This window comes from Ptychodera flava, chromosome 20, assembly GCF_041260155.1.
Source record: "Ptychodera flava strain L36383 chromosome 20, AS_Pfla_20210202, whole genome shotgun sequence".
Classification (NCBI taxonomy): Eukaryota; Metazoa; Hemichordata; class Enteropneusta; family Ptychoderidae; genus Ptychodera; species Ptychodera flava.
In genome coordinates, this window is record NC_091947.1 from 28,433,815 (window position 1) to 28,500,199 (window position 66,385).

The window sequence follows — 66,385 nt, forward strand, 5'->3', positions numbered from 1 at the left end:
TACCTACCTTTCAGACCTTATTTGCTTTTGTCATTCTTGTTTTTCCTGGTTTAAATATTTCTTGAATAGACCAATTCAAACTGAATGTGAGCACACTGTCCTTGACGGTATTTTTTACAAAATACTACCTGCTTGATTTTTTAATACCGTTCAGTGTTTATATATTGAATAAAATTTGTTGTCCCATGTCACTTTTTCCCCAGCTGTCAGCTATTCTTTAACATTTGAAGTGCAGGCAAAATCAACAACTTCTCCTCTATGTCAGTATGTAGAGCTAACCCATTCAAACTCCCATATGTGCCAGTGAAAACTCTTCTTGTAGGTTTGAGATTGCCTGTCTTTGAGTTGGTCTGTATGTATATGATATGATTGTGTGGGTGTGTGTACATGTACTGACAAACTCCAAACCCGCAGCACCTACCCATTCAGTATTTCATGTACAGGTGTACCCAGAGATAGAGTAGTTTCACAATGTGCCAGTTGTGATCAAGTGCCATTGGCGCTATTTTTTTTCAAGGCAGCCTCTTTGAATAATCCCCCCCCAATTTTCAAAGCCCTCTCCCCAGGATATCAAATGGTTCACCCCTAACAAAAATAGCACACACACAGAGCTTTTAAAAGGGGTGAACCATGTGATTTGTGGAAGGGGTGGGAGGAAATATTGTGTGAACAAGTTTTTCCTCCATCATGGTAGGATTGTTTCCAAAGTCTAAGTCAGTCTGTTTTCTTAATGTAAAATTCATCAGCTGGAACTTTCAGTTTCAGACTAAAGCAAAATTAATAATTTTTTGCTCCTTGAGTGATTAACAAATTTTCATTCTCTGAATCGCCCATCCCAAAATCAAATGGTACTTACATAAACAGTACGAATGAACCCTGTGCCCCTAAGAAAGCTTGTCAGCTTGAATTAAATGTATATGCCTATGAAGCAATAACTTTACAACAACAATATCTACTTTTCAAAATTCTAAAAATTTTGGAGAAGCCCCCTTTTTCAATTATGACATCTGTACTGGAAATTCCAATTTGGAATTTCCAATTTGGAATCATTCCAATTTGGAACCATTCCACTCCAATTTGGAACCATTCCAAAATGGAATGGTTCCATTCCATTCCAGGTATTATCACATGCCTTTATGGCAGGCAGAAGAATCGACTTTTGGCCAAATCTAGTTAACTTTTTGGTTTATATAATGCAATATAATAAAAAGGTGAAGCACTATAATATACCTTTAACTTTTACTAATGACCTGAAGGAGACATGAAATTCACGTTATTGAATAACTTCAGTACTCATGAATAGACATCTGACGTATGGTCCTCACACTTCAGAATTTCTTTCATTTTTTTAGGGCGGTGGGATAGGGGGAACATACAATACATTACACAGTTACTAGACAGAAAGAGGCCATCAACCTTCACTGATGCCCAGAAGGTAGCCCTGCGTACAGGTCTGTGTGTTCCCGGCGTTATACGGCCTCCACCACAGGCCGTATAACGCCGGGAACAGGGCTACCCAGAAGGCTACTTTATCATTACAAAACACTCCCATACATATATATTCAAATGAAGTACATAGTCGTTTCACTTCAGGAAATCAAAACTTTTTTGAAGCAGATTGATACTGTTACCAAACTGATTTAACTTTTTGGCAACTAATTCTATTCTGGGCTCTCATGGAAGATTCGATATTTCAGGCGTGTTTATATGCACGTCGGCGCGCCAATATTGTTTATTGTACAAATAAATGTAAACAGTGAAGAATGCTACAAAACGTCTAGGCGACAGATTTGTAGACAGGCCACAATTTTTAGACTTGGTACTCTAACACCAGCTGGAATGAATGTACTCCTCAATGCGTTCGATCTTTCCCTCACTTGATTGGTTGTTTTTTATAGCTCTTGTATTTTCACGTTTCTCCTACCTGTTTGTGCCGACGAAGGGTTGAATCCAAAAATGTTACGTCCGTAGTTAATCCTCTGCATTTTATTGTATCTATATTCACTATTAGCAGCAGTTTTTGCCGTCTTTTGAGGTAGTTTGTAATAGGAACATGAATTGGCTCCACCCTCCATGTTCATTCGACTTAGATTCGCTAGCCAAGGGAATTTATTCGGGCTTGGACTCTCCCTCAGCTCAAGTGAGCTGCAGACCCGACGATGCACTATCATTCAGAGCTAGACCGATCATCAGATAACGCAACAGTGACATCACTGTCATTCAGCAAAGTTGTAATTCGCGCAGAACTATATAAGAGTAACCACAGTCGCTCGAGAGCTATTCAGCTCTGGGACTATTCGCCCCATAGACGAGTGTACAGAAGCGAGAAATATTTCTCGCTTCTGTACACTCGTCTATGGGGCGAATAGTCCCAGAGCTGAATATAAGCTCTCGAGCGACTGTGGAGTAACCAAGGGAGTACGTTGCAGTGTTCTCGGAGTTTGTCAAAGGGACAGTTTTGTTAGTGATGAACTGGATACAAACTTCATATAAAAGGGGAATATGGACGAACATCACACAACTTCTAGCGATATACGGACTGCACTGCACTGCCAATTTCAGGACGAACCCGGAACTTGCGCAGACTCATGAGAAATGAACCATGATATTAAACCCAACCAACTCATCTTGATTCAAATATTCTTTCGTTTTGTCGGCTATTTGAAAATGAAACAAATTAATTAAAACCTTACCGTGAACAGCAAAGTGTGAAGCTCGTTTCCACGTCAAGGATCCCTAGTTTCCGAAGTAATAGCGCCTTCCGTCACAAATACACTTTGCGATGATTCCGCAGCAACGACTCGGAGCAACAAGTCAATAATTGTCAATAACTAATAACTACCTGCCGCAAAATTCCTGCTGCATCAAGATTTGAGCATGCGCATTTGCATGTTTGGCAAGGTTGTGTGACCCCTGGCAAAAACTTTCTGTAGACCAGTACGCGCGCACCGGGAGTATGTCATGTGGTTTCAAGCCTGTCACACGAGTACCAGTAGGACGTACGCCCTCTAACGCGCGTACTCCCTCTATCAAACTTTAGCCCAGTGAACCTCCAGCGGGCGCTCACGACGAGGGTCGATATCCACTAACATATTAAATCAGATCTCAACCAAAGTCACTTTCCAGTGATGGCATCGCTGAACGACATTTAGCATATACTCCGCAACAAAACTTTTGACGATGACCCAACGCTTTAAAACAAATAGACTGCGCTGCAGCGTACAGAGACCGTTAAATTTTGGGGAGAATCATTTGATTTCTCGGGGTGATGGAGGATTTTGGGAAGAAAAAATGTTAGCAGCTGCAGGTGGAGGTAAAAAGAAAGAAGAGTACTCATCATGGTGTAATCTGTAATTTATATAGCAGACTAGTGCGACAAAAAATCTGATTCTTGGCTGTTTTCTCTGTTTGATGAAGACATATTGCACAACTGGTGATTAGCTGGTTATAAAAGTCTAAATGTATATAGGCAGCAAATGAATATCAGTCCTGACTGAAATTAATTTTAAAGTGTTAGCAATGACAAAACACTTATATACACATGTATGTATGCTAAGTTGACAAACTTTGAACCTAACTCTTGTCATTTCTGTCATGACAACAAGTTTTTCACTCATCCTGGCAGCAAATTTTTCTCAGAGGTTACATTGAAACAATTTTTTTCAGAAAAGACAAAATCGCTGATTGGCAAAACTATGGTTCCCCCAATTATGTTTGAATCATACCAATGAAGGCTGCTTTTCTTATAACTTTTCCGCTCTGTATTTAGGCCGAACAAAAAAGTTGCGCTGTTCTGAGAACCCGACCTACCCTATTTTTTACCAGCCGACCCTAAACTTTTTAGTGCTTCGTAAACACGGAAATAAAACAGAAAAAAAAAACGTAAAATGACGCGTTCGTTACTTGGCATTTGATTTTTGCTTGAATGAGGATATCCTTTTATATGGATGAAACATTTTTCTTGAAATGTTGTGGCCAGTGTTTGACCGCCCTGAACACTTGAAAAATGCATATTTAAAAATAAAAATATTTTGGAAAACAATTCTTGTCGACCTACCTACCCTATTTTTGAAAACCATGTTATCGGAACAGCACAATTTATTTTTTTTTGCCTTATAAGCAGTAACGGAAAGCACGGAAAAAATTGTTTGATAACATCATAGACCTTTGAAAACAAGGGTCTATGATAATAATACATCTTCTGCAAGTACCTTTGGGAAGCAAAGTATGACAAACTGTTGGGGGTAATTCTCTGAAAAAGTCAGCAAGTAACTTTCGTTTGTCATTTCCATTGGAAAAAATTGATATCCTTTCGTTTCATAAAACAGGTGCAACTAGTCTCCTGACCCCTGCTTTCCATAACGTTATTCTGTATTGCTGTTGACACAATCTGTGGGAAATTTTACAAAATACTTTTCCTCTCTCCTAATCAAGCATAATTTTCTACATCATCTAAAATGGCAATATAGAAGACTGGTTGCTTAAAAGTTTGTTTTCAGAATTTTTAAAACTAGTCTATGAATTTACACATGGTAGACATCGACTTCCTCGAGGAATCTCCGATGGTACGAGTCGTGGGATATCTCCAGTACTGTGGAGCATCATTTCATTTTGAAATGACAGGGACTGATGTCTTGCATGTGGGTACATCATGCCTGTCATCCCAAAATAGATCCTTACACTTCTTGATTATTCAATGTATACAGTTCATGAATAATGTTACCTCTGCCTACCTGCAATTTCAAAAAAATGTTTGTCTTTATTTTTAATTTTTAGCCACAAATCTTCCATGTAGGTAAATGATGTATTCGTAAATCGTAAACCTTGACACACATATATTCAGAATAGGCTTTCAAATTATAATAATGTTAAGGTTGAAAGTTAAAAGTTGAGCCAAAGCATCTCGTGAATATAATCGTAGGAATTACACATACGTCTTTTACATGTAACGCAATAAAGTTGGCTAGCACTTCCCGCATTTACAATCTTTTCCAGTTAATAATAATATGTGTACCATCAGCCATTGGCACATTGCTGACAACATTTGGTTTATGCAGCAGTTTACCTCCCACGCCACCATCGAGAGCAGCCGAACGACAGGATGAACCGTTTTGGACTGGATTCAAAGAGGTAAAGCTAATATATAGGACTGAACAATTTAATGTTTATCGACGAAGGCGTTTTTTGTGTCACAGTGGTAGTTAAAGTGAGGGTTTCGTCGGAACTCTGCTCAAAGGTCCCTACGACCGACGTAAACATTGTATCTATTGTATGTTGGCGAATTATGAAAGTTAAAACATGTTTTTTTTTTACAATGAATGTCGTAAAAATTACACGTTGCAGTCATGTTGACGTGATGCATCTAGAGACAACCCCTTTTACTTTATAATTTTATCAATTATAATTGATGTATTTCTCATGAGTTTCATTTTAAAGGAACTTTGCACCTAGTCTGAGAGTAGCGATCTATTTGATGTATTATATCAGACTACTTTACCAAATCCATAAAGATCAATGTTATTCTGTGTAATATACACGAGTATACAATTTCAAGTGATGCATAACATGACGATTTTGTACATACCGTATCAGTTGTATGTCATTTGGTCTGAATAGTGTATCAGGCATGGTAAGGAAGTAAACTATAAACTGCCAAAGATTAATTTTTCAATGTATTATCTGAATGCAAATGCTCTTTCTTTGCGTACCGTTACTTGAGACTCTCAACCACGCCATGAAGCATGTTCCCCCACTTCATGAAGATCAAAACCTTTGTGTTTTCCGACAGGAAGGAAGGAAAAGTATGCGCAGAATTATTCAAGACTAACACTTTGATAAAAACATCACAGGAAATAGCAAAAGTGTATGCGTCATTTGCGATTGAAAAAAGATAAATTCGTTTGTATGAAGTCGGCCAAATTTGAAGGCATTTACATTTGTCCATTGCCAAGACCACACTCGCCTTAATGATACTTGATCACGATGAAATATATTGTAACAAGACAAAATGATACGGCTGTAAAGAAAGATATCCAAAAATGAGTATTGTTTGCAAAATGAAGTGAGTGAACTTCATATAGCAACAAATGAAATAAAAAGTTTATCTAAGGTCACCACTACTCAAAGAAGAGGCAATATGCACCTGTAATGTTTCGTGTTTCCCTTATTTTTGCTCTGATCAACTGTAAATCTTCTTATTTTTTCTACCTAAAGTATTTTGACACTGAATCGGAAAATTAGCCTTGCAAACACAGCCAATTATGTACTATGTGCAGTCACTGTGTTGTCAGATTAATTCTGATCAAGACTAAAATCAGTTGTCGACAACCACACTGCACACCAGACACATGGTTTTTTGGAGTATTGCCAGAAACGTTATTTATGAAACAAAGACTGAAAGAAAGTTCATCGAAAGGTACAAGAATTAACCTGCTATAGTTACTTGTCCAAATGAGTCATATCGAGACGTAGCTAGAGGTAGTCAACAAAGTTGTGGATGCGAAAAGCCTTGGCTGTCGGGAAGGCGATTTGTCAGTAAACAGCTTCAGTAGACAGGGCTCGAAATTAGCGGTAGTCCCGCGTCACAGACTACCAACTTTTCCCTGGGGCTACCAAAACCCATGAAATGGTAGTCCACACGGACTGCCAAAGCCTGGGAATGAAATTACTTAGTGAGCGACATGATGTTGATTGCTGTGAGATGATCGACGCCCATACAGGCAACCCAGCTGGACACAGAAAGGCCAGACTATGACTTTGTTATGCAAATCAAAAGGCTACAGTACAGTTGAATTTGTTGCGGCAAACCATCAATAAAATATCATTATCTGAACTGATGTACTTGGATGACAGATTCGGGAAATGATGGCCGATGAAAATTCATTTTTATAGTTATTTAATCACAAAGTATAATTACAATTAAGGGAGCCCCACCTTCGCAGACACTTATCTTTAACTTGATTTTTCACCATTAAAATGAATCTTTAACCCGACAGGTAATATATATTTTGGTAGCTCGACAATTGAAGATTACGAAAATTGTAAGAATATTTCAAAATCTATGTGCGTGTGTTTGAGTTTTTTCACTTAAAAAGTGTAAGTACGAAGGGGTGATGGCCAATGGTGAGCCGTTTACTGCAATCGATAGCAGGTAAGGTGTTAAAAAACCGTGGCTTGGATTTTTGATACTCCGCTTTGTTTTTGCACAATTAGCGTAAATTTCTGAATAGTCATTGTTCTAAAAGAGTTGGTTTAGTTTTGAAACACGAGTTTTTGACAGCACGAAGAAAGTTTGATAAAACTTTTCGAACTGCCAAGAGAGAATATCATCGTAAGTTGATGTCTAATATAGAATATTTAAATGCGTCAAATCCAACAGAATTTTGGAACCAAATTAATAAGTTAGGACCTAGGTGTAAGAAGGACATTCCTTCTGAAGTTTATGGTGACAATGGTATGATAATTAATGATATTAATTTTGTTTTACATAAATGGAAAAGTGATTTTGAGGGATTGTATAATTTATCTGATATCGAGAATGAATCGACTTTCGATGATTCTTTTTATACAAAAATCATCGGTGCTAAAGCTCAGTGTGAACAAATGTATCTAGCAAATAATGCAAGTCTTAATGTGTATCTGAATAGTGATATTTCTTTACAAGAAGTTGTCTATGTTGTTAATGCTCTAAATGCAACAAGGCAGTTGGTCCAGATAAAATCCCATACGAGATTTTAAAGAATGATCATGCGATTAGATTCTTCATAACCTTTTCCAACTTTGTTTTACTTCTGGTAGAGTGCCCTCACAGTGGGAAAGGCAGTAATCAAACCCATCCCAAAAAGTTCTCTGTCTGACCCACGTGTCCCGTTAAATTACAGGGGGATTAGTTTATTGTCTAATATTAGTAAGCTTTACTCTGGTATTTTAAATAATAGATTAACGAAATACCTTGATATAGAAAAAATAATAGTTGACGAACAGAATGGTTTCAGAAAAACAAGAACTTGTCTTGACCATATTTATGTACTTACATCTATTATACGAAATAGAAAAGCTCAAAATTTACCAACTTTTTCTTTTTTTGTTGACATGAAAAAGGCTTTCGATTGGTTGACAGGGACTTACTGTTCTACAAATTGTTGCAAAATAATATTAATGGGAGGTTCTATGAGTCTATTAAAAGTATGTATTGTAACTCTTTATCATGTATTAATGTAAACGGAAACCTTACGTCTTGGTTTGCAACAACTTATGGAGTCAGACAAGGTGATGTACTTTCCCCAACACTTTTTTCTATTTTTATCAATGATTTAGCAATTGAGATTAATGATTTAGCTTTAGGTATCCCAGTTGGTAACTCATTAATTAATATTCTGTTATATGCCGATGATATTTTATGCTTGCTGAAAGTGAGACAAATTTACAAAAGATAATTGACCATCTACAAGATTGGTGCAAAAGGTGGCGTATGATGATGAACAAGTCCAAAACACAAATTGTTCACTTTCGAAATATGGGACAAATGAAAACAGACTTTATTTTTCAATTTGGTGGTACAAATCTTGACGTAGTTTCTCAGTATAAATATTTGGGTTTAGTTTTGGATCAGTTCTTAAATTTTGAAGTGACTGCTGAAACCCTAGCAAGTGCTGCAGGTAGAGCTTTGGGATCAGTTATTTCTAAGATACACATGTTTAAGGATTTTAGATATAACACTTTTACAACTCTATTTCATTCTTGTATTACTCCAATTTTAGATTACTGTTCTGCAATTTGGGGCTACCGTTTCTCTTCAAATGTGAGTCAATTCAAAACAGAGCGATTAGATATTTTCTTGGCGTCCACAAATTTGCCCCTACACTTGCTATAAATGGAGATATAGGTTGGGACCCTTGTCTATTGAGGAATAAATTGAACATGGTAAGACTCTGGAATAGATTAGCAGTTATGCCTGATAACAGAATGATTAAGCAAGTTTTTACTTGGGATATCAGTTTAAAATATAAAAACTGGGCTAAAGATATGTTTGATTTATTTTCAGAAATTGGTTTGCAGGAGAAATTTGGCTATTTAGAGGTTTGTAGTATTCCTGTCATGGAAGATGCATTAAAAACGTTGTATATTAGTAACTGGACATCCCACTGAGTGAAAAGCCCAAATTGCGTACATATTTGATGTTTAAGACGGAATATGGAATGGAGAAATATTTACAATTTCCCATTTCTAGATCAAAAAGATCACTTTAGCACAATTGAGAGTTGGTATCTTACCTCTGAAAATTGAAACTGGGCGTTACACGAATGTGCCTAAAGAGGAAAGACTAACTTATGTGATTTTTGTCCAAATGTAGTAGAAGATGAGCTCCATTTTATTTTTGATTGCACACTTTACAATGTTATTAGGAAACAATTGTTCTCTAAAGCCAGAAACTTGTGCTCTGTATTTGATTCATTTGATGTACAACAAAAACTCAAATTTCTAATGAGCGACATGCCATCCCAATTGGCATCCTATGTCTATCATGCATTTTCAATGAGACAAGAAGCTTCTTATACTTAAATTACATTTCGAGCTATTCATATCTATGTACTTTATTTACTGTTTCAGTGTCTTGTAAGCCCTTGGGGCTAGGTGTGGCAACCAAGCTGTTTAAGACCACACAACACACTTTAATAAATAAATATAACATAACATAACATAACATTAGCCATGAAAGTGAGAAGTGGTAGATTCTGAATAAATTAACGGCTTTTGTCCATGTTTGTCACGATTTTTTTTTAACATTATCGTATTCTGGGACACGGTTTTGTAGAAACAGTCACTTAATAGGACGGGAGTGACGTTGGGCGACCTACGTCGTTTTTTGGTCACGATTACAGTTTTCTTTTACAATTATCTACAACATCGACAAACAACAGCAAGGAATGACACATTGCTTTTTAATATTTTTTATTATCGTCATCATCATCATCATCATCATCATCACCATCAACAACAACAACAACAACAACAACAACAAGATATACTCTATTCCCTGTGCTACCAGCGAAAAAAGTTAATTTCGAGCCCTCATAGATATGGGCTGACTTTTTTCCTCATAGCGGGCAGGGAATGTTCATTCTCAGGCTCGCAGGGCGAATTGAAGAAAGGCCAAATGAACGGACAGGGAGGTTGACCCTGTTGTTTTACGCGCATGGAAGTTCCGACAGTTTGGGGAAAAGGATGACACTGAGAATTGCATTCGGGGCTTTTTGTAGTGGGGAGAAGAGAAAACTAATCGTGGGCGAGAGGGAAAATAATTAAAATCATAGCGAGGTTAAACCGTCTTGAAGGCATACGCCAAAAATTTGTTTAATTTATATGGCACCCACAATGGCGTTGAGAGCTCAGATTCGGTAAGACTCGAGCTCAGGGAGTTTGACCCTGTTGTTTTACATGCATGGAAGTTCCGACAAGGTAGGGAAAAGGATGAAGCTTGGAAATTGCATTCGGAGCTCTTTCGAGGCGGGTCCAGTAGTGATTTCGTTTTATACTGATTTCCTGTGAACATTCAATTTTCTATAAACTCCACTGCACTCGACAGTCACCATCCCCATCACCATATTACATCGCTTGTCATTTGAGTTTGGAGTTTCATTGTTTGGCACTCACGGATTTCTTGATTGTAACGCACTTACTTTGACACACACCATCAAAGGATGTGAAAATTGCCGCACGTTCTATTAACCAGTTGAGTTTTTTTACACAGGCACAAAGTTATTTCGCGCTTGATAGTGTGAAATCATACATTTTCCCACATACCCTCGAGTGCTCCAGGTTTATACTTGGTTGTAGAAAAAAAGGTTCTGATTCAGAACTCTATTATCAACCCTCCTGGTCATGGATTTGACCACGTGTTGCAATAACCTATGAAGATGAGTGATTTCGTCTAGGAGATTCGACACTTTTACGGAATGCGAGGAGACCCTTCAAATGGATATCGAAGGGATGCTTGGAAAATCATGGAAGCTTTACCCAAAATATCAGGCACGCGGTATACGTAAAATTTCGAACGCAGTCTTATTAATACACCTGCTGATAATCTGTTCATTGTTAAATTCTTTCATGTATAGATGAAGTTAATTTAGCTGATACCGAGTTCCAGTTATGGATACTCCTCTACGCTGAGGTCCAGTCACATGCGGGCGCTCTTTTGAATGCGACCTTCAGATCTAGAAACTGAACGGCTTTCTTGATTTCTTAGTGGTTGTAACGCTGCATCAGTCTTCTACGAATCGAGTTTATTTAGCTCAAATTTAATCATACATTTTTCATGGTGCCTTTAAAGGGAGGGATGGTCGGAACTGTAAACTTGCGACTTTCTTGTTTCACAAACATTTCATTTTATGCACGCAATCTAGATGCATCCCGTCAATATAGCTGCAACAGTAAAGTTTTACGATGTGAATTACTATAAACATGTTCATTTGCCAATGTACCTTGGATAAAGTGTTTACATTGATCGCATTGGACTTTAGAGTGCAGTTCCGATGACCCCTCCCTTTAGATGAGTTACAAATTCAGCTGGCCGTCGCGGTACGGTACGAAAATCAATGTTGTATACGTCAAATGCCACTGCACTCTGTCTGACATTGGTGAAAAGTCCATTATTGGACCTTTAAACGATACACTCCTCATAACATAACAGGGAATTCACAGTGCCAACTTTCTTATAGTTTCCTCCCGTTGAACCGAGTAAAATTACAAGTTTGACATGGAATACGATGCCCTTGACGTCCACAGTGAACAACAACTACTGCGGGGTGAGGCGAAAAGGCGAGAAGTCCCCATAAATATTGCTGTGGGCGGAGGTTTTACCGTATACAAACGAAGATGGTTTGTACTGTTCGTCGTCGCTCTTCACGCCGCTTCAGCTCAAATGGTAATAGCCATTTCTTTTCTGTTGTTTTTCGCATTCTCTGAACACAGGTAGCATGATACTGTAATTGTCATATTGCCAGGTTCCGAAACCGTAGGTGATTAAAAACATGACCTAATTTTGTGTCAGTCGACCTTAGCTAATTTTGTCACTGTAGACTGCCTTTCTAAATGACCCCTGGGTAAGATTTGAAAGCAGAAGTTTGTCACTCGGATCCACCATCGCACAATGGGAGACACCTTGCAAATAGCAATATATTGTATATCGGGTAGGCAGGAGCTTCCGACAAGGCTCTTCGACGATATGTTACCAGCACATACGGTAATATCGGTGTACTCACATGGAGAAACTGTGGTGTACTCTAACCTTTAACAGATCTGGTTGTCATTCAGTCCAGTCGCCACGGAAGCAGCAAAGTTCTACAAAGTACCGGTGTCGAGGATCAATCTATTTGCTTTGATGTTTCTAATTTTATCAATACCGATGGGTTTTGTAGCGGCCTGGCTGTTAGATACCTATGGACTCAGGCCAGGGGTGAGTTGTGTCCATTGAATATGTATAGTGGTTTCATTTGCTTTGGCCTGCCACTTGCAATTGTGAGTGTGACGGATTTACATTAAGGGTCAGTCGCAGTATCTTTTGGTGATTTTTTGCTTTCATGTTAGTTCAGTTAATTACACGTCTTTGTTAAACTCCTCAAAGCACGCTGAGATACACGGTGTGTCGCTAATCAACCCAGCCAGGCTGCATTGCTACTGTTGACAGGTGAACTCTGTCCGAACAACAATTCAAATCAACAATAGCAGCTTGAATGCGCGTTACATGTATACACACTATGCTGACGAGCTGAAAAGTGGGCTTTTCGACAATTTTTTTGGGAGTAGGACAAGAAACTTGCAGTTGACATACAAAGCAAAAATCGTGAAAGAATCGTCAAAAGTTATAATACTGGCCTTTTAGTCACGGTAATTGCTTCATTGCCAAATACTTGCACTTGATGGATTTTGCATTCTTTGATTCCTTGCGAAAGGGTTGAAAACACCTTCTGATCTATTTTGGGATTTTCTGATCTTGAAGTTTTCTGATATTTACATGATAAATTTGCTAGTTTCACTGTTATTGACTACTATTTTGCAAAATTTTGTTATAAAAAGTTTATGTTTATAAAAAGTTTATGTTTATGTATTCGCAGAATACAACCCAACGACTTAAAATGGTTTAAAGCTTTTGTTTTTGTATTCCGATCTTGCTTGCATCTTGGGTGAACACCATCGGTGGCGTCGTTAGAATCATCAGCACGCTCGAATTCGTACCAAAATCTCGTGCTTTCCCTGTCGCGATGGCTGGCCAAGTCATAGCAGCGATAGTTTACCCTGTGTTCACGTCCTGCCCGACGAAAGTCGCCAATAAATGGTTTGGTGAAAATCAAAGATCCGTGGCCACCATGATCGGCACCTTCCCTTTGGGATCTTTATTGGCAAATTTGCTGTCGCCGTTGCTGATCAAAAAGAGCCACCTCGTATGGATGGAATTGAGTTCTTGGTAAGTTTTGATATGGACGTTCCTTATGCCGTCATTAGCAGTAACCGCAGCGGGCAAGTCCTGGCTTCTCTCATTGTGGTATGATGAATTCTTCTTTTCTCTCTGGGTAATTTCGCAGTACGTTTAGTTACTTTAATTTGCACTTGATCTAAATAGGTAAAATCGACGATTTAAACGAAGCTTGAATCTCATTTTGACAGATGCAGAAATTTAACTTCGCCACGGTCAGATGTTCCCCTGTTGATCAAACAACAATCGAATCAATAATCAATCAACCAATCAATCAGTCAGTCAGTCAGTCAATCAATCGATCGCTGGATCGATCGACAAATCAATTAGTCAATCTATAGGCAGATATTCGATACAAAGCAATCAAAGGTTTTACGAATAATGCCTCGATGACGAATTATCTTTATCGTTCCTATCATCAAAGTCTCGACTTATGAAAAAAAGAAATACATACAAATAATCTTTGTACAGATCACCACGCACGACAACTGTACAATATCAACTTACCGCATCTTGCTAGCCCAACGTTTCAAAGCTCTACAAAGTTTACGTGATGTTGCCTCATGTCATATCCCTGACCGAGCCGAACCATGAGAGCTCCGCATCAGATACTAGAACAAAGGCACTGTCATGATACATTATATGAAGTTGACATTCCTCATTGAACCAAATTTCATGTATTGTTACAGTTCAAGCCCTCCCTTGATAAACTTGTCTTTTTTCCGACAAAAGTAGCGGTATGCAATTCGAAAACATGTTTGCAAGCATTTCACATTTTTTCTAAGAATTTCAAGATCCGGCTTAGTTAACAAACAAATAAACAATGCCATCAGTCCTGTCAACCATATACGTAAAGGTAAGTATATAAAGAATTCGTAATCGTATTAACCTTAAGGCAACTGTATTCGGAGAAAGCTTTAAAATTTTATAATAATGTTAAGGTTACGAAGTTCGACCAAAGCATCTCGTTAAAATAGTGGTAAAAATTATACTTTGTCCTGTCTTTTACATTTAATGCGATCAAAGTTCGCTAACATTCTTCACGTGTACGATCTTTTCCAGTTAATAATAATATGTATACCATCAGCCATTGGCACATTGCTGGCAACATTTGGTTTATGCAGCAGTTTACCTCCCACGCCACCATCGAGAGCAGCCGAGCGACAGGACGAACCGTTTTGGACTGGATTCAAAGAGGTAAAGCGAACGGATAGGACTGAACACTGCAATTATCGACGAAGGCGTTTTTTCTGTCACAGTGGTAGTTAATTTTATAATTAGTCATAAATAATAATTAATGTTGTATTTCTAATTAATTTGCTTTCAAAGGTAATTGCAACTAGTATATGAGCGCCGATCTATTTGATATAGAATGTCAGTCTTTCCCCCCTCCACTGTCTATGGTCTACTTTACCAAATCGATAACGATCAATGTTATTCTCTGTAATGTGTATGAGTGTACAAATGATGCGTAACACAAAGATTTGTACACATCACATTGTTTATCTAGTGTCTATTGTTACATTCCGTACACAGCTAATCATATACTGCCATCGTGTTGGGATAGGCCTAGTGTGTCAGCAATGTTCATAGTGAGGGCAATTATTCTTTTACTGTTACTAGAGACTGTCTCAACACACCACGATGCATGACTGCTCATTTCATAAAGATAAAAACCTTTGTGTTTTCTGACAGATTCTGAGAATCCGTTCATATTGGATCCTAATGGTTCTATGCGGATGTGTAGCTGGTCTGTTCAGCGCAGTAAGCCTCCTACTCGAACAGATCCTCTGTCCCCATGGTTACACTCCGGTAATAGGCACTTTTCACTGTAAACTTCGCGTTATCCATCCATCCTTCAATTTTCTGAGAGGACGACTTCACTGCGGTTTTAGCAGACATACAGTTCAGAAAGTAATTCCGGTGACAAGACCAGAAAAACAAATGTTTATAAGATATACAGTCAGTTCATGACATAAACAATACATGATAATGTACACATTTGGTAAATAAATCAATTAAAACTGAGACCGTTATGAAGAGTTAACTCATCTGATGTAAAATCCTTTGCGGGGTAACTAAAATATGTTGGTACTAGAGAAACACATTACTAAATATTTACCGATATCTAAAGTTCAGAATTCCACCCCTGTTTATCTCATATACAGGGGAAATACAATTACTGATTACCACAAAACTACGCCTGTGAAAACTTTATTTACTCCATAAGCTTCAAAATGAGCCCCCACAACTTGTAAGCCGAAAGAATATTGGAAAAGTTTGAGATTCGAATATTTGTCCGCGAGGTGCATTCTACCTATAATAAGCTCAAGCTGTCCTTTTTATCTGCTATTACGTTTTTCAAAATTTTCTTCATTATACTTGTACCATAGGATTATGTATCAAGTGTTTAACGCTTTATGTCCACGGCATGACCGAGCAGGGGATAGTCGAATCCAATTTGGGTAGAAGTGTACCCTGCACAGTTCGAACTACAAAGCACAAAGTCTACAAGTTTCCGTTAAAATCAAGAGTAGAAAGTCTACATTTTCTACAAAATGATGGGTTAAAATCATTCTTGAATCAATAATAACGGTCAAACATCTACATGTTAGCAACATTTCCCTATTCAAAAGTCTACATGAGGCGAACAAATGGGGGAGGTTAAAACCGTGGCACATATGTGTATACTGTTCCTATAACAATGTCGCAGGGCGTGGGTGACGCATTTCTTCGCATCTTTAAAACTCCTGCTATCAGGCTGCACCTCATATATGTGTTAAAATAATTTCGTGTTTGTAGACTTTTGCAGGTATCTGTGGAGCTCTAATCATTGGCGTCGGTTTTATCGGATCCGCCACTGCAAGCATTATACTTGATAGAACTAAACTCTACGATGAAATCTGTAAAGTAATGCTGTGTTTGGGTTCAATCGCCATGTCGTTCTTGGCTGCGGTAAGATGATGAACTAATTCTTCAAGATATTGTAAAGTGCTCTTATTAGCTATTTCTCAAGCTTGCGGCTTGAAATAGTAAATGTTTCCGCATATCTCTGTGGCAATTTTTGTTTCCATGAGCATTTCAAATACTTGTCTATAGTAAGCATATTGTCAACATGAGATTGAGGACTCAAAATATTACTAAAGACTGACATTAAGTTTTATAAAAAGAATTTATATATTTTCCCTTTTCATAACTGAAACAATAAAGTTAATTTTTTCCATTCATAATTATCCTCTTAATATATCAAAAGGTTTAACTTGGCTCTTTTCACCAAATCAAGAAAAGACTCGACTGTTAAACGTCACAATTTTCCTTTTATTATGTGCCAGTACGTTTTCTCTCTGTTTTAAATAATCTCGCTACTTTCGTAGCCTTCCGGAAAGGCAGCAGACCATGGCTAGGACAAAGTGTATGGCCATAGTAAGGAATTCGGATTCGTTATGGACATGATGACTATATCGAGTCCGACCGTATAACGTCTTTTAGCCTCCATTTTTAGCTCACATGTTCACACATGTGGGCTAATGTCATAGCGATGTCTGTCAGTCTGTCCGTGTGTGTGTGTGTGTGTGTGTGTGTGTGTGTGTGTGTGTGTGTGTCTGTGTGTCTGTCTGTCTGTCTGTCTGTCTGTCTGGTTACACGATAACTCAAACAGATTCAAGTCAGATTTGGTACACAGGTACCATAAGCTACTTGCAAGAACTGATTAGATTTTGGTTATTGTAGCTTGTATGTTAATGAAGTTATGCAATATCATTTTTTCCGTACAATGGTTTCCCTATGGAGACGGTAATGACAGTGTAGACATATATCAAGAAATACTGCACAAAATTTCATGAAAATTTTAACAGATCACGATCTAAGAACATCATGATGATACTATGAGTGTCATGTCAATTATCTGCTCATTTGCATATTTAATGAACTTTGTAATTAGTGATATTACTCTAAAATTTCAGCATTAAATTTAATGAAACGTGCTACAAATGTTGATCTGACGGATATCTAATTGTCCCATGAAGCATTGAACAGTGTCAAATTAATTGACAGCTCATTTGCATATTAAATAAAGTTTTGTAATAAGTGACTAAACTCTGAGAGTACTGTGCAAAGATGATAAAACCTGGTACATAACAGATATCTGATTGTTCTGTGAAGCGCACTACTATTAATTAACCTGTTGTAAAACATGTGAGCACGTTCAGTTCACATTTTGTTGATATATGCATACTAAAGCCGCAGGAACACTCCTTGTCTTTAGAGAAGTATCATAGATACGTCAGAAGATGTTATCGTATCTGCAATTGCGCTGTACGTAATAATTACAATGTTTCGTGCTAGGAAAAGTGAAGGAAAGGCTCTCTTTCAATTACTTAGGTTTTTCTCACTTTTGAGAGTTCCGCAAAGTGGTGTTTGTGACATTATTTCGCGAATGACTTTGACTGCATTAGGTGAATGCTATATTATACTCTTTTCAAACAGGTTGTCAGTATTTCGGACAAAAAAGTACCAGTCGCCGTTGTATCGGCTATCTCTGGCTTCTTCCTGTGTGGTGTTTATCCGATTGTATTGGAGTTAGCGGTGGAGGCAACTTATCCCATAGCACAGGCAACATCCACTGGCCTTATTCTCATTTCGGGGTAAAGGACTGCACATCCTTGTCAATATAGCAAAACACGCAGTTACGCTTCTGTTTGAGAAGAGCTGCCACCCTAGTTATGACCATAAGGGTGTTTGGGTTTGGTGTACGAACTTTGTTCCGTTTATCGACAAATATCTCTGGAATCTCAGAAACAAATTTATGTCTACAGACCATTGTCAAGATGTCTTGTCTCTGGAATTTGAATACTCGCTAGATCATAGTTTTTGAAATCGCTTTAGTGCATTTCAGAAAGTGACACTGACTCTTGTCACGTCGAACTATAACAACAAATTTAAATAACAGGAAATAGCGCGAAAGTACAGATGCCTACCTAATTGTAATTTGGAAGAATTTTTGACAACCACCAGTGCCAGTATAGCCGTTTTTCAACATTCGGATGTACATGTATGCATACTACGAACGATTCTCGTAACACTTTTTTTCCAATGTATGGCACACATTCACAATCGACTGTAACTTTATATCTCTACAGTAATATACAAGGTATCGCGTATACATTTGCGATGCAAGCGTTAGGGAGACCGTTACATGATCATCTGAGAGACGTTCAACAATGCAATAAAGGAAACCAAACCGTTACATTTTATGCAGAAGATACCAATAGCGACCTCCCGGACGATATGACCTGTAAGCCAACAACAAATTTGTGATACGAATAGACTTGAACTTTAGGGAAACCATCAACGTATACACAGTTACAGTTAATGAGAAACTATAGAGCTATAGTCATTCTAACGTAAAGTGATGTTTATGATTTTCCGCCATATCAAGCCCGTCTCGGGGACAATTAGTCGAGTCGAACTCTCAAACTTTTACTATTGTTTTCTGATCTAACACTTGTGTGGCTCATTTTAAAGCTCTTGGTGTGAGAATAATTTTCACAGGCTTATTTTTTTGAAAATCAAATATTGTATTTTTCTCCACAGAGTAAACACAGGTATGGCAGCCATTGCGAATTTCAAATATTGGTAAATCTTTGGTAATTTGTTTCTCTAGAACCAAAATTTGCACAGTGACCCTCGATTTTGATTCTTGAATTTGAAAGAGAATTGTCGAAAGATTCATTGAGGAAGGTTTGAGCAAGTCTTTCACCGAGATGCATACTACCTTAAAACTCAAAGTTGCATACTAAATATTTAATTTATATAAGTTTAACTTTTTACATTTTTGTTCACAGGGTCGATGTTATTTGCTGCAGGTCTGATGTCACTGACCGTGATTTCGTTCACTTTGCTATTCAGCACGGAGTACAAGAGAAGGAAGACAGAATATGCGCAGAATTATTCAAGACTAACACTTTGATAAAACATTACAGGAAATCGCAAAAAAGTGTATGCGCGTTTGCGATTGAAAACAAGATGAATTTGTTTATGAAGTCGGCCAACTTTGAAGGCATTTATATTTATCAATTGCTAAGACCACACCAGCCTTAACGATACTTGATTCCAATAAAGTAGACTGCAACAAGGTGAACCGATACGACTGTGAGGTTTCGCCTATGGAATTTAAAGAAAAATATCCAAAATGTGTATTTTTTTTTCGCGAAAGGAAGTATGTGAACTTCCAACGTATAGCAACAGACAATGATGAAATAAAAAAGTTTACCTAATGTCACCACTACTCAAAGAAGGGACAATATAATGTTTTATGTTTCCAATTTTTTTGCTCTAGAAAAACTGTAAATCTTCTGATTTTTCTACCTAAAGTATGTCGACACAGAATCGGAACATTAACCTTGCAAACACAGTCCATTCCGTACTGTGTACAGTCACTGTGTTGTCAGATTGATTCTGATCAAAACCAAAATCAGTTGTCGACGATCAAACCGCACACCAGACACATGATTTTCGGAGTATTACAATAAACTATTTATGAAACAAAAACAACAAGAATTTTAAGGAAACTACATTATAAAGTTGACTAGCGGTGGCACTTAAACCGCAGACAGTAACGTTTCTCTACTATCCCTGCTTTACCCTCGGCTCATGTTTTGTCCAAGTCAACAAAGCTGCTGCCTTCACTGTCAGGGGACAATTTTCCAGTGAACACGAAACGAGCAGGTTTTGAGAATATCAAGGGTAAGCCTAATGGTCGGGGGGCCATTTATTAGAGAGGTTTAGTTACACGTAATTACGTTCGATCAGTACGCGTAGCGTCTATGTCACGTGATAACCAGACGTCGCGTACGTGTAGCACAGACGTTCCGAACGTGAAACAACACTTCTACACGTAGTCATAATTACGTGTAGTATTTTTGATATTTTCTCAATGATTTCCACAAATTTAGACAAGCAAACTCTATTGGTATAATTGTAAATTAGCAACATCTTTGATATCAGAATATTTCGTAGAGTTTGCAACTGTAAAAGGAGTACTTGCCATAATTTCCTTACATGAACGAAATGCTGTAGTCGCATTCCACTTTTTGTCTGACGCCTTCTAAAAGAATTCTCTAAACCACATAAATAACTGTATCAAAGAAAATCGGCTGATTTAAGGTAGTTCAAGGGTACAACTAGCGACTATAAGAGTGGTTCTCACGTATCGAAATTCATGTTTCTTATAAATTATACGAATTTCGCATGTTTCTGAGGAAGATATGCAGCAAAATAATCGGGAACGCACAACTAAACCTCTCTATTCGCACGTGAGCACGGATACGCGTACGCCACTGCGCGCCGTCAGACGTACACGTAATTACGTGTAACTAAACCTCTCTAATATGAGGCGTAAAGGGACACTCGAAACGAAACTAAGATTGATATGAAATGTGTTTGGTTGTCTCTGAATAAAAAGTCACAAAATAAATTGTAAAGAAAAAAACACATTCTCTGTCGTGTATTGAATACCTTTAGTAAATGTTTTTGATTTTTGAAATTTCGTCATTTCCCTATTTCGTTCTTATTTAGCTAAGCTTCTATTTCATTTATTATAAAAAGCCCAAATTTCCACTACACACGATAGTCACCATTCCCATCAACATACTATTAATGACGCCTTAACACAAGTTACAGGATCTGTGGTTATTGTTTTGAAATGCGCGCAACAAAATTGCAATTTGATATGCAGCCGCTTATTTAGGATATGCATTTTTCAATGCTGGTTTTGACCCGACCTTGTTTACATTTTATTTAATGATCCCATCAGACATTTAGTAGACGTTTTCTTAGGCAATGTCTAAAACAAGCGCGCTTCTTTGATACTTACAAAAAGTGCTTAACAATAAAACGGTAGATCTATGCTGAGACAATCCGTGGCAATTCGCGGCTAGTTGATTTACTAATTTAGTTATTCTATTAGAAAATAGACTGAACGGTAATTATGAAGTTTCAAATATTTTAGGCCAGCAGGTGAAGCGCATTTGGCCATATTCTAAGTATGATAGATTTTGCGTCAAGTTAAAGTGTGAGAATAGGTAAAAAGCCTTGTCAAGCCTTTAGCATTTTACCCATTTTCCCATTTATTGGATAAAAAAAATACGGTTGGTGATAAAAATACCGCGCTGAATGTGTTATTCTTAATTCAGAAATACAGCGTTAGAAAACAATCCGTGACATTATTCGGTCAACCATATTTTCACCCTGAAATCAGAGAATGAAAATCGAAATATGGGCAAATTTCATGATTTCGGTTCACTTGACAATTTATTTACATTAAAATTGGACCAAATTTCGATCTTGAATTTGCTCTGTCAGCATTCTATTTCTGAATTAAGAATGACACGTTCAGCGCGGTATCTTTTGCGGCCAACCTTACTTGTAATCAATAATGCAAATGGGAATTACGAATTGGTGAAATACGAAATTGTAGTTGGTTTTCCCGAGTAGGAATAGCGACGTGTGCCGCTAGTTGTGCAACGTTAACTGCAAATTGAAATTAGAAATTAGAAATTGGCACCACGTGACCAACTTAGGGAGCCTCCATATTTTACAGAGGTGTTGGCGGAAATCAGAGGATTTATTTTCATGACACGGCTGGAGTCAGATATTACAAACACTTATTCTACATAAGGTTATTCTTAATTCAGAAATACAGCGCGTAGACAACACTTCTAAGATCGAAATTTTGAAATGGTCACACGAAGCGGTGAAATAATGAAATTTGCCCATATTTTGCATTTTCATTCTTTGATATCACGGCGAAAAAACAGTAGGCCGAATAATGTCACGGATTCATCCTCACAAGGGCTTTTACCAATTTTCCATAATTTCACCGGCGTTGAAAACTTGTTCAATCGGAAAAGGACCAAAAATTGCTTCATCAAAATAAAAAAAACGTTTAAAATAGATTACTAGCCTACTTTCTATTTTCTATTTCAATGAATAAATTGGAATATCGACTGGCCACAAAGTGCCACGGATTAGAGACACTGTTACTCGGCCTGAGGCTGTTCTAAAGTATGGCGCAACGACGGATATTGAACTACAACGGCTGTATGTCGATGGTAGATACATAAAGGCACTTCTTGATTCTGGAAAAAGTTATAGATATATCACTGTGTCAGCTATTTCCAAAGTCTTTATCCTGATGCAAAAGGCTTTAAATGTCAGAGCACAGAGTGAGACGATACTGCGCTAAACACGGCATTTGTCCTGTATCTGGCCCTGTACTCGACTTTAATGTTGCCAATGCAGTACAAGAGTGTGATCCTGCTTATAGAGAACAATAATGTTTTTGTACTTCTATTCTAAAGGAGTGAAAATTGGACATATTCGGCTGAGAAATAGTTTGAAATTAGCACGTCCCGTTTACTACGACTTGAGCAATGACACGGAAAAATTTCAGGTAAGGCTTGTTATGTTTCGCTCAGCCGTCGGACTTGTGCAGGTTACGGTCAACACCAGCAATGAAAAATAGACAAGCATTTGAATATTTCGTTTATTTCAAGCATGGTATTTGCATCTTCCCACATGTTTCATGCGAACGATGCATTTGTAGTGGATTGCGAGCCAATAGGCGTGTAGGTCTTTAACATTATCATCGAATATAAGCTGGCTTGTAATGTACGCGGTTTCATGTATTATCCAGTGTTAGATATACTAACCCTAAAACGACGATGGTGGCAAGAAAGTTGACGATAAGTTACTTCTTCGCTTTCGACATGAAATTTCTGTTGGCCTGAAAATGCCACGGATTAAAAAGCGTAAGTATTTTAATTGTGAGTCGCGAACATGAATTGAAACCCCTGACAACATATTACTAAGATGTACCACTAGTAATGCCATGACCTATACGGTTATCACTTTTCACAACAGTTAAAGGCATCAAAAGCACTATACTACCCGCTCTTGATAATTTATGCTAACATTGCAACGGTATTACACTTCCCATGCTACATTATCATTTTTCCTACTATCATTTTGACACGGTTCTCTTCTGTAATAAGAGTGTACATCGAGAACATGCAGACGGCAGGAAGTCAATCTAATTGTCACAGACAATGGTCGAACATGATGGCTCCTGAAACGTATATCAGATGTTTCTGTCATATGTTAAGTACTACGATTTATCAAGTATTTCATGTGGAAAACTGGGTTTAAATCTTTGACCGGACACTATGAAAAACTAAGACCATGTAAAACATTTTGAGACACTGTTTTGTAGATGGTACACTTAAGTTAAATTTGACGTATGTGTAAAACCGCTTCCTACTTCGCTGAAAGACTTGCACTATTTTTGCAAATTTTACCAACTACGGTGTTTTCGGACAAAGGCTGTAAAGACAGTCTTCCCGCAAAATGCAATGACAGGAGGCTACAGTTCTAAGGAACAGCATTGATAAATAGGTGTTGTTCGATCTTGAAAGTTGCGTTTATAAATATGTATATAGCGCCGTCTTTATCTAATTTACACGCTTTGAACTAATTTGTGAGAATAGGATCTTTTAATTGTTCTAGTTCACTTTTACAATCTTACAATACAGACTGCGAACCGTTACGAACACATATGTTACATTAGTCAAATTTCTAAATGTTGAAGTACTTATTACCATTTTTACAAAAAAAATAGCCAAGCGAATAATAACTTTATTGCTAATCGAAAGGAAATTGTGCTGTTATATTGCTTTACAAATTTACAACGTAAAAACAACAATTACATCAAAACAAACTACGTGAAGAACCGCTTCCTTCGTATATAAAATAATTGATAAACGACGTTTTAACAATGGTATACCTTTTCCTACAGGCAAACTCAATAACTGTTATGTTTTTTTTTTATCTGTTAGTGGTATTCGACAGCGACAGTTGAAACATAACAACGCCTTCGAGTTACACCTATCAGTGGGAAAATGGCAGATGGAGATGATCAATTGAGTTATACACGGGAAGAAGCGAGCAAAGTAAGTATTTTAACTAAAACTCGGATGGCACCTTGGCTTTCAATCTCTTTATCACATGTACTGGATAGGAATCTCCACCCCTTTTCTACGTCATCAACCGAAGCACTTTTTCCTGCACGACGCCGTGACGCTTGCGTGCACGGACCAATCTGTCGCGATCGATGCCGTGCTCTCATGACATGTTTACGAATAGGTTGATGCGATAAATTATCTCAGGAAATATTCATTGAAACATGGAAGGCATGTCCACAGTCGCCCGTTTTCAAAAATTCCGCTCTGTGGCTACGCGCCCCATAGACGTTTGTGTATACGCCGAAGAAAAACATTGTTCTTTTTAGGCGTATTTACACACGTGTATCGGCCGTTTAGCTGCAAAGTGGAATTTTTGAAAACGGATGACTGTGGCATTTCCAACAAAATTGCAAGTCGCTACAGCTTAGGTATTCCAAAAGAACAGAATGAGGTGTCGCGTCGTGGCTTACGCTCCAGTCCAGTGGTACAGACAGGTCAGTGTGGACGGTGAACATGGTCGATAAACTCGTGAGCTATACCTCAATGTAAGTTCACACTGAAACATTAACTACTGTATGATCTTCATACCAGATGTGAACTGAATGTGCTCACGTGTTTTACAACAGGTAAGGTTCATTAATAGTAGTAAGCTTTATAGAACAATCAGGTATCTGTTATATCACTATATGTAGTAGGTTTTATCAACTTCGCACAGTACTCTCAGAGTTTATAAATTACATATTACAAAACTGTATTTAATATGCAAATGAGCTGTTAATTAACTTGACACTGCTCAATGCTTCATTGGACAATTAGATATCCATCAGATCAACATTTGTAGCACGTTTCATACAATTTAATGCTGTAATTTTAGAGTAATATCACTAATTACAAAGTTCATTAAATATGGAAATGAGCCCTGATTGAACTTGATACTGTTCAATGTTTCATAGCACAATTAGATATTTATCAGATCAATATCTGTAGCAGGTTTCACCAAATTTGGTGCCGTAATTTTAGAGTTATATTAGAGTCATATACCTATATTTACAAAGTTTATTAAATATGCAAGTGAACCCTTAATTAACTTCATACAACTAAATGCTTTACACAACAATTAGATATCTGTCGGATCAGTATATGCAGCATCACATTTGGTGCAGTTATTTCGGAGTTATATGACTAATTATAAAACTTCATAAGATATGCAAATGAGCTATTTATTAACTTGACACTGCTCTATGCTTCTCAGTACAATTAGATATTTATCAGATCAATATCTGTACCAGAATTCACTAAAATGGGTACCGTAATTTCAGAGTTATATACCTAATTACAAAGTTCATTAAATATGCAAATGAACCCTTAATTAACTTGACACTACTAAATGCTTTTACACCACAGTCAGATATCAATCGGATTAGTATCTGAAGGAGATTTCATCACATTTGGTGCCGTTATATAGGAGTTATATGACCAATTACAAAACTTCATGAAATATGCAAATGAGCTATTTATTAACTTTACACCGCCAAAGGCTTTTAAGTACAATTAGATATATATATCAGATCAATATTTGTTGCGCGTATCATCAAGTTTGGTGCAGGAATTTCAAAGTTATGTAACTAATAACAAAAGTTCATTAAATATGCAGATGAGCAGATAATTGACATGGCACTCACTATCATCATGATGTTCTGAGATAATCATCTCTGAAAAGTTTCATGAAATTTTTTGCAGTATTTCTTGATTTATGTCTACACTGTCATTACCGTCGACGTCTCAATAGGGAAACCATTGTGTGGAATAAATGATATTGCATAATTTCATTAATATGCAAGCCACACCAACCAAAATCTAATCACTTCTTGCAAATAGCATATGGTACCTGTGTACCAAGTCTGACTTGAATCTGTTTAAGCGTTTTTGAGTTAGGGAGCCTTCAGTAATTACAGGGGGTGGGCCGGGGGAATGGGGGGGGGGGGAGGGTCACTTTTTAGAAAACACTTCAAGGGGGAGGGTCGCTCTTTATAAGCCTATCTTGGAGGGGGGGGTCACTTTTGACAGAAGCTGATTTTGTGGCCAAAACTTTGATTGTTCATGTCCAATTGTTATGTAAATTAGCTGATACTGTTTTAGTTATTCCTGGGGAGAATACCGCAGTGGTTTGGGGGAGGGTCAAGTTTTAGAATGTCGGACAAGGGAGAGGGTCACATTTTAGACAGGAGGGATAGGGAGCTTGGGTCACATTTTACGGTACAGGTGTGCGCGAAATTCCCCGGCCCACCCCCTGTAATTACTGAAGGCTCCCTTATTGTGTAAACAGACACACATACAAATCTGACACTTGTATTTGTACCTTTAATACCTTTAATATTGTGTATATTACAGTATAATCGAACGACTTGGTGTCAAAGGCTTAAAAACTCCATATAACTATTGTAAATAACAAGTAAAGCTAACTTATACAGTTAAGTGCTTCCCAAAGTATTCTATCATATTCATATATACCGAAGCAACCAAACTTCGAACAATAAGGTTGATAAAAGAGAGGAATGTTTTCAATGAAGTAAGACTGTGGGCCAGAATTTCTTGGTAAACTGCACGTCAGAGAAAACATCAACTATCTGTATTTGTCAAATAACAAACGCATTTTATCAATTTACGATGCCTTTCTGCGGTATTGATTTTTAAGACACATGCACACTAACCAGACATTAAAAAAGGAGATATAGCACAGGGAATTCAGTCTCTGATGTTTTCTTGTTGTGAATAGCAACATAGATGAAACATGAAGATGTTTGTTTGTTTGTTTTAAATACAGCAATAAATAAATATACAATCTAAATGAGAGTCAGAATAGCCGAGGTGCGCACACTCTGCCCTGAAAAATACACCAAGTATAAGTTAAGACAGTTGTACTTATTTCTTTATGATAGCGATCGGTCACTTTGTTTCAACACAGCCACTTCAGTTGTTTTTTGTACAATAACTTTTTAAAATCATGAACGTCTGAGTGCAATTTGAAACAGAAGTCATTCTTTTGATTAAATTCGCATCTCGCCCTAGCAGCATCCTGCATCGACCGAAATTTCGATAGATCGGCTTCAAAGTCACCGTCATAGTTGTCAACCCTTCGCCAGAAAGTCTTGTTAAAATAATCGTAGAGGCGTATATCTGCATGTGACAATTGCGTTATTACATCTCGCATTTCATCGGTCGTCGGGGGCTGATACTCCGCGTGCACTTTGCAAGGGTGGTAGATTATGTCCTCAAAGTCCCAACACATTGCCTTTTTGAGTAAAACAAGGGACTCGTCAAAATATTCCATAATCATAACAAGATCGAGCTCTCTGTTAAGTCTGTGTAATGCTTCAAGTGAAGATGTCTCGTTGGCATGAATATCAAGATCAAAACGGTGGCAGAAGGAATTTGCTTCCCCTTTGAGTTTCATATTCACCATGACATTCTCCTTCATTTCATTCAGGTACAGCGCAAACGGATCTGGCGACATACTGAGGTTCATCATATTTTTCATTTTAAAGTAAAACCAAGATTTAAGGTGCGTGTACGGTGATCGGACAATTGTGAAATACTTAGCATTCGGAACAACTCGCTCAAGTGCAAGGCGGTCGTATTTTTGAACGTGCGAACAAATATAATCGTATCCTGGAAAATCATTACAGTTATAGTACAAGATTCCGAGATGATGATTCTCTTTATCCACTTTTATTACACGGCCTTCGGGTTGGATGGCGGCTACTAGCTCATTCTTCATACCAAAGCGGTGTAACAATGTAGACACTGTACTTCCGCCTGTCTTCCCTGGTTTTATAAAAACATATCTGTTCACCGGCCTGCAGGATTTAGGCACTATAGGTGTTGGGTCTTGAGCAGTGAACACGTTGGAAGCTCGACTGTTGACCTTCACGTAACCCCTGTGGACCACAATTTACAGAAAAATGAAACGTTGAAATAGATTGACAATTCTTGTGAAATTCAGAGATACGTGAACAAACCAATGGACACAAAAATACAGACAAAAACAATATAAATATAATCTCAAGTAGGTTGATGTTTAGATTTGTGTTATTTATGATCAGTAAGTAATACTTGCTATAGGATGATCTATGCAATCAAATAAAAGACTTGACGTTACCGCTTCGTACGTACAAGTTACGAGAACAGAAAAGTGTGCCTCTTATACAAAACAATGAGGATTAACGAATAAATACAACTTTTTAAAAGAAAATCTTCATGAGGTATAGTTGATGAGCACATTCGCTGATCGTTTTAGAGTGGCAAGAATCGCTATGGATAGATTTACTAGATAGCATACTGCGAAGGTAAAGTATTCCCGACAAAAAATGTAGGCCTATGTCTTCCTCCTCCCTCATTTTGATGTGCACAAGAATAGGTGCAACGTGTAGCGTCTGTAGACTGTAGCTTATTGGTTGACTGAATATCGTAGTCATTTATCGAACCATTTCCATACAGCCGATTTGCTACATAATAGTTTTAGTTTTAGACTCCTTAAGTTGCTGAAACCAATTGAAATATACCAATCAGAAATGACCTTCTCAGCCACTGTGCATCGGTAAGAAGCTTACCATGAAATTGACTCACCTAAATTTGTCATACACAGTCCCCATTGGATTGTTGACGTACAGACTTGATAAAGTTAGCAACAAACATATGATGAAAACGGGAAATCGGTGTCTCTCAATGGTGCGGAGAACTGCAATGGATACAAAAATATTGAAAAGAAGAATGATGTTTCTGTTTTAGTCAAATGATATTTCGTGATAGAATGTTAATCAATAATGCTTTATATTGATGGTTTTTCCGAGAAGATAAAAGTACTGTGAGTGCGTCACTGAACAATCCGTGGCATTTTTAGGCCAACCATATTTCGATGTGGAAATCAGAGAAAGACATGATAAATTATGTCTAAATTGCATTTTGTTACGGATTTCAGACCTAAGGAAATGACGTTTTCAAGCATTTTTTACATAAATCGCTGTGAATTTGTGAACGAATTCGAAAATTTAATTTTGTGTGAGGTGCGTGAAACATTTTGCGGCCAGGCATTTTTCTAGTTTGGAAAGAGAAAAACATTTGTGTGGAATAGGCTTTAAATTGATGTTTACAAGTGTTGACTAGCAATATTGCGCATGAAGTATTGCTCTTGTGCGACGTGCTGTGTCTTATGCGCGCAACAAAATCGAATATTTGCAATTTGATACACAGCCCCTTATTTCGGATATGCGATTTTCGATATTGGTTTGGACCCGACCACTGGCATGTGTACATTTTTAGTGATGGTCCCGTCTTACTCAGACTGATACATTTTCGACAAAACATCCGTCCGTGCCTACACTGTCAACGGTTTCCTCAATAGCTGACGCCTAAGAAGCGCGCTTACTGCCGTTATGATACTTTCTCATAAAACGGTAGTGTCTATGCTGCGACGCTGTTAATCGGTCTAAGGCTGATCTGAAAGTCTGGCACAAGGACAGCTATGGATCTGGAACAGCTGTCAGTCGATGATAGTTACATAAAGGCACTTCTTGATCCCAAGAAAAGTGAAAAAAGAGAGTAAGAAAAGACATCGGGCTGTAGAGAACTACAAATCAACTATGTGTTTATCAACCCCCATCAATTAATTATTTTATTCTGAACAAGGAACGCATCTAGCCAAAAGTAGCCTGAAACTTTGTCCACTCTGTCACACGCATCTCCATAACAGCTCCATTGGGATGGGGGGGGGGGACTGGTGACCATGTACAGTCTTTGTTTCAGAAACAAAGCAAAGTAACTAGTTTGTAATTAAATATGCCTGACTGAAACGTTCATTTAATGTAAAGCTTATTATGTTTGGCATAGCAGTTCGACTTGTGACGCCAGGTCAAGGTCAACATTAAAATGAAAATTGACAAATGAAATTTCCTGTTTTACACCAAATTTCGATATTCGATGTATTTAAAGCATATTGTAAAACGCTGGTCTTTGCATCTTCTCACTTATTTCATACGAACAATGCATAGTTGCTGGATTTCGAGCCAATACGTGTTTAGTTCCCTAATATCATCATCAAATATAAGCTGGCCGCGTAATGCACGGCGTTAAATGTAAAATCCAATGTTGGATATACCAACTCTAAAACGACAATCACGGAAAGAAATATGACGATATTTCAGAATTGCTTCTTCGATTTCAACATTAAAATTCGGTTGGCCTGAAAATGCCACGGATTTAATACGCGTTTCGTTCTCTAATATCATCATCAAATATAAGCTGGCCGCGTAATGCACGGCGTTACATTTAAAATCCGATGTTGGAAATGCCAACTCTAAAACGACAATCACGGAAAGAAATATGACGATGTTTCAGAATTCCTTCTTCGATTTCGACATTGAAATTCGGTTTGCCTTAAAATGCCACGGATTGATTCCATCCGGCCGATTGATTCGGCTTTGAATTGATGTTTCCGAGTGTTGACTAGCAATATTGCGCATGAAGTAGTTGCTAATCCGTGGCATTATTAGGCCAACCGAATTTGAATGTCGAAATCGAAGAAGGAATTCTGAAATATCGTCATTTTTCTTCTGTGATTGTCGTTTTGGAGTTGGCATTTCCAACATCGGATTTTACATGTAACGCCGTGCATTGCGCGGCCAGCTTATATATGATGATGATATTAGAGAACGAAACGCGTATTAGATCCGTGGCATTATTTAGGCCAACGGAATTTTGAATGTAGAAATCGAAGAACAATTCTGAATATCTCATTTTTAATCCGTGGCATTATTAGGCCAACCATATTTCGATGTGGAAATCAGAGAAAGACATGATAAATTATGTCTAAATTGCATTTTGTCACAGATTTCAGACCCAAGGAAATGACGTTTACAAGCTAATTTTATATTAACCGCTGTGCGATTTTTGTGAACGATCGAAAATTTAAATTGTGCGAGGTGCGCGATACTTTGGCGGCCAGGCATCTTTCTAGTTTGAAAGAAAAACATTGGGTTGGAATCGGCTTTAAATTGATATTTACGAGTGTTGACTAGCAATATTGCACATGAAGTAGTTGCTCTTGTGCGACGTGTTCTGTCTTATGCGTGAAACAAAATCGAATATTGCAATTTGATACACTGCCCCTTATTTCGGATATGCGATTTTCGATATTGGTTTGGATCCGACAATGTTACATTTTTAGTGATAATCCCGTCTCACTCAGACTGATACATTTTAGACAAAACATCCATCCGCGCCTATACTGTCGACGGTTTCCTCAATAGCTGGTGTCTACATGTAAAAAGCGTGCTCCTTCCTGCCCTTGTGATACTTTCTGATAAAACTGCAAAGTTAGTGTCTATGCTGAGCCGCTGTTAACTCAGCCCGAGGCTGATCTGGAAGTCTGGCACAAGGACAGCTATGGATCTAGAACGGCTGTTAGTCGATGATAGTTACATAAAGGCACTTCTTCAAGTTGATCCCGGGAAAAGTGAAAAAACGAAAGTAAGAAAAGATATCGAGCTGTAGAGAACTGCAAATTAATTACGTGTTTATAAACCCCCATCAATTATTTTATTCTGAATAAGGAACGCATCTAGCCGAAAAGTAGGTACCCTGAAACTTTGTCCACTCTGGCAAACGCAACTCAATAACAGCTCTATTGGGATGGGGGGGGCATGGTGACCATGTGCCGTCTGTTTCGGAAACAAAGCAGAGTAACTCGTTTGTAATTAAATATGCCTGACTGAAACTTTCATTTAATGTGAAACTTATTATGTTTGGCATAGCCGTCCGACTTGCGACGCCAGGTCAAGGTCAACATTAAAGCCGCAATTTTCAATCCCAGGTTCTCGCATTAGTGGAGTTCTCCTCCCAGTCAAACACTTGGCCAGTATGATGTTTGATTTCTATACCATTAATTACACAAACTGATCTCAACCTTTTGGCTTCTTTTGCTAATCCTGCAAACAGAGTGTACAAGGTTAGCGTTTGATTGACAGTCCGTTCAAATCGCCAATGGTCATTGATTCCCCAACACCAACGTTCGAATTTCCTAAAAATCATCTTCCAGTCGCGTTAGAATTTGAATATAATCACAGAGTTCGATCGGCAGCAGCTTCGCGCTGACTGCTTGGCAGTTTTCTGCCCTGTAGCGGCCGGAAAAAAAACTAAAAAGTGGCAGTTTCTGGAGCGTGTGCCCGCCTGTTGCCTATTTGGTGTCCACTTACACAGTGAACGCAACCACGGCTTCGCGCCCTTTTAAAAGGAGGCTCCGCCTTTACAAAAGAAACAATGACAAACGAATTAACTTCCTGTTCTACACCAAATTTCGATATTTGATTTATTCCTAGCATATTGCAAAGCGATGGTCTTTACATCTTCTCACTTGATTCGTGCGAATATTACATATGTGCTGGATTTCGAGCTAATACGCGTTTCGTTCTCTAATATCATCATCATATGTACGCTGGCCGCGTAATGCACGGCGTTACATGTAAAATCCGATGTTGGAAATGCCAACTCTATAATGACAATCACAGAAACAAATAAATCCGTGGCATTATTAGGCCAACCGAATTTGAATGTCGAAATCGAAGAAGGAATTCTGAAATATCGTCATATTTCTTTCTGTGATTGTCGTTTTAGAGTTGGCATTTCCAACATCGGATTTTACATGTAACGCCGTGCATTACGCGGCCAGCTTATATATGATGATGATATTAGAGAACGAAACGCGTATTAGCTCGAAATCCAGCACATATGCAATGTTCGCACGAAACAAGTGAGAAGATGTAAAGACCATCGCTTTGCAATATGCTAGGAATAAATCGAATATCGAAATTTGGTGTAGAACAGGAAGTTCATTCGTTTGTCAATGTTTCATTTGTAAAGGCGGGGCCTCCTTTTAAAAGGGCGCGAGGCTCCTTTTAAAAGGGCGCGCGAAGCAGTGGTTGCCTTCACTGTGTAAGTGGACACCAAATAGGCAACACGCGGGCACACGCTCCAGAAACTGCCACTTTTTAGTATTTTCCGGCCGCAACAGGGCAGAAAACTGCCAAGCAGTCAGTGCCAAGCTGCTGCCGATCGAACTCTGTGGTTATATTCAAATTCTAACGCGACTGGAAGATGATTTTTAGGAAATTCGAGCGTTGGTGTTGGGGAATCAATGACCATTGGCGATTTGAACGGACTATCAATCAAACGCTAACCTTGTATAAACTCTGTTTGCAGGATTAGCAAAAGAAGCCAAAAGGTTGAGATCAGTTTGTGTAATTAATGGTATAGAAATCAAACATCATACTGGCCAAGTGTTTGACTGGGAGGAGAACTCCACTAATGCGAGAACCTGGGATTGAAAATTGCGGCTTTAATGTTGACCTTGACCTGGCGTCGCAAGTCGGACGGCTATGCCAAACATAATAAGTTTCACATTAAATGAAAGTTTCAGTCAGGCATATTTAATTACAAACGAGTTACTCAGCTTTCTTTCAGAAACAGACGGCACATGGTCACCATGCTCCCCCCCATCCCAATAGAGCTGTTATTTGCGTTTGCAAGAGTGGACAAAGTTTCAGGGTACCTACTTTTCGGCTAGATGCGTTCCTTATTCAGAAGAAAATAATTGATAGGGGTTTATAAACACGTAATTAATTTGCAGTTCTCTACAGCTCGATATCTTTTCTTACTTTCTTTTTTCACTTTTCCCGGGATCAGCTTGAAGAAGTGTCTTTATGTAACTATCATCGACTGACAGCCGTTCTAGATCCATAGCTGTCATTGTGCCAGACTTTCAGATCAGCCTCAGGCTGAGTTAACAGCGGCTCAGCATAGACACTAACTTTGCAGTTTTATCAGAAAGTATCACAAGGGCAGGAAGGAGCGCGCTTTTTACGTAGACACCAGCTATTGAGGAAATCGTCGACAGTATAGGCGCGGATGGATGTTTTGTCTAAAATGTATCAGTCTCAGTGAGACGGGATTATCACTAAAAATGTAACATTGTCGGGTCCAAACCAATATCGAAAATCGCATATCCGAAATAAGGGGCAGTGTATCAAATTGCAATATTCGATTTTGTTGCACGCATAAGACAGAACACGTCGCTACTTCATGCGCAATATTGCTGGTCAACACTCGTAAATATCAATTTAAAGCCCATTCCACACAAATGTTTTTCTCTTTCAAAACAAGAAAGATGCCTGGCCGCCAAATGTATCGCGCACCTCGCGCAATTTAAATTTTCGAATTCGTTCACAAAATCGCAGCGGTTTATGTAAAATTAGCTTGTAAACGTCATTTCCTTGGGTCTGAAATCTGTGACAAATTGTAATTTAGACATAATTTATCATATCTTTTTCTGATTTCCACATCGAAATATGGTTGGCCTAATAATGCCACGGATTCAAATATGACGATATTTCAGAATTCCTTCTTCGATTTCGACATTCAAATTCGGTTGGCGTAATAATGCCACGGATTATTTTTCTTTCTATGATTGTCGTTTTTTGGTCACGATTACAGTTTTCTTTTACAATTATCTACAACATCGACAAACAACAGCAAGGAATGACACGTTGTTTTTTAATATTTTTTATTATCGTCATCATCATCACCATCAACAGCAACAATAACAACAACAACAACAACAACAAGATTACTCAGTTCCCTGTGGTAAAATTAGCTTGTAAACGTCGTTTCCTTGGGTCTGAAATCTGTGACAACATGCAATTTAGACATAATTTATCATGTCTTTCTCTGATTTCCACATCGAAATATGGTTGGCCTAATAATGCCACGGATTTTCAAGCTCTTGTGCGACTTGTTCTGTCTTATGCGTGCAACAAAATCGAATATTGCAATTTGACACACAGGTCCTTATTTCGGATATGCGATTTTCGATATTGGTTTTGTCTCGACCGTGTTTACATTTTAGTGATGACCCCTGTCGCACCAAGACTGATACATTTTAGACAAAACATCCTCCCACGCCTATACTGTCAACGGTTTCCTTAATAGCTGACGCCTAAAAAGCTCTCTTCTTCCTGTTGTTGTGATACGTTCTGATAAAACGGTAGTGTCTATGTTGAGACGCTGTTTATTCGGCCTGAGGCTGATCTGAAAGTCCGGCACAAGGACAGCTATGGGTCTAGAACAGTTGTCAGTCGATGATAGTTGCATAAAGGCACTTCTTGATCCCGGGAAAAGTCAAAAATAAAAGTAAGAAAAGACATCAAGTTGTAGAGAACTGCAAATCAATTACGTATTTATCAACCCCCATTAATTAATTATTTTCTTCTGAATAAGGAACGCATCTAGCCGAAAAGTAGTTACCCTGAAATTTTGTCCACTCTTTCACACGCAACTCAATGACAGCTCTATTGGGAGGGGGCATGGTGACCATATACCGTCACTGTTTCGGAAAAAAGCAGAGTAACTCGTTTGTAATTAAATAAATATGTCTGACGGAAACTGTCATTTAATGTAAAGCTTATTATGTTTGGCATGGCCGTCCGACTTATGACGCCAGTTCAAGGTCAGCATAAATGAAAAATTGACAAATGAAACTTCCTGTTCTGCACCAAATTTCGATATTCAATTTATTTCAAGCATTTTGTAAAGCGATGGTTTCTGCATATTCTGACATATTTCATGCGAACAATGGAGAGGTGCTGGATTTCGAGCCAATACGCGTTTAGTTCTCATCATCAAATATAAAGTGGCCGCGTATTGCACGGCGTCACATGTAAAATCTGATGTTTGATATGCTATAACTCTAAAACGACAATCACGGAAAGAAATATGACGGTATTTCAGAATTACTTCTTAAATTTCGACATCAAAATAAGGTTGGCCTGAAAATGCCACGGATTAGTCTCTCATTTCGGATATACGATTTTCGATATTGGTTTGGACCCGACCATGTTTATATTTTTAGAGATCATCTCGTCTCACTCAGACTGATACATTGTAGACAAACCATCTGCCGTTGTGATACTTTCTGATAAACGGTCGTGTCTATGCCGTTCTAGATCCATATCCGTCGTTGTGCCAGACTTTCAGATCAGCCTCTGGCCTAGTAAACAGTCTCACCATCGACACTACAATAAGTATGACATCGACAGAAAGAACCAGGCTTCATGTTAGGCAACAGTTGAGAAAAGGTAGACAGTAGACTGAGTAGAGGAGCGGCGCGGATCATCACTAAAAATGTAAACTAGGTTGCATGGGTCAAAACCCACATTGAAAATCGCATATCCGTAATAAGGGGTTGCACATCGAATTGCAATATTCGATTTTGTTGCGCCTATTAGGGACGATTCAGAATTTACTTCCAGGGGGAGGGTGGAGGATTTTCTATTTTCTTGGTGATTTTTTTCCACGGCCCCCCCCTAGTAAATTATAGAAAAAATCTATGGCCCCCCCTCATCTTTCGTGTATTTTTTCCATGGCCCCCCCCCCAATATATACATGCATGCTTATACACTATAGACATATCCAGTCTAACAAGTTGCAGGAACTGTAGTGGACATTTAATCGATGATATAACAAATCATTTCAGGGTTATGTGACTATAAAAAGAATGATTTGCAGGGACTGCAAGTGGCACACTTTTGGAAAGGGTAGCAATAAACATATCTGGTTGTAAATTTCTGAAGAAAAGTTAATTACTAAATATGAATACTTTTTTCGTTATGTCTCACTGATACATATGATGCACACAAAGACAAGCAAAGATGTCACTTAGAAATGGTGAACAGGAAATCAGAGGAGCAGATAATTGGCAAAGTGATATATATCTAGAAGTTTAATTGTACATCATTTGCAGATATCCAGATATTTCTGGAAAGTAAGATGTACATGTACATGCACAAGTTCAGCATACATTTTCATATGATGATGCTGAATGCAGACTCACGGTGAAAGTTTTAAACATTAGGAATTAAAATTGGTGAAAGCCGACTTGTTTTTAATTTTCTCTTTTTTTCTAATTTGGTTGTCATAAAACCAAGTAGCTGCCACGGAAAGCAACAATGCTGAGGAATATTTTAGATCATTTCTTGAACAAAACACCTTATCAAAAACATGAATTCACATGTTATTCTGCTCATTCCATTAACAATCCAATGTTCATATTAAAATGCAGATAACCCTGTGTAAGTCAAAGTTCACATTTTGTCAGCAGTATTTTTCAAAATTGACAGAGCATTCATATTTCAATTTTTTTTAACAAACTTTAATCTTAAAATAGTCATGATGCGCATGTTTTCAGATGACATGAACAATACATGTTAATTTGTTTTTTTTGTTTTCCTTTCTGCCAGCCGCCACTGAGAAATCTTTGATTATACATATCAGAATGAATGGGACACAAAAGTATTAGCATCAATACACAATGTGTAAGCCTATCCATATTTCTCCTAGCCTCATACACACTGAGATCACTTCTTGGACTACAGCAAATTTCTTGTGTACACAATATTTCAACAATCCGACACCATAGCATTGATGCAGAGCCACATGATCTTCTGGATGCACATACAGGATTATTGGAAAATCAACCCTTTTGTAATTTTTCACCATATATTTTGACAGTAATACATAATATTTTTATTTTCAACATTAAAAAACTATTCGCTGAAAAGCAACTTGAAGATGAGACGGCCATAAATTTATTTTCAAAAAAGTTATAGTAGATGTAGCACTGTAAAAAGTTATGTAGAACATTTAAAAAATTTAGAAAGGGTAAAATTGATGAGAATGAAACATAGAAAAAGGAGCAGAAAAGAAGAGAGGATAAAAAATACGAGGACTATGACTGGTTAAAGTTGCTCTTGAGTGGAACCTTCAAAATTTAAACGTAAAAGAATTAGATAAATACCTTGATAAACATAAATTACCAAAACAAAAAAATTGAAAGCTGAAAAAGTTCAAATTATAACCGCACATATACATGCACAACCTTCATTTAATTTAAGAAACTGTCAGGGAAAGATGTAACACTTATGTCACAGATGAGTCAGAGTCAGATAGCAGTGACTCTGAATTGGAAATCTCTGTCAATGGAGTCATTGAGAGTGATGATGATGGTGTTGGTTCTGAATATAATAGTGACACAGACACTGAACTGACGAAATCCCAGAGAACCAACGTGACCATGTTACTTTAAGAAGTGGCAGAGTAGCAAGTCGTTTTGTTTTGAATTAAGGTGGAGCTGCATGTTGCCAACACAGTTTTTTCAAAGCAATATTTCTCATCAAAGATGACAAGGAAACCCCCTCATACCATATATTTTCAAAAAGCAGAGACTCTAAAGTTTAGTATGGTAGCAGTAGTTTACTCAAAGGATGAAGTGGGTGTATATTTGGGGTAAAAAACCTCAATTTTGGTATTAATGATAAAAATTAATTTAAGTCAAAAACTAGACAGTATTTTCTGAAATGTAATATTTCACTTGAAAGGAGAGTATATGTAGAATAAAACGACTATTTTATTTGGCATTATCCATCCTCATTTTAAAATTGTAGGGGTTTAAAGACTGACACTCTAATAATTGATTAAAATCATGATCAGCAAAATTAAAATGCCTCTTATTCAAAATGCCTTTTTTTAAAAATGTAAGAGCTTTATTGCCAAACAAAACCAATTGATAGTCGTTTTGTTATATAGCATTTAAAAAACATAATGTGAAATTTCAGAAAATTTGACCCAGTCGGAGTGGAATTATTCTTCGGAAATTTTGAAATTGGGAGGCAAAAGAAGCCAAAAAATCGGGTGATTTGCATACATTTGCACAAATTAACACTTCTTTATCATGCAACTTTACACTGCTTTACAAGCTACAAGGTAAACCCAATCCGTGGCATTATTAGGCTAACCATATTTCGATGTGGAAATCAGAGAAAGACATGATAAATTATGTCTAAATTGCATTTTGTCACAGATTTCAGACCCAAGGAAATGACGTTTACAAGCTAATTTTACATAAACCGCTGCGATTTTGTGAACAAATTCGAAAATTTAAATTGCGCGAGGTGCGCGATACATTTGGCGGCCAGGCATCTTTCTAGTTTTGAAAGAGAAAAACATTTGTGTGGAATCGGCTTTAAATTGATATTTACGAGTGTTGACTAGCAATATTGCGCATGAAGTAGTTGCTCTTGTGCGACGTGTTCTGTCTTATGCGTGAAACAAAATCGAATATTGCAATTTGATACACTGCCCCTTATTTCGGATATGCGATTTTAGATATTGGTTTGGACCCGACAATGTTACATTTTAGTGATAATCCTGTCTCACTGAGACTGATACATTTAAGACAAAACATCCATCCGCGCCTATACTGTCAACAGTTTCCTCAATAGCTGGTGTCTACATGTAAAAAGCGCGCTCCTTCGTGCCCTTGTGATACTTTCTGATAAAACTGCAAAGTTAGTGTCTATGCTGAACCGCTGTTAACTGAGCCTGAGGCTGATCTGAAAGTCTGGCACAAGGACAGCTATGGATCTAGAACGGCTGTCAGTCGATGATAGTTACATAAAGCCACTTCTTCAAGTTGATCCAGGGAAAAGTGAAAAAAGAAAGTATGAAAAAATATCGAGCTGTAGAGAACTGCAAATTAATTACGTGTTTATAAACCCCTATCAATTATTTTATTCTGAATAAGGAACGCATCTAGCCGAAAAGTAGTTACCCTGAAACTTTGTCCACTCTGGCAAACGCAACTCAATAAACAGCTCTATTGGGATGGGGGGGGGGGGAGAGCATGGTGACCATGTGCAGTCTTTCGGAAACAAAGCAGAGTAACTCGTTTTTAATTAAATATGCCTGACTGAAACTTTCATTTAATGTGAAACTTATTATGTTTGGCATAGCCGTCCGACTTGCGACGCCAGGTCAAGGTCAACATTTAAAGCCGCAATTTTCAATCCCAGGTTCTCGCATTAGTGGAGCTCTCCTCCCAGTCAAACACTTGGCCAGTATGATGTTTGATTTCTATACTATTAATTACACAAACTGATCTGAACCTTTTAGCTTCTTTTGCTAATCCTGCAAACAGAGTTTATACAAGGTCAGCGTTTGATTGACAGTCTGTTCAAATCGCCAATGGTCATTGATTTCCCAACACCAACGCTTGAATTTCCTAAAAATCATCTTCCAGTCGCGTTAGCATTTGAATATAACCACAGAATTCGATCGGCAGCAGCACCGCGCTGACTGCTTGGCAGTTTTCTGCCCTATTGCGGCCGGAAAAAACTAAAAAGTGGCAGTTTCTGGAGCGTGTGCCCGCGTGTTGCCTATTTGGTGTCCACTTACACAGTGAACGCAACCACCGCTTCGCGCCCTTTTAAAAGGAGGCTCCACCTTTACAAATGAAACAATGACAAACGAATTAACTTCCTGTTCTACACCAAATTTCAATATTCGATTTATTCCTAGCATATTGCAAAGCGATGGTCTTTACATCTTCTCACTTGTTTCGTGCGAACATTGCATATGTGCTGGATTTCGAGCTAATACGCGTTTCGTTCTCTAATATCATCATTATATATAAGCTGGCCGCATAATGCACGGCGTTACATGTAAAATCCGATGTTGGAAATGACAACTCTACAACGACAATCACAGAAAGAAATATGACAATATTTCAGAATTCCTTCTTCGATTTCGACATTCAAATTCGGTTGGCCTAATAATGCCACGGATTAAACCCAACCTGATGATGCTGAATATTTGCTGTAATTTTTAGCATTTGTTCAATGTTCATCTCTGTGTATCAGCATTTGTTTGTTTTTCTATCACTACATAGAACACCCAATGCTGTATTTAGGAACATACCAGTGTGAACATAAATGACCATTGTTATTGTTGATAAATGAATTCTAGCCTGGACTTGATTCGAGATCTCTTTTCAACAAAAACAACCCCGACTGTTTACTGTATGGTTTGTGTTGACATGCTAAATACTGGACATTTCATGACGCTTCAGGGAGGAGAACAAGATACTGCAGTAGATGCATAAAACAAACCACTGTGAATATTACCGAATTTGGCAGCTAAAGGAGTTTAACTAAACACGTTGAGTTTATCTGTCACCCAGGTAGCATCTATGGTTCTCTTTTGTAGAGATCAGAAATTCTGGGCAAATATTGAATTGATGATTTTTTTCCTTGGCCCCCCTAAAGATTGTGGTATTTTTGTCTGGCCCCCCTAAATTTTCTTGGGAAAAATGGGTGGCCCCCCTGAAAATCCTCCACCCCCCCGGAAGTAAATTCTGAATCGTCCCTTAGACAGAACACGTCATATAAGAGCGACTACTTCATTCGCAATATTGCTATTCGACAATCGTAAATATCAATTTAAAGCTGATTACACACAAATGTTTTCCCTTTTAAAACTAGAACCAGATATGAACTGAGATGCTCATGTGCTTCTTTATACATACAGGATTATCCTGTGATTTTATATGACAACCCGCATCTGTGTCATCAATTTTGGAATGTCAGGACTCTTTTGTTAATTTTCAATGGGCTTGTCAATTTAAACACAGAGTAAGATAGACAGAGTGGCAACATTTGCATGCCTTTTGTTCCATGGTCGTCTCGGTAGACTATTGGCTTTTCAAATTAAAATTAGCTTCAAAGGTGTTAAACTTTTTGGAGGCTTTGTTTATGGTTGATCATTACACGAGATTATGCGAAAAATACGACGAAATGGCATCGTACTGCCAGTCGCGTAGCAACCATAGTTACTTTGTGAGCTCTCAGCCCAGAAACACTGCTTCACGCCAATCAAAACATAACACACCAGCAGTTTCATAAACATGTCCTTCCTTGACGCACGTGTAAAAGAGGGTATGACTGACCGTAAACCATTGAGTATAACCAGACAGTATCGATAAAAGACTTTCAAATTTGGTTCAAACACACTCATTATATATTCCAGAAACATATGGAGGAATTTTTAAAACGGTAAAACTCATTTTCCTGAAGCTCAAAACACTCCCGTTTTTGCCAACACGTCAATTCTGCTCGGCACCACACGACAACAACAACACAAACTTTGCCGAACATAATTTCGCTTAACAATTGGCGAAAATCCGAAAATTGCCGAAGGATTCATGGTCGGCACTCTTCGGAAAAGAGAGGCGAGAGCAACCTTAGGCGAGGCGAACACGGATGGGTTACGTAACCGCTTCACGCCTTAAACAATACCCGTTGCCACTCATCTATCTTTCTCTATGATTTAAACAAACATGGCTGCTGGTATTGGGCAGAAGGTAGTTTTATTGCTCAATTGCTGTGTCATCACAGAAACATACGACGAATGACTATTGATTGGCTTGGTTTATGGTTATCAGAGTTTCCGTTCTCGCAAAATCCTGCGTATTTCACGCATAATTACTCTGAAGTACGCAAAGTAAAATGATGCATATTGGAAAAAGACACAGTCTCCGGAACAAAGACATGAGCACACGTGGTTCCCCTGAAATGCGTAGTTTATCAAGGACTAAAAATAAATGTTTACTTGGTTGCTTGTATTTTTTACAAAGGTTGTTGTACATTTTATTATAATATCGTTGTGAGGATCGTTAGCAAAGATAGTATAATTTTTTCTGGACTCTCTCTTGTTTCACAATCAAGTACGTTTGGTGAGGAGACCAAACTTTAGAATAATATTCTAGGTGGCTTCTGATGAGAGAGACGTTATTAATGCATTGGTACTATTAAAATGTTTACATGTTCGTTTGACAAATCCAAGCATTTTGAACGCCTTAGTTACAATGTGATCGATATGTGTGCCCCAGTGAAGTTTACTCGTCAAGAAGACACCGAGATCCTTCACACAATGTATACGACTTATGGTTGTGCGCTTGTTGAATCTATATGGAAAGGTGATGGCAGTCCGTTTCGTGGTAAAAGAAATAACAGAACATTTCGCATAATTCAGTGTTAATTTCAAATTGTCTGTCCACTTAACAACACGGGTGATGTCATATTGCAAATTAACACAATATGATTTATCTTTCACATGCATGAAAACTTTTTAGTCATCAGTATATAGTGATAGTATTTAATGGTTGAGACACTAGGACATGTCGTTTACATAAAGTGTAAATAACAGAGGGCCTAAGATGGACTCTTGAGGTACACCAGAAGTGACAAGTCCCCAAGTTCGTTTCCCCATCAAAAACAACTCTTTGTAATATATTATGTAGGTATGATGAAAGCCTGGTTAACAAATTCCCCCTATGCCATAAGACTGAATTTTGTGGATAAAAGCACATGGTTTACTGAATCGAAGGCTTTCGAAAAATCTAAATAAATAGAGTTAACCTGGCCACCTTTGTCAACTATAGAAGTAATGTATTCAGTGTAAGCTATTAGTTGTCGTTGAACGACCGGGGAAAACACCATGTTGACTATCACTAATACAGTTTTTTACATGATCATATAAACCATTGTAAAGAAAGTTTCTCAGAGACCTTGCTAAAAGTGGCAAAATTTAAATCGGTCTGTAATTACTAGCGTCTGTACGATCACCAGATTTGAAGATTGGGACAACATTGGCTCTCTTAAACATCGACGGGAATACTCCATGCTGTATTGATATTAACGAAAGTGGCACAGACAATTCATCTGCACATTTTCGCAAAATCACACCCGAAATAGAATCAGCACCGCAGGCTTTTGTTGGCTCGGTTTGTTTAAGAATATAAAGCACCTGATAAACTGAAGAAACATAATTGTATTTAGAACGTTACATGTACACTGATGGTTTGGTTGGATTTTCGTAATTTGTACAAACTGACTGAAAGTACTGATTAAAAACTTCGGCGATGCCTGCCGCAATGGTCACCGATGTACCTTGATATGATAAGGATACGGGGTTTGATTTAGTTTTGTGTTAACCGTTAACAAAAGTCCAAAAACGTTTACTGTTTACACTGATGGAGTTCTGTACTTCGAGGAGATGGTCTTCATGGACGGATTTACCCAGTAATTCGAATTCATGGCGCAGGCGCGAGAATTCGTCGTAATCTTATGGTTCAAAGGAAACTCGGTACTTATGGCGGGCTTGCTCTTTTTCTTTCAGAAGACAAATCAGGTCATTAGTGTACCATGAGAGAAACCTTCTTTTCCTGATCTTTACTCTGGGAACGCTATCGTTTCTGGCTGCGTACAGGAAATTATAAAATAAATTAACACAGTCACTGTGACAGTCATGGATGCTGTCAGTAGCATCTAAAATGTTCCATGGTGTCAAACTTAGCCGGGTTTTCAGGTGGTTGAAATCAGCCTTTTTGAAATTATAAATAAGGCGGTCTGGCATCTTGACATCTCGGATGAAGCGATGTGATAAAATGCATTCCAATGCGCTGAGGTCAGACAGGACAGCTGGTTCTGATTGCTCACCGTAATACCTGAATCATTGCCGCATACCAGGTCCAGAATGTGAGCATTGCATGTGACACTGTTTAAGCGGTTGAACTGACAAAGACAGTGTTCAGACAGAATTTCGACGAAACGATCAGACTTGCCAGAAGTCAAGGTGTTTGGTTCCATCGTATGATCTCCGGCTTGAATAAGTATGATATCATCAGAATTTGTGGTATGAAACGCACGCTCGCGAGATTCGTCCAGTTCATGCATTATTGCCTCTGGTGAATCCGGTGGAATATAAACATTGGCTAGCAGTATTTTCGATTTCTTTCTTGCAATCTGAACCAATATAATTTCCACTTAAGTCTTTAAATCTGTTCTGCGTGTGGCGTTCATATCATCCCAAGTGGTGATCAAGACGCCACCCCTTTCTTCCTGTTTCCCAATGAACCCTTCCTGTCTCTGCGAAACAGTCTGTACTTAATTGTGAACAGTTGAAGACATTGATTCTTAGAAGTCTTGATAACAATTTAGATATGCTAAGACAAAGTTGACTTAAATCAACATAATAATTACACTTGATCACAATCTATGGCATTTTTAGGCCAATCATATTTCTATGTGGAAATCACAGAGAGACAGTAGGTCCACATTGCATTTTGTTACGGAATTCGGGCTTAAGGATGTAGCGCTTAAAGTAATGTTTTGAAAAATCGCTTTGAAAATGTGAACGAATTCGAAAATTAAAATTACGAAAGGTGCGCGATACATTTTGCGGCCAGACATTTTTTCTAGTTTAGAAAGAGAAAACTTTTGTGTGTAATCGGCTTTAAATTGATGTTTACGAGTGTTGAATAGCAATTTTGCGCGTAAAGTAGTTGCTCTGGTACGACGTGTTCTGTCTTATGCGCGCAACACAATCGAATATTGCGAGTTGACACAGCACAATATTTCGGATATGCGATTTTAAATATTGGGTTTGACCCGACCATGTTTACATTTTTAGTGATGATTCCGTCTCGCTCAGACTTATACATTTTAAACAAAAAAACCGCGCTAAAAAGCGCGCTTCTTCCTGCCGTTGTGATGCTTTCTAATAAAACGGTAATGTCTGCTGAGACCATGTTTACTCGGCCTGAGGCTGATCTGAAAGTCTGGAACAAGGACAGCTATGGATCTAGAACAGCTGTATTGGGATGGGAAGGGGCATAAATCCGTAGCATTTTTAGGCCGACCGAATTTTAATGTCGAAATCAAAGAAGAAATACTGAAATAATATCAAATTTCTTCCAGTGATTTTCGTTCTAGGGTAAGCATATCCAACACTGGATATTATATGAAACGCAGTGTATTACACGACCAGCTTATGTTTGGTGATGATATTAGAGAACTAAACGCGTATTGGCTCGACATCCAGCACATATACATTGTTCACATGCGAAACAAGTGAGAAGATGCAAAGATCATTGGTTGCAGTATGTCTGGAATAAATCGAATATCGAAATTTGGTGTAGAACGGGAAGTTCTATTTGTCTATTTTTTCTGGCGTTGACCTTGACCTCACTACTCTTAAATCTAAGTACCTAGACATTGTTTTGCTCCATAAGCTGGACCAAATTCTTGTATTGCATTTGCGAAATGAAAGTGCCAGATTCACGACAAATGCCATGCTTAGCGCATTATCTTCTAAGGATGCGCTCTAACAAGCATCTTGCTCCGGGATAAAGACTTTGGATATAGCTGCTGATATATCTGTAACTTTTTCCGGATTCAAGAAGTGCTTCTTGTAACTATCGTCGACTGACAGCCGTTCTAGATCCATATCTGTCGCTGTGTCAGACTTTCAGATCAGCCTCTGTCCGAGTAAACAGTGTCTCACTACAGTAAGTACGACATCGACAGAAAGAATCAGGCTTTATTTTAGGCATCAGTTGAGAAAAGGTAGACAGTAGACTGAGTAGAGGCGCGGCGCGGATCATCACTAAAAATGTAAACTAGGTTGCATGGGTCAAAACCCGCATCGAAAATCGCATATCCGTAATAAGGGGCTGCACATCAAATTGCAATATTCGATTTTGTTGCGCCCATTAGACAGAACACGTCACACAAGAGCGACTACTTCATTCGCAATATTGCTATTCAACAGTCAATCGTAAACATCAATCTAAAGCTGATTACATACAAATGTTTTCCCTTTTAAAACTAGAACAAGATATGAACTGAAATAATCCGTGGCATTATTAGGCCAACCGAATTAGAATGTCGAAATCGAAGAAGGAATTCTGAAATATCGTCATTTTTCTTTCTGTGATTGTCGTTTTGGAGTTGGCATTTCCAATATCGGATTTTACATGTAACGCCGTGCATTACGCGGCCAGCTTATATATAATGATGATATTAGAGAACGAAACGCGTATTAGCTCGAAATCCAGCACATATGCAATGTTCGCACGAAACAAGTGAGAAGATGTAAAGACCATCGCTTTGCAATATGCTAGGAATAAATCGAATATCGAAATTTGGTGTAGAACAGGAAGTTAATTCGTTTGTCAATGTTTCATTTGTAAAGGCGGAGCCTCCTTTTAAAAGGGCGCGAAGCCGTGGTTGCGTTCACTGTGATAAGTGGACACCAAATAGGCAACACGCGGGCACACGCTCCAGAAACTGCCACTTTTAGTTTTTTTCCGGCCGCAACAGGGCAGAAAACTGCCAAGCGGTCAGCGCGAAGCTGCTGCCGATCGAGCTCTGTGGTTATATTCAAATTCTAACGCGACTGGAAGATGATTTTTAGGAAATTCAAGCGTTGGTGTTGGGGAATCAATGACCATTGGCGATTTGAACATACTGTCAATCAAACGCTAATCTTGTATAAACTCTGTTTGCAGGATTAGCAAAAGAAGCCAAAAGGTTGAGATCAGTTTGTGTAATTAATGGTATAGAAATCAAATATCATACTGGCCAAGTGTTTGACTGGGAGGAGAACTCCACTAATGCGAGAACCTTGGATTGAAAATTGCGGCTTTAATGTTGACCTTGAAGTGGCGTCGCAAGTCGGACGGCTATGCCAAACATAATAAGTTTCACATTAAATGAAAGTTTCAGTCAGGCATATTTAATTACAAACCAGTTACTCTGCTTTGTTTCCGAAACAGACGGAACATAGTCACCATGCTCTCTCCCCCCCTCCCCCAATCCCAATAGAGCTGTTATTGAGTTGCGTTTGCCAGAGTGGACAAAGTTTCAGGGTACCTACTTTTCGGCTAGATGCGTTCCTTATTCAGAATAAAATAATTGATGGGGGTTTATAAACACGTAATTAATTTGCAGTTCTCTACAGCTCGATATCTTTTCTTACTTTCTTTTTTCACTTTTCCAGGGATCAACTTGAAGAAGTGCCTTTATGTAACTATCATCGACTGACAGCCGTTCTAGATCCATAGCTGTCCTTGTGCCAGACTTTCAGATCAGCCTCAGGCCGAGTAAAGAGCGGCTCAGCATAGACACTAACTTTGCAGTTTTATCAGAAAGTATCACAAGGGCAGGAAGGAGCGCGCTTTTTACATGTAGACACCAGCTATTGAGGAAACCGTTGACAGTATAGGGGCGGATGGATGTTTTGTCTAAAATGTATCAGTCTCAGTGAGACGGGATTATCACTAAAATGTAACATTGTCGGGTCCAAACCAATATCGAAAATCGCATATCCGAAATAAGGGGCAGTGTATCAAATTGCAATATTCGATTTTGTTTCACGCATAAGACAGAACACGTCGCACAAGAGCAACTACTTCATGTGCAATATTGGTAGTCAACACTCGTAAACATCAATTTAAAGCCGATTCCACACAAATGTTTTTCTCTTTCAAAACTAGAAAGATGCCTGGCCGCCAAATGTATTGCGCACCTCGCGCAATTTAAATTTTTGAATTCGTTCACAAAATCGCAGCGGTTTATGTAAAATTAGCTTGTAAACGTCATTTCCTTGGGTCTGAAATCTGTGACAAAATGCAATTTAGACATAATTTATCATGTCTTTCTCTGATTTCCACATCGAAATATGGTTGGCCTAATAATGCCACGGATTTGAAATGTTCATGTGCTTCTTTATACATACAGGATTATCCTGTGATTTTTTATGACAACCCGCATCTGTGTCATCAGTTTTGATATGCCAGAATGTTTTTGTTAATTTTCAATGGGCTTTTCAATTTAACCAAACATGGCTGCTGGGATGGTGTTGGGCAAAAGGTAGTTTTATTGCTCAATTGCTGTGTCATCACAGAAACATACGACGAATGACTGTTGATTGTCTTGGTTTATGATTATCAGAGCTTTCGTTCACGCAAAATCCTGCGTATTTCACGCATAATTACTCTGAAGTACTCAAAGTAAAACGATACGCATTGGAAAAAACACAGTCTCCGGAACAAAGACATGAGCACACGTGGTTTCCCTTAAATGCATAGTTTATCAAGGACTAAAAATAAATGTTTACTTATAAAAATGTTCATTATTTTGCAACATTTTTCGTACATCCTGTCAATCACGTCGCGTCAATTGTTTCCTTCAAGGCAGTACCAATAAAAATGTAACATGTTCGATAGAGTTCGTCGTTATTTCAAAAAAGTTCTTTTTTCCATTGCGCCCGATGCGTACACATGTACACTTTTGATCAGTGTGGTCTGGTAGTTTTTCCAGTTGCTGTTTACTGTTTAGTCAGTACTTCCAAAATACGTCGAATCGTAAGACCAGCGACAGTTTCTGTGCACCATTGAAAGTAGTGGAAGTAGAAAGACGTCAAGCAAGTAAACCAGTGACGGTAGCCTGCCCTCGAGCAGCAGTGATGTTTCCATGTTTCCATAGTGACAAAGTTGGCCATATTGCAGCTGTGATTCCAGTCTCATCTGTCCCATGCGAACGTGGGTTCAGTACCCAAAACAGGATTAAAACATCGAAATGTAGTTGTCTGTCATAAATGATGTGATGGTGATAACAACAGAAGGACCAAAACTTTGCGAATTTGACTTAAGAGCAGCGATGAAAGAGTTCAGGCAGCAAATTAAGACATCATCGGAAGTAGTAGACAGAAAAAGTAAAGGAATGAACATTGTTGACAGAGAATAGAACAGAACTTGTTGAATTAAAGATTGTAAAACTCACCGAAGAAATTGTCACTACTGATGTTTATGTGCCACTTTATTCTTTGAATTTTGAACCGGTTTTCGGTATCGCATATACAGCTATTTTATAGGTGCTTACATGTAGTTATACGCATTTTTGATACATTCTATGCAAATAAAAAATCATTTGCGTGCAACCTTACGCAGGTTAATGCTTACGGCTAACAAATACACTGAAAATGCTCACGTGTTTCATTATATATTGCAGTTTTCTGTGAATTTAAACTTTTGCCTCATGTTTGCAACTTCATTGAAAGTGATATGATCAACATCATGAACAATATTCACCGCAGATTAATTCTAAAGGTCATTAAGTATACAAATATGTAATTAGTTGAAAGAAAAATACTGAAGTTCTTTGATTGCTGTCACTATCACCACTTCTCATAGCAAGTGTAATTTCCCTTCGTCAGGTCCTTCAATCCATATATGCCAAACTGTGAAAGCTCATTAGATATACACTAGCTGACATGAAAATGCGAAATGATTTCAATATTGTTTTAACTTGGTAACATCAATGTACATAGCATGTTTTGTCAACTTTGATCGAGTAAATCCAGGTACTTATCCCTAATAAGATAGTTCAATAAATATGCAGATTAGGAATTGGCTGAAATAACTTTAATAATGTTGTATCGAAGCATCTGTCATGTACATAGCAAGTTTCATCATATTTGTTCAAGTTAATCAAGATATATATCCCTCATTAGAAAAGTTAATAAAATATGCAAATTAAAATTTGCTGAAGTGAAAATCTTTAGTGACTTTCAATAATGTTGTATCATAGTATCTTCAATATACATAGCAAGTTTTGTTAACTTTAGTTGCGTCAAGTCAGATAAATATCCCTAATTAAGAAAGTTCATTAAATATGCAAATTAGGAATCGGTTGATGTAAAATGCTTGATGAATTTCAAGAAAAATGTATCATAGCATCTTCAATATATATGTAACAAATTTCGTCGACTTTGGTCGAGTAAATCCAGATTTATATCGCGAATTAGGAAAATTCATTAAATATGCACATTAGGAATTGCCTGAAGTGAAAATGCTTAATGACATTCAATAATGTTATATCATAGTATCTTTAATATACATACCAAGTTTCGTCAATTTTGATCATGTAAGTTTAACTATATATCTCTAATTAGGACAGTTCATTAAATATGCAAAATTTATAATTAACTTTGATATCATACTTTTATGTCTTTCATGGCAGATAAATTATTCTGTGATGAACATTTGTAACAAATCTAATCCGATTCTGAGCGGCCGTTCTCACTATATGTCTGTTTTCTCTAAAATAATTAATTATGCATAATTATTATGTCTGTGATTCCACATCAAAATAATGTTGGCCTAAAATGCCAAGGATTAATTACATCAAACGTGAAAGAGTATGTGTCTCGAAAGTGAAAAACTAAAACTTTTGAATCATTAAATCGATCATTATTACCTGTTTTATAATACCAATCAAGGGTTACCGTGCAAAGTTTGGTACCAGAAAAATAGTTTTCCTAATATTTACCAATATTTGAAATCCCTGTGTTAACTCTATGTTGAAACATAAACATTTCGATTCGAAAAACGAATAAGGCAAACAGTTTTTTTACTCCAAGAGCTTTAAAAATGAGACATCATAAGCGGTAGATCAGAATAGTATTGACAAGTTTGAGAATCCGAATATCTGTCCCACAGGCGCATTGCACTTTAACGACCCTGTGAAACAATCTATTTAATTGCCATTTTATGTACCATGCAGACAGTTTGTCTGGGAAAGTTGAAATAAACAAGATTTGTACATGGACCAGTGCATGGTAATGTTACATTGTATCTTAATCTTGAACACAGGGTGTCAATCATAAACTCTCATTTACAACCCGAGCCTCAGACAGAGCTAGTTTTGCCTTTGTACAAGCAGACTTTTTGTCTGTATCAAGTAGCTTTGTTCAACACCAAAGTGGCCACGGCTACGGCTGAAACTAATTAGTGTGAGCAGTTTTATTTCAGTTCACTGCGGCAGCTTCGCTATCTAATACTGAAAATGGTTGTATTTACGTGATTGCCGAACCACGCTTTGTCTGTACGACTTTTTGGTGAAAATGATTCTATCATGACATGGCTTCACATAAAAAACCGAAAAGCATGAATTACCAATATTAGGATCTTGTTGGCTGCTGGCGTGACAAAACTTGACATGCATATTGTTGTTTCAGTACATTGTAAAATCTGATGCGGTATTTCTGACTTAAACTTTTTTTTCTGTTTTAAAACATCTGCTCACAAAATGGCAAACAAATATACTATATTCTAGCATATTAGCATGCAGATAAATTATCTCTAGAAAGACGGTTTTTACACTCTGGTGGATAGATCATAGAGAAATATGATTGACTTTGACAAAATTGATCATTAGTACCTGTTTTCTAAAGTACCCATGTCTTGTAAAATTTGCAGAGTCATATCAATGTATACATAGAAATCTAATTATGTGTCAGAACCCTGTCAGATATAACTGATTCTTTAATTGTATTTTTGTCTTCAACAGGGATTAATATCGTCCCGTCTTTATTCACGCTTTTTGTCAACGATATTGGATAACATTAGCTGATATTCATCATTATAGTGCCGGAATTTATATTTTCAAAATAATGTATTCGCTCTTCGTAGACGCCCTTAAACGGGAATGTGGTGCTTCTTTGATCAATTGTACCAATACTGTCTTAAATGGAAACTCACTAGACATACATATAATACCACGTTGTTACTTTAAGGAGAGGTGGGGCCAAATAAGGTATGAGAACTCGTTACACCATGGTCAACTCGTCTTAGCATTATCCGTTCCTGGACGTAAGGGTTTAAGAGAACAAAGTAACAGAGCCTTGCATGGTCTGAATAGTTGCCTATATAAATGTAGTCCGTTGCCAGTTATGTCTGCAGAGTACTCCCCATTCTACGCTATAGTGCTGAAATCTTGGGCTCTCAGAAAGCTGTGGATTAGTCGAAATGTTAAAAAAATTCACGACATAAAAGTTGCCGCTCCATATACTTCAACTATTTAACGATGAATCAATCACTGCTATGAGTTTAGTAGACCAAATTTCGAAATTATGCACACACTAAAATCATCAAATATTGATTAAGACATCTGAAAATGAACAAAGATACAATTATATGCCGATGGTATGAATTTCAAAACAGTAAGGTTGATGTGAAATGTTATGGACTACATTTGTAAAACGCTTGCTGCAGAATTATGGGTTTGGTGAAGTCTGAGAACGACAGGTATCGGCAATCAAACAGATTTCAGACAATGATGGAAGATTGATGTACAATCCTTGATGAATAACATAAACAATTTTGACACACTGTACCTTTATTCGAGTTTGGAGAAGAACTCTGACAAGAAAATATGATTTTATAGATAATGCTGTTTTGAGTCATGTTTTTCGTACTTTTAGAACATAAACACATTAAAGGGAGATTTTTGAGGATGAGCATGTCTGACATAAAATGGCTTGAGAGATAATTACAGTTCTTTTGATTATTTCAACCCTTCTGTCATGTATGAATGCAAGATACTCCTTTCATCCAAAAATACTCTAACATCGAGAAAGTGAGTAAATATATGTATCTTTCAAGGACAGAGCTCATCATTGTTGCGTAAACGTACGTATAATATATCCAATGCGTTTTGCCAGCTTTTCTGCTTGACCTGCGCTTGTTTATCATTTGTATATACAATTTTTATGAGTGTTATTGTTGTATTTGGATAGCAATCTGTATTGTGATTTCTATACTTCTGTTATAGTTGGGTTTTTTTTCATTTTGGCTGGAGGCCTCAATACTGAAATACCTAAGAGACTGGTCAGTTTCTTCGGCCTGGGGGGGGGGGGGGGCGGTGGATTATTTTTTGCCGACGTAAAAAAGTGGCTGACCCCCCCTATTCCAAATTTCAAAAACAGGGTGACCCCCCCCCCGGCGCACGACATAGGTAAAACAAAAGATGGACATAAATTATATATATATATATCAAAACAAATCGTAAGGACAGGTCTCCTTATGTAGTGCCTCATTTTAGGCTGCCTGGCCATTCATTGTCAGATAATGCTTTGACAGCCGTAATCCTCTGCCGATTACCAGATCCTAACACACAACTTATAAAACAGCTAGAAAGTTTATGGATTAATAAAGCGGAAACGATGTATCCTCAGGGTTTGAATGATTACGAGCCTACGGGAATTCAAAATTAGTTGCTTTCGTGCTATTGGTCTCCTTTTGGGTCACGTGAATATTCCCGCATTGTCTGATCTGGACATGCGCACATTGTTTTTGTTTTAGTAAATAGAGCCTGATGAAGGTGTGCTAGCCACATCGAAACGTTGCTCATCAAAATTTACTCTTGGGATTGGAAGTAAGGTCAATCTTAGAACAACCTGCCGTTCTACAGATCTTTTCGTCTATATTTACTCACTACCTTACAGCCTCATGAATCCACCAAGAACAGCGGTTCGGATCTCCCAAGCCATAGTGGTTTGTATTTTTGCGTGTCTCATCTACCCTCAGACGTATAACCCGAACTTTATATTGAGACCCTGTGAATCCCGATTAGTTGGATCAAATACAAATATTGCCGCTATGGATTACAAACCGGAATATTCTGCAGTGATAACATCAGCAAAAAAACTGACCCGGTTCACTGAACACTTGAGATATGCTAAAGCCTGCCAACAAAAAGGAATAATCACAAAAGCCTTACAACTTTCAGTACCAGAACCACCTGTTACCGATTCAAAACTAAGGTCTGATTGGCGGTCACTCCTTGATGACACATCTCGTCAGCTTAACGCCCTCCTCGTATCTACATATGAAAAGAGTTACATTCCTGAACTGAGAAAACAATACGAGTGTGATTTGAACAACTTCAAGTCATCAACATCTAAGCCGGACTTTGAAAGTAAACGACGAGAACTTTCAAACAGGTGCCGTTCCCTGCGCAGACTTTTACAAGAAGACCAAAACAAGAAATTAGCAGTAAATAAACAAAATCAGTCCGTCATGATGGAGAAAACTACGACGCTAACACCTGAACCTACTCCCGAATCTACACAGTCAAAACATCGTCGTTTCCGCATGTCGAAACGCAGAGCACGCAGTCATAGACACCAACGTCAATTGCGTAAAAGGAAATTAAATCCATCGAGCAACAACATAGTAAATTTAAGTGATCGTCCGTTAGCTCCGAATGAAACTTCACTTCTTCAACTACCTTTGACATTTTGCCCAATACCTCCCCGTTATAATCACGCCCAAGAACTACTAGACGTTGAGAGTTACATTAGAAGGATTAGGTGGAAGGAATTATTTTTTGATGAAATTTCAGAACCAATGGAATTGCCATCATCGCTATACATTCGCTCTGATAGAAGCCCACCAATTAATCGCAATGATGCACTTGAGTCTTATCATAAAAATATCTACAGGACCATTCGAAATCATAAAGAGCCAGATGTCAGTAGTAATCTCTCACTGCAACAACGTAGAGCTTTGACGTCACTTAAAGATGATAATTCTGTTGTGATAGGCCGAGCTGATAAAGGTGGAGCGACTGTCATCTGGAATGCTACTGACTATGAAAGAGAATGCATGAGACAGCTGTCAGATACGAATACATACAAAGAAGTACAAAACGATCAGTCTGCTGAGGTTTACAACAAACTCTGTGACCTGGTGGCATCGTTACAACTCCCAGAAAAAGAAACGAATGCAATCCTACATTGGCAAAATCGCAAGGGTGCCTACTTCTATATCTTGGCTAAAATTCATAAAATGAAAGCACCAGAGGATTTACCACCTGGTCGTCCTATATGCAGCCAAATCGGAGCCCCTACTCGAGCGGCATCCCTTTGGATAGATTGGAAGCTTGCATCAGTATGTGAAAAGTACTGCACTGAGCTAGTTAAGGATACTACGAGTTTCCTTCAACGCATCGATAAAATCAACACAATGGCACCTCTTCCGTTCAAGTATCTATTAGCCCTTGATGTAATATCACTTTATCCAAATATCGACATAGATGAAGGCATTGCAGCAATTGAAGATGCCTCAAGATCACACAAGGACACAAACCCACGAGATATTGCTAAAATAACACAATTAGCTCGCTTTGTTTTGGAAAATAATTTCTTCCAATTTAATGGGAAACACTTCAAACAAATCTCGGGTACTGCTATGGGTACACCATTCGCAGTATCGTATGCAAATATATATATGAGTTGGTGGATGCGGAAGTTTTATTTTACCATCCCAAACCATCCAGATATCATAGAGCGTTTCATCGATGATCTTGCCGCGCTATCTACATCTAATGAAACGGATATACGCACCTTCATAAACCGGCCAAACAACTGTCATCCGAAGATAAAATTCACTGTTGAAATAAGTCCTAATTCAGTTCCATTTTTAGATGTCAAACTACACCTTATTAACCACAAACTGGAGACAGACCTTTATTGTAAACCTATAGCATCTCATCGTTACCTGCCCCCTTCGAGTTGTCATCCACCACACATCTTTAAGTCAATCGTTTACTCCAGTACACTTCGTATTCGCCGTATTTGCAGTAAATCGGAATGGTGTGATCAACGAATCAAAGAATTTCGCTTTCACCTCAGAAAATGTGGCTACTCGGGAAAATCCATTGATATGCAGATCGCTCGTGCATCAAACCAAACTCGTTCCGATTTACTTCAATACAAATGTAAATCACTTACACACACAGATAGAGTGCCTTGGGTTACAACGTATGATCCACGACAACCTCATCTGAAGGAAATCAGCGATAAAAACCAGATTATCCTCCAATCATCATCTCGCATGAGACAAGTGATGCCATTGCCACCAATTATCGCGTACCGCAAACCAGCGACGATTGGTAACATTCTACGTCAAATAAACTTAAACATGCTAAATCTGAACGTATTACCTGGGGTTGCAAACCTTGTAACAGAGAACGATGTGCTTGCTGTTCTATTATACAGGACACAAAGTATTTCATATCTACAGTGTCTGGTAAATCCTTCCAAATTAAAGATGACGTTAATTGTAAATCAAACAACGTTATATACGCCTTAACCTGTCGTACATGTAATATTCAATATATAGGGCAGACAACACAACCTTTCCATAAAAGAATGAATGGCCATCGTTCTAATATCAAAACAAATCGTAAGGACAGGTCTCCTTATGTAGTGCCTCATTTTAGGCTGCCTGGCCATTCATTGTCAGATAATGCTTTGACAGCCGTAATCCTCTGCCGATTACCAGATCCTAACACACAACTTATGAAACAGCTAGAAAGTTTATGGATTAATAAAGCGGAAACGATGTATCCTCAGGGTTTGAATGATTACGAGCCTACGGGAATTCAAAATTAGTTGCTTTCGTGCTATTGGTCTCCTTTTGGGTCACGTGAATATTCCCGCATTGTCTGATCTGGACATGCGCACATTAATTGTTTTTGTTTTAGTAAATAGAGCCTGATGAAGGTGTGCTAGCCACATCGAAACGTTGCTCATCAAAATTTACTCTTGGGATTGGAAGTAAGGTCAATCTTAGAACAACCTGCCGTCCTACAGATCTTTTCGTCTATATATATATATATATATATATATATATATATATATATATATATATATATATATATATATATATACGTATATATACGTATATATATTTTATATTTTACATTTTACATATATTTATATTTTAAATAGTCATTCTATGTTTTAATGAAATTGTTGACATGTCAGTTGTAAGATAGGAATTACAAAGTGTCAATCTTAAAGTTTGAATACAGTACATTTTGAATGAGCTGTATTTTGAATGAGCTCAGGCAAATGTATTTCACACTTTCTATGCTTAACCAGATGTCCTGAACTGTTGTACAGAAATGGATCTCAATCATTAATATCAAAGAGGTAAAAGCAGTGAATCAAAAACTTTGATGGGTGTTAAGACTTGCCAACCATCCAATTAAATCTCCTGAGGAGCCATAGAGAGCTTTTTTAGCCAAATCTGATGTGTACAGTGTCTGAGAGGACATTCTCTTGTAACATTGAAACCATAAAAAGCACAGCTAATAATGACAAAAACTGCCTTTTTTAACTGTTATTTTGTTCATAAAAAGCATCTTTCTACAGAAAACCTGTGACACAAAGGAAAATAATTGCATCAATGAGAAGGAAAGATATCTTGTCATTTTTCTATCTCTAAAATAAGTCACTGTATCAAATATATATTGTGAAATATTTGTGCATGTTGCTTTCTCATACTGAATTCTCATAGAGAGAACAGAAAAGTATCAGGAATTTGTCATCCTTTTCATATGAAATGCAGATTTCATAATGGTACACTTTCACTTAGCAAACATCAAGATATCTCTGATTTATTAAAGTATGGCGCCCGAAGGGCGCGACGAAAAATATGAAACATCCTGAAATCTCTGATATATATGCCTTGTATATTAAAGTCATGCACCTGAAGGGCATGCTGATAAATGTCTGATATATTAAAGTAATGAGCTTGAAGAGCACGCTGAAAAATATTGAACATACAGATATCTCTGATGTATGTATGCTTGATATGTTAAAGTTGGACGTGCTGAAAAATATGACTGAATATTAAAGTTACGCGCCGAAAAATACAACTGAATGATGAAATTTGTGGCTGACACTAGCATTTCAGGCAATGATGAGCCTGTTTCAAAATTCAAAAACACACTGACCCCCCTATTGGGCACTTCAAAAACATGGTGACCCCCGTATCACCAAAGTCAAAAATAGGGTGACCCCCATGAATCCACCGCCCCCCAGGCTGAAGAAACTGACCAGTCCCTAAACTGAACAGCATTAGCATTTTGATATAACATTTAGATCAAATTTGTCGTTCGGAACCAACATACTAAAATGAGTGCTGTGCCAAATGAATTGATTTTGCTGCTGCCAAGTAAGGGTTGTATCCCAAAATGTTGTTCATAAATAATAAATGAAGTTTTTGTCCCACAAAAGGTATATTTGTTACATACAAGAACCACTCTATCCGACCTACAAACCTATCAGAAAGCTATTATAAAGACAAACTATGTCTTACCTGTCGGCAACGTAGTTTTCATCGTTGTTCTGGCGTTCCTTGATTTCGCTACACGTCTGATACCGATGTAAAGTTTTGGAGAAAATGGTTATCACAACCAGCTGAAATCGTCGTCCAATCTCCAACACAAGGTGTAAATCCCTTATGCAGCATCCTGCATAAATCTGATTAATCAGCTTTTTCATTTGATTAAGACGCTGTGAATAGAGTCGTACTCTAGTTGTTCTTTTTGTGTTCGCGGAACGATATAATTCTCGAATTAAAAGTTATTCTCTAAGCCTCAGTAAGATCATGTCATTTTATTGTCAGGTGATTTTCGTTTCAATAAATTATATATCTACAAACAAAGTTATGAGTGCATCCAAACTATACTGATAGTGCTTGGCTCTTCTCCTAAGCGATACCGGTGGTGATGTAAAGAACAAAACAAAGGAACATGCAAGATTTCATTATTTATCGTATTTAATGTTAGTGTTAGTGTCAGTATGTGTGTGTGTGGTGTGTGTGTGTATGTGTGTGTGTTTAGGATCAATGCCGAGCTTCGGATTCTGCAGTCTTGTATAGACAGGAATTGAAGAATATAATTTCACACCAAAATGTCGCTGAGATGGAATGTCGCACGAGAGTGGAGAAATTTCCGTCTCACACGAACACGAGGCCCGTGGAAGACGACTATTCCCTTATAATAAACCCTACGCGCAAAGTGGGTAAATGTATCAATTGAAATGCAGAACTTTGTGAAAATCTAGTGAGAACAATTATATCCTGAATAAAGTGTTTAGAGATTTCATGTCGTAAACAGGATGCCAAAGTGAATGGCTTTAAGCACGGAAAGGTTTGGCTAAAAGTTTTTCTCAAAATAAAATAAATATAATTCCATATCTAAGTTCACTGAGATAGAATGTCGCACACAAGTGGGGAATTTCTGTCTCACACGAACTGGAGGCCCGTGTGAGACAATTATAACCTCATAATAAACTATACGCGCAAGGTGGGTAATAATTTAGCGAAAATCTAGTGAGAACAATCACATCTGGCATAAACTGTTTAGAGATTTGATCGCATGTCGTAAATAGTATGCCCAGGCCTTAAAGGTTTCTCTGAATAAAATAAAATAAATATATAGGGGCAGAAAATGGACATTATAAAGAGCAAATTATTTGCTTCCTTCGATTTGCACAGTTTCACAAAACTGGAAATAATTGTGTCAAATGTGGTTTATTGTCTCCACCGTTCATTTCTGGCATGAAAGTCTGTGGTGCATCACTAATGTAAATGTTTTATTAAATACTGGTACCTTTCGAATACAGATCAAACTTCGCAACACATGTTGCATGTTTTCAATCTTTTTGACGAAATTATTTTATTGTCAGGTGATTTTCGGTTCAATAAATTATATATCTACAAACAAAGTTATGAGTGCATCCAAACTATACTGATAGTGCTTGGCTCTTTTCCTAAGCGATACGGTGGTGATGTAAAGAACAAAACAAAGGAACATGCAAGATTTCATTATTTATCGTATTAATGTTAGTGTTAGTGTCAGTATGTGTGTGTGTGTGTGTGTGTGGTGCGTGTGTGTTTAGGATCAATGCCGAGCTTCGGATTCTGCAGTCTTGTATAGACAGGAATGGAAGAATATAATTTCACACCAAAATGTCGCTGAGGTGGAATGTCGCACGAGAGTGGAGAAATTTCCGTCTCACACGAACACGAGGCCCGTGGAAGACGACTATTCCCTTATAATAAACCTCTACGCGCAAAGTGGGTAAATGTATCAATTGAAATGCAGAACTTTGTGAAAATCTAGTGAGAACAATTATATCCTGAATAAAGTGTTTAGAGATTTCATGTCGTAAACAGGATGCCAATGTGAATGGTTTTGAGCACGGAAAGGTTTGGCTAAAAGTTTTTCTCAAAATAAAATAAATATAATTCCATATCTAAGTTCACTGAGATAGAATGTCGCACACAAGTGGGAATATTTCTGTCTCACACGAACTGGAGGCCCGTGTGAGACAATTATAACCTCATAATAAACTGTACGCGCAAGGTGGGTGAATAATTTAGCGAAAATCTAGTGAGAACAATCACATCTGGCATAAACTGTTTAGAGATTTGATCGCATGTCGTAAATAGTATGCCCAGGCCTTAAAGGTTTTCTCTGAATAAAATAAAATAAATATATAGGGGCAGAAAATGGACATTATAAAGAGCAAATTATTTGCTTCCTTCGATTTGCACAGTTTCACAAAACTGGAAATAATTGTGTCAAATGTGGTTTATTGTCTCCACCGTTCATTTCTGGCATGAAAGTCTGTGGTGCATCACTAATGTAAATGTTTTATTAAAATACTGGTACCTTTCGAATACAGATCAAACTTCGCAAACACATGTTGCATGTTTCAATCTTTTTGACGAAATTATTTTATTGTCAGGTGATTTTCGGTTCAATAAATTATATATCTACAAACAAAGTTATGAGTGCATCCAAACTATACTGATAGTGCTTGGCTCTTTTCCTAAGCGATACCGGTGGTGATGTAAAGAACAAAACAAAGGAACATGCAAGATTTCATTATTTATCGTATTTAATGTTAGTGTTAGTGTCAGTATGTGTGTGTGTGTGTGTGTGTGTGTGTGTGGTGTGTGTGTTTAGGATCAATGCCGAGCTTCGGATTCTGCAGTCTTGTATAGACAGGAATGGAAGAATATAATTTCACACCAAAATGTCGCTGAGATGGAATGTCGCACGAGAGTGGAGAAATTTCCGTCTCACACGAACACGAGGCCCGTGGAAGACGACTATTCCCTTATAATAAACTCTACGCGCAAAGTGGGTAAATGTATCAATTGAAATGCAGAACTTTGTGAAAATCTAGTGAGAACAATTATATCCTGATAAACTGTTTAGAGATTTCATGTCGTAAACAGGATGCCAAAGTGAATGGCTTTAAGCACGGAAAGGTTTGGCTAAAAGTTTTTCTCAAAATAAAATAAATATAATTCCATATCTAAGTTCACTGAGATAGAATGTCGCACACAAGTGGGAATATTTCTGTCTCACACGAACTGGAGGCCCGTGTGAGACAATTATAACCTCATAATAAACTGTACGCGCAAGGTGGGTGAATAATTTAGCGAAAATCTAGTGAGAACAATCACATCTGGCATAAACTGTTGATCGCATGTCGTAAATAGTATGCCCAGGCCTTAAAGGTTTTCTCTGAATAAAATAAAATAAATATATAGGGGCAGAAAATGGACATTATAAAGAGCAAATTATTTGCTTCCTTCGATTTGCACAGTTTCACAAAACTGGAAATAATTGTGTCAAATGTGGTTTATTGTCTCCACCGTTCATTTCTGGCATGAAAGTCTGTGGTGCATCACTAATGTAAATGTTTTATTAAATACTGGTACCTTTCGAATACAGATCAAACTTCGCAAACACATGTTGCATGTTTTCAATCTTTTTGACGAAATTATTTTATTGTCAGGTGATTTTCGGTTCAATAAATTATATATCTACAAACAAAGTTATGAGTGCATCCAAACTATACTGATAGTGCTTGGCTCTTTTCCTAAGCGATACCGGTGGTGATGTAAAGAACAAAACAAAGGAACATGCAAGATTTCATTATTTATCGTATTTAATGTTAGTGTTAGTGTCAGTATGTGTGTGTGTGTGTGTGTGTGTGTGTGTGTGGTGTGTGTGTTTAGGATCAATGCCGAGCTTCGGATTCTGCAGTCTTGTATAGACAGGAATTGAAGAATATAATTTCACACCAAAATGTCGCTGAGATGGAATGTCGCACGAGAGTGGAGAAATTTCCGTCTCACACGAACACGAGGCCCGTGGAAGACGACTATTCCCTTATAATAAACCCTACGCGCAAAGTGGGTAAATGTATCAATTGAAATGCAGAACTTTGTGAAAATCTAGTGAGAACAATTATATCCTGAATAAAGTGTTTAGAGATTTCATGTCGTAAACAGGATGCCAAAGTGAATGGCTTTAAGCACGGAAAGGTTTGGCTAAAAGTTTTTCTCAAAATAAAATAAATATAATTCCATATCTAAGTTCACTGAGATAGAATGTCGCACACAAGTGGGAATATTTCTGTCTCACACGAACTGGAGGCCCGTGTGAGACAATTATAACCTCATAATAAACTGTACGCGCAAGGTGGGTGAATAATTTAGCGAAAATCTAGTGAGAACAATCACATCTGGCATAAACTGTTTGAGATTTGATCGCATGTCGTAAATAGTATGCCCAGGCCTTAAAGGTTTTCTCTGAATAAAATAAAATAAATATATAGGGGCAGAAAATGGACATTATAAAGAGCAAATTATTTGCTTCCTTCGATTTGCACAGTTTCACAAAACTGGAAATAATTGTGTCAAATGTGGTTTATTGTCTCCACCGTTCATTTCTGGCATGAAAGTCTGTGGTGCATCACTAATGTAAATGTTTTATTAAATACTGGTACCTTTCGAATACAGATCAAACTTCGCAAACACATGTTGCATGCTTTCAATCTTTTTGACGAAATTATTTTATTGTCAGGTGATTTTCGGTTCAATAAATTATATATCTACAAACAAAGTTATGAGTGCATCCAAACTATACTGATAGTGCTTGGCTCTTTCCTAAGCGATACCGGTGGTGATGTAAAGAACAAAACAAAGGAACATGCAAGATTTCATTATTTATCGTATTTAATGTTAGTGTTAGTGTCAGTATGTGTGTGTGTGTGTGTGTGTGTGTGTGTGGTGTGTGTGTTTAGGATCAATGCCGAGCTTCGGATTCTGCAGTCTTGTATAGACAGGAATTGAAGAATATAATTTCACACCAAAATGTCGCTGAGATGGAATGTCGCACGAGAGTGGAGAAATTTCCGTCTCACACGAACACGAGGCCCGTGGAAGACGACTATTCCCTTATAATAAACCCTACGCGCAAAGTGGGTAAATGTATCAATTAAAATGCAGAACTTTGTGAAAATCTAGTGAGAACAATTATATCCTGCATAAAGTGTTTAGAGATTTCATGTCGTAAACAAGATGCCAAAGTGAATGGCTTTAAGCACGGAAAGGTTTGGCTAAAAGTTTTTCTCAAAATAAAATAAATATAATTCCATATCTAAGTTCACTGAGATAGAATGTCGCACACAAGTGGGAATATTTCTGTCTCACACGAACTGGAGGCCCGTGTGAGACAATTATAACCTCATAATAAACTGTACGCGCAAGGTGGGTGAATAATTTAGCGAAAATCTAGTGAGAACAATCACATCTGGCATAAACTGTTGATCGCATGTCGTAAATAGTATGCCCAGGCCTTAAAGGTTTTCTCTGAATAAAATAAATAAATATATAGGGGCAGAAAATGGACATTATAAAGAGCAAATTATTTGCTTCCTTTGATTTGCACAGTTTCACAAAACTGGAAATAATTGTGTCAAATGTGGTTTATTGTCTCCACCGTTCATTTCTGGCATGAAAGTCTGTGGTGCATCACTAATGTAAATGTTTTATTAAATACTGGTACCTTTCGAATACAGATCAAACTTCGCAAACACATGTTGCATGCTTTCAATCTTTTTGACGAAATTATTTTATTGTCAGGTGATTTTCGGTTCAATAAATTATATATCTACAAACAAAGTTATGAGTGCATCCAAACTATACTGATAGTGCTTGGCTCTTTTCCTAAGCGATACCGGTGGTGATGTAAAGAACAAAACAAAGGAACATGCAAGATTTCATTATTTATCGTATTTAATGTTAGTGTTAGTGTCAGTATGTGTGTGTGTGTGTGTGTGTGTGGTGTGTGGTGTGTTTAGGATCAATGCCGAGCTTCGGATTCTGCAGTCTTGTATAGACAGGAATGGAAGAATATAATTTCACACCAAATGTCGCTGAGATGGAATGTCGCACGAGAGTGGAGAAATTTCCGTCTCACACGAACACGAGGCCCGTGAAGACGACTATTCCCTTATAATAAACTCTACGCGCAAAGTGGGTAAATGTATCAATTGAAATGCAGAACTTTGTGAAAATCTAGTGAGAACAATTATATCCTGAATAAAGTGTTTAGAGATTTCATGTCGTAAAGAGGATGCCAAAGTGAATGGCTTTAAGCACGGAAAGGTTTGGCTAAAAGTTTTTCTCAAATAAAAAAAATAATAATTCCATATCTAAGTTCACTGAGATAGAATGTCGCACACAAGTGGGAATATTTCTGTCTCACACGAACTGGAGGCCCGTGTGAGACAATTATAACCTCATAATAAACTGTACGCGCAAGGTGGGTGAATAATTTAGCGAAAATCTAGTGAGAACAATCACATCTGGCATAAACTGTTTAGAGATTTGATCGCATGTCGTAAATAGTATGCCCAGGCCTTAAAGGTTTTCTCTGAATAAAATAAAATAAATATATAGGGGCAGAAAATGGACATTATAAAGAGCAAATTATTTGCTTCCTTCGATTTGCACAGTTTCACAAAACTGGAAATAATTGTGTCAAATGTGGTTTATTGTCTCCACCGTTCATTTCTGGCATGAAAGTCTGTGGTGCATCACTAATGTAAATGTTTATTAAATACTGGTACCTTTCGAATACAGATCAAACTTCGCAAACACATGTTGCATGTTTTCAATCTTTTTGACGAAATTATTTTATTGTCAGGTGATTTTCGGTTCAATAAATTATATATCTACAAACAAAGTTATGAGTGCATCCAAACTATACTGATAGTGCTTGGCTCTTTTCCTAAGCGATACCGGTGGTGATGTAAAGAACAAAACAAAGGAACATGCAAGATTTCATTATTTATCGTATTTAATGTTAGTGTTAGTGTCAGTATGTGTGCGTGTGTGTGTGTGGTGTGTGTGTGTTTAGGATCAATGCCGAGCTTCGGATTCTGCAGTCTTGTATAGACAGGAATTGAAGAATATAATTTCACACCAAAATGTCGCTGAGATGGAATGTCGCACGAGAGTGGAAAAATTTCCGTCTCACACGAACACGAGGCCCGTGGAAGACGACTATTCCCTTATAATAAACCCTACGCGCAAAGTGGATAAATGTATCAATTGAAATGCAGAACTTTGTGAAAATCTAGTGAGAACAATTATATCCTGAATAAAGTG

At 37.7% G+C, this 66,385-nt stretch overlaps 2 protein-coding genes across 2 annotated transcripts; one reads left to right on the top strand and one right to left on the bottom strand.

The window, feature by feature from the left end:
- Window positions 1-11,645: 11,645 nt before the first annotated feature.
- On the top strand, window positions 11,646-19,744 carry LOC139119545 (solute carrier family 49 member A3-like). Its single transcript, XM_070683387.1, has 9 exons — window positions 11,646-11,923; window positions 12,296-12,449; window positions 13,159-13,439; window positions 14,534-14,668; window positions 15,167-15,283; window positions 16,274-16,426; window positions 17,957-18,114; window positions 18,610-18,764; window positions 19,315-19,744. The coding sequence occupies exons 1-9, from the start codon at window positions 11,756-11,758 to the stop codon at window positions 19,437-19,439; spliced, it is 1,446 nt and encodes a 481-aa protein (XP_070539488.1). The 5' UTR covers window positions 11,646-11,755; the 3' UTR covers window positions 19,440-19,744.
- Window positions 19,745-26,844: 7,100 nt separating this feature from the next.
- LOC139119647 (galactosylceramide sulfotransferase-like) lies at window positions 26,845-59,349 on the bottom strand. The gene is made up of 3 exons (XM_070683478.1): window positions 59,222-59,349; window positions 29,116-29,227; window positions 26,845-28,427 (listed from the first exon to the last, which is right to left on the bottom strand). The coding sequence occupies exons 1-3, from the start codon at window positions 59,241-59,243 to the stop codon at window positions 27,446-27,448; spliced, it is 1,116 nt and encodes a 371-aa protein (XP_070539579.1). The 5' UTR covers window positions 59,244-59,349; the 3' UTR covers window positions 26,845-27,445.
- Window positions 59,350-66,385: the final 7,036 nt, after the last annotated feature.

What these genes read in the sequence shown, in the direction of transcription:
- LOC139119647 (XM_070683478.1), bottom strand. Translation starts at nt 59,243, where the DNA reads ATGAAAACTACGTTGCCGACAG. An exon ending in GAAAACTACGTTGCCGACAG is followed by an intron (nt 29,228 to 59,221) that starts GTAAGACATAGT and finishes TATCCATTGCAG; the next exon opens with TTCTCCGCACCATTGAGAGA. An exon ending in ACTGTGTATGACAAATTTAG is followed by an intron (nt 28,428 to 29,115) that starts GTGAGTCAATTT and finishes TGTGGTCCACAG; the next exon opens with GGGTTACGTGAAGGTCAACA.
- LOC139119545 (XM_070683387.1), top strand. Translation starts at nt 11,756, where the DNA reads ATGGAATACGATGCCCTTGACGTCCACAGTGAACAACAACTACTGCGG. An exon ending in ACGCCGCTTCAGCTCAAATG is followed by an intron (nt 11,924 to 12,295) that starts GTAATAGCCATT and finishes AACCTTTAACAG; the next exon opens with ATCTGGTTGTCATTCAGTCC. An exon ending in CCTCCCGGACGATATGACCT is followed by an intron (nt 18,765 to 19,314) that starts GTAAGCCAACAA and finishes TTTTGTTCACAG; the next exon opens with GGTCGATGTTATTTGCTGCA.